Below are 70,645 nucleotides of genomic sequence, written 5' to 3'. Positions count from 1 at the left end.
CCTTGTCTCCCTCCTTTATACATAGCTATTGTCCAATTAACTTTCTCTTGATCTTTTCTGAGCTCTACCACTTGTTTTAAACCATAGTCACTCTTTGGGTTTGCTGCTTCATGGTGTCCCACTAAACTGGTTTTAGTTCAGAAAGAAATAAACAGCACTTGACATTAGGCACTGGCAGGAATCCTTGCCTAGAGTACAGATACATGGATTGTCCCGTGGCCAAACCATGCAGCTTGGTGGATACTGACTTGAGGGCTTCATGCTGCCTACAAACCTTGTGATTCGTTGCAGGACTGGCTGCATCCCTGAGAAGCTGCTTGTGGCGGTCACCTCCTCAGCTCGGTAAGCAGAAGTGATCTGCTTTCCTTCTTACTTCGCTCCAGATCCAGACATTCTCCCGTAAAAGAGTGGAAATGCCCAAACAGGATTCTTGGGTGACAGGAGAAGATCACCTGGTTGATGTTTGATGGCATGATGCTCAGTGGATTTTTTCCCTACTCTTTAAAAGGGATTCAGTCAATCCTGAGTCCTAAGTCTTTACATAGAAAAGCTCCAATGAAAATGAAGTTTTGCTTTCAGAGGCTGCAAGATCAGTTACTTCAGATCCCTCAGGGTAGTAGGCAGAGCATCTTCAGATAGAGGACATCAATATTCAATCCCTTGTAAGGGCCTTTCTTAATAGCCAGGATTTCACATCTGGAAATCTGGCCTTCCGTGTCTTCAAGATGTCTGGAAAAATGAGCTGTGCCCTATTAGGAAAGAGCTTATTCCTTAAGAGCTGCAGTCTGAAGGTATGCTCTTGCAATGTCACTCTCACCCTTGGTCTATCTGCTCCTTTATCTCCCCAAATACCTTGAGGGAAAGCTGGCTTTTAGACCAGCGTGCTGCAGACCTGCCAGCTCAGCACTCAGTGGCACATCTTTGATTCCCTTCCCAGTTAGTCTCTGATGGTCAGTCCTTCTCCCCTCTCTCAAGACCAGCATGAAAATGTTTTAATGTAAGTAATTAACCATACAGCTGATGTAAATTATCAGAGTCCCACTAAAATAATTGGAGCTGTTCTAACACTCACCAGCCAAGGGCATGCCACAGCTGCCAGAAGGATATTCATCTTCTAGTTGCCTACCAAGCTTTGCTCTGCTTAATGCAAGTGTGTTCTGGAGTTAGATGAAAACCCTCCTGAAAAATAGTAGATTGGTTTACAAGCCAGGCAACCTGCTTCACTCACCCTCTAACAGCAACCCACGCACTTCTGCTTAGAATTTCCCTGTACAGACAGACTTTCCCCTTCCTGACCCTAAGAAGGATAAATTCTGTAACCAGCATTAATTTGCATTCTTGAAACTAAATAAAGGGAAAAAACAAAACCAAAAAAACTAAAGCCCTGAAAATATTCAGCAAAGACCAGGCAGGGCTGAGATTTTACAGGCCAGAGCTGTGGATTTATGCAGGATTTTACATGACTGTTTTCTTTCCAACGCAATAAGAATAACCAACTTACTGTAGCAAAGCTTGCACCAGGTGCTCTCTCTCAAAACCTTCTGCATGGGACAGTCTGCCCTGTATTTTCTCTGCCTAGCAGCACTTTGCAGAATGTTGGAAGGGAAAATATCCCATTTGTCTGTCCAAGCATGGGTAGATTACACATGGGGAAAACTATACGGCTTTCCTTGTGCGTTTCTTCTTTCTTTCTTTCCGAGTACATCCATTTCAGGGAGATGGGGAGGTAAAAGGTTCACTGGAAGCCACTGAACCTGTAAAAGCAAATCCTTTTAGTCTTTCCATCACAGTTTCCAAGTTTATTTGAGGGTGTTTTTGTGGAGGGCCCACAAATGTCCCTGTGGAGCTATGTTCTGGTTGCCCTTTTGTCCATGTCCTCCAGACTCGGTTTCTCATCTAATCTTGGTCATCTCTTTCTTTGCTGTTGTGCTCAGTGTCCTTGCTTGGCCTTTAGCAAACCAAACCTTGGACTTCAAACAGAAAAATGAATGCTTGTTATCTCTGGGAATGCTGTGGCAGGAGCACATCAGCCTGTCTCTCCCACCTTCCGGCAGACAGCCACGTGTCTTCTTTTTCAGAGAGGAAGTGTTACTCAGAGCAAGAGACGGGCATGAAGGATCCCTGGATCCTATTCTTAGCTTTTCCTCTCACCTGCCCTGTAACCTTGGAGAAGCCACTTCTTCTACGCGTGCCTCAGTTTACCCACTTGGGTATAATAATATCTACCTCACGGGGGTGTTGCGAGGCTCTGTTATTGAGATCCTTATCTGGAGGGCGGAGTAGAAATGCTCTGCATTCGTAAATTAGCTCATTGCAATCCTGACAAACTCTTTAAGACATCAGTGTTGGCAAAAGAAATATGATAAGTGTTTTCACTGCTTTCATTGCTTTCATCTGGTGCCAAAGTTTGGGCCATTTGCAGTAACTCCCTCCGGGCAAGGCTGGACACGGCACATGGAAGAGATCAGCGCAACAGAGGAAGCTCCACTCTTATTCCTGAGTTAGCTCCAAGTACCAACACACATAGAGGAAGAGTGCTTTGCCCTATTCTCCCAAGCCTCCAACCACCACATCATTAATCTCTTTGTCACCATGACCACCCAGTCTCTGGGTGGCAAAATCTCATTAGAAACACTGAATCTGGTGTAAGCGCACATGTTGGTTGGGTATTAGATGCCACTGCTTTCTCTGACATGGTCCAGGTTGTCATATAGCACTGTGGGAAAACCCAGGGAAACCTCTTGCCTGTTGCTATTGAAAGGATGTATGGAGAAAGCTCATCTTTGAATCATCGCACTGCTTTGCTAAGAGTATAGCACCTTGATGCCCAGAGACAGCCCCTCCTTGACAATGCGCACTGCAGTCGATGGATTTGGGCTGTGGCAAACAGGACTTACAGCATGAATCCCAGCAACTGGCAATGGGGAAGAGGAAAACCTGTGAGGTTCCAAGCCCACCACATAGTCAGCAAAGTTGTTACTGTTTCCAAAGCTTTGTCTCATCCAGTTTTCTTTCCATCCAAGTGCAGGAATTTCCACTGCTTCCTTCCATAGACCCAACGATCCAAAGACTGGTCTCTTGAAAGCTGAAAGAAAAATGGAAAGGACAGAAATGATAAAAAAGGAAAATGTGCAAATTATCCTCCCAGAAAAGGAAAAGGAGCTCATGAAAGATCCTTCTTGTGCACCCACATACTTCGGTTAAGTAAAAACAGCAGAAAAAAAATGTCTTTCACCCACACATGTAAGGACATTCCTGGAGCAGCTTCAAATGGGTCACCCTAACTAGAAAGCAGCACTCAGAGAGTTTCTGCTTCCTTTGCCTTTGTAAGCTGAGTCACAAACTCAAAAATGTAGAATAGGGGAGCTTTTGCTGAGATTAATGAAGTTTTCTGCACAGGGGATCTGGATAGGTAAGAATTTGTCCATCCCTTAAAAATTTTTATGAATTTGTTTTTCCAGCTGACATGGAAACCTCAAGGATAACAGCAAACACAAATAAAAATATGCAAAACAATGCATAGGCCAACAAAAATATTGTTTCGGTATCTTGGAGAGAGGTTGTTTTGATCTTTGCCTGGTTGCATACTCCTTTTTTAAAAATTTACCCTGCATTTTGAAATGAAAAGCTGTTTTGAAACCCTAAATGCTTAATTTTGAAAATATCAAAAAAGATATCCAACAGCCTCAAATCATGTCCTTCACTTCCCCGTGGCTGTGGTGTTTTTCAAGAGGGAACAGTTTGAATCTGGCATGTTCCTACAAGATGCTATAATTATGATGCACTGGCTCTTTTGGGAGGAGGTAAATGACTTCTCCAAACAATTCCCAATAGTTAGATTTCATGAGCTGCGAAAGACTTCCACCCCTTCACATCACTTGACCCTCTAGCACAGGCAGCACAAACCTTTGAAATGGGTCTTGCTTTGATGTGGGAACCCTGCATCAACAGCAATGCTCAGAGCGTTGCAAACAGCTGGTGCCGCGAGATCCTCGCACGCCGGATGGGAGCAACCAGGTGCACAAGCGGAGTTAGTCCCCGTGAACCTACAGAGCTCGAAGGAGAACTGGCACAGGCAGCCATCTCTGATCCTCTCTGTCCTTCATCCAAGCGAGGATGTGGTTTTATTTCCTTTCTGAGGTGATGAAGTCGTTTACTGCCTTAAAACCAACCAAGGAACCAAACCCCACTCTTCAGTTTATGCAGTTTAGATTGCCAGCAGCAGCATTACCTGCAGGACCTGTACCAGGCATGGAGAAGTTTCATCTGAGGTTAGCAGGAAAGTTCTTTTTCATGTTATTTTTAATGTAACCGTGTTTCTTTTCCCCTTTTGGGTGAAACTTGAAAGGTTCCTGAAGCACTGAGATTTGGAAAATGTCACCATTATCCAACAGGGATGTCCAACCCAAACAGCACCTTGTCCGTTGCCCCAGAATAATAAGCACACGGTAGAGGTTAGAGGGACCATAGCAGCCGTTGGCTGTGGCAACAAAGAAGAAATAAGCACACTGTTGAAACTAAAGCACACGAACAAGCCTGCTCCATGATCCTGATAAAAACTGCTGGCTGGGAGTGAATTCCCCACTGCCTCTCCTCAAAGGTCCTGAACTCGCATTCACACTCCCCTCTTCCCTTCCCACTCTGCAATTTCGTGTCTAGAGATCATCCCCCTCTCCCAGGCCAGGCTTACACGACCGAATTTTGCTAGCATGGCTCTCGCATTCATGGTGAATAACAAAGGAGTCTCTGCAAAAGTCTCCGGTGTGCCAAGCTGTATAATCCTGGGAATGCGAATACCACTGGGAGCTGAAGGGGAACCTGAAATGATCTGTCAGCAAATGCGCTGATTTGCAAGTCTATGTTAAGTGCATGCTGGCAATCCTTTGCCAGGGTAGCTGACCAGTTGGATTATCCTGGCAAAAGCTGTTCTGTAGCCCTGGCCGAAATGCCTAGAGCTTTGCTTCAGATCTGGACCTGTGCACTTGCCTCTTCCCTGTCCCATTTGTATGCTTTGATTTCTGAGCTGTTTTTTGCACTGTCAGGAATTTTTTAAACCGTGTTAACTGTAGTCAGCTGCATACTGTTAGTTAGGCCTCTCCACCAAGCTCTTTAAATGAAAGTCAGTGGCTGTCTTCCCTTGGACACTAATGAATATATATATCGTAAGTGCAGACTCTACAGAAAAGTGGCTAAGTCAAGGATCAGAGGGTTTTGTAAAGCCTGTTTATTTTTTTAAATGAGTTTGAGCATTTATATTTTACCAGCATTTACGTGGTTTTGGGGAACCCAGATTGTGTCAAGATCTCATGCCAAAACAAGCCAAAAGTTGTTTGATTTCAACCTTTTCTTCCATGAACCATATTTTAAATGATACTTTAAATGTCATTTTAAACGTTTTATTGAAACATGTACTGATGAAAAAACAAACAAAATGTCATCTTGACAAAAGATTTATACATGAATCAGAAAGTATTTATTTCAATTTTGTACCTTTCCATTTTAATACATTATAATGTATTGACTCAACTGAGATAATATAAACAGTTCATTTTAATAACATGTTTGCAGTGTGCTGTGTCGTTTTATTCTCTCCTTTCTGCTCCATACTGGAAGAGCTGCTGGACAGAGTCTATGAAACCAAAGCAGATCTGAGCATTTCAGATCCCAGCAATCCTGAGTTTATTTTAAGACCAGAGCAAGACTGCATCTTTAGCAGGAAGCTCTGGGAAAACCGAATGGGCACTGGAATCACAGGATGTGGTAGCCTCAGAGGGCAGAAGAGCTGGTGGGTAAGGAGGGTCCAGGATTAGGGTAAACTACTGCGTAGCTGCAAATCTAATTATCTGCTGATGGGTCTAGGTAAAGCTGCCTCCCTGCGGATTTGCCAAAGGGATGGCACAGCCAAACCTCGTCTCCTATGTGTACGCTGCAGGGGAAGCAGTTTGCAGCCTTTGGCAGTGGAGTGATTCCCACACTGAAACTCCCAGGTGAGCCTATTCACACAGGGACTAAGTGGCTGATACCTGTCCTGTCCCTGCTGGACACACTCACCCCTAAATAAAGATTTACCGTCTCTTCCACCAGTCCCCAAATTCAGCTCCTGCTCTTCTTCAGCCACGTTTTGTCACCTCCCGCTCTTCCATGTCCCTATCCTGGAAAATGTCTATCTCGCCGCTTAGAGGGACATGTCTATAACGCTGCTGATGACCTGGGCTGTTGCTTCTTCTCTCCAGTTCCCAGGTTGTGCCTCCTATTGAGTCCCTCTCCCAGCTTCCTGATGAATCCAAACCCACATGTAGCCCAGTTAACAACTGACCCCTTGACCCATCAGTTCATAGAGAAAGGCCAAGGATCATGTGGGCTGTGCAAGCAGAGCTCCCTCAGAAGCAGGTCTATCATGCAGTGGTTAACTCTTGCCTGTGGGCACCCAGGATGAGCAAGCTGTGAGGCCTTTCGTGGTACCCCACTGTACGGGGGAGACTGCATGCTGGGGACCGTTGTTGCATGGAGAAGAAAGCATATCTGCCTGTGACAGAGAGTAAAGGCTATGACTACGTCCCTGGCCCTGAGGCACCATCTGGCTAGGTCCATGCTATCGGACTCCCTCAGCCTCCAGAGCAGGGTGGTCACATCTGAACTGCCTGATGGGAATGGTCTATACTAACTCCTGTGTCGAGTCCAAGGATTATCTAGGACAGTTCCTGTTGACCTGGTTTAAAACTGTACCGAGGAGTGTGCTAACAGTTGAAGGGTATGGATGAATGAGTTCCAGCACCCGTAAATCTGCCCTGGAGCTGTTTAACTTACTGCTATAGACATAACCTATGAGAACATTGTGCCGGCCTGCTGCACTGCATAGCACACTAACAACAAGGGAAGGTGGACCCTCATTACAGAGGGCCAGTGGGGTGCTGTCCTTTGGTGATAGCCTCTGGGTATTATCAGGAAGAGCAGATAATATTGTCCATGACATGCAATACATTCCCTGCCATCATCTGTACCTGTTTCCCTCATGGAACTGCTGTTCTCTTCACTCTGGAAATGGGTTTTGCAGCAGTGGGAATATGAACCTGTAATTTCTCCACCCACGTATTTCAGGGCAGAATGAAAATTCGGGGTGCACAGACTGCAGGAAGGTCCCTCATCAAACTTGCCCAGGCCATTAAAAATTGTAATGCTTTGTGGAACCAGTCCTGTTGTCAAACATCTGACCCTTGGGAGGTGATGGGAAAGTGGACTGCTTGTACAGTGATGTCCCAAAACACAGGTGACCTTCTCCAGAAGGTATCCACTTTCCCTTAAAAAAACTCTGTGATTACAAAGAACAAACAGAAAGGAAATACCACAAACCTGAGAGCAGGAGTGTAACTTATTCTGCAGTATCTGTCATAGCTCGCAAAGGAACTGACATAACTCCAGAGCTATCCCCAGGCATCTGTGAAGGTCCAGTGTTTCATTGCTTATCAAAGAATAGGCAGTAGGAAGAGAGCTGTGACATACACACATTGGTCCAAACCAAATATACTCAGGCTTCCAGGATGTTCTGGGCAGAATCAGAATTTCATGACGTTGCCAAATTTCCCTTGAAAGTCAGATATGGGAGATACTGAATGGTCAAGGGAGCAGGAGAAGGTAGGAGCTGGGAGCATGAAGCTGTATAAGCTGAAAATTATACCTGAGGGACATCAGAGAACGCATGGGCTGTTGAGAGCTATCAGATTCAGGGTGAAGAAAACCAGGGGAGTATTGGCACTCAGTGCAGATAGCTTGCTTTATTTTTACTCAACCTACCTTTTTTGAGATGAGTAATTCATGCTTCTCTCCAAGCCAGTCTAGGACAGGCACCTTCTACATTGCATCCACACTTCCTGAAGGGAAGGAGACATTGCCATCTGGAAAATGACACAGGTTGGGGGGAGCGCTGGAGTCTTCCCTGGTCATGACTCTCAGACAGAAGAACAAGCCCTACACACTGGTCTCCCCAAAGGATGTTGCCAGGTGTGCTGGAGTGCTTTAGAGTCAGAGGAAATAGGTCATGGCCAGAAAAGCTAAGCTGCAGGAGAACCTGACTTCTTTTAAGGAAAGGCATGCAGGGAGACTGTTTCCTCTGGGAGTGGATGTAAACCAGTGCAGCGTATGCTAGCTATTGTGTGGGCATCTTCCTCTGCTTCCCAACAGGAGGTAGATGGGATTTTCACCACAGGAGGACTTGTGCTGCGAGTGGCATCTGTGACAGATTTTTCACGCCATTGCCTTAAGTCTGTGTGAAGATCTTTCCCTTTCTGACCACCACACCCTGCCCAGAGAAATTCCATCAAGCTTCCACTAGCAACCAGAAAGAGTTGTGGAGGTCTGGAAGGGGAATGTGTCAGTGCCTCAGACCCTTGACTGAGACTGGCCCCGATCCAAATGCTACGCCTTAGTCCACTCCGAGGCCTCATGTATGTCACGTGGGGCTGATGTATCAGAAGATCCTGTCCTTGACAGACAGCCAAAAGTGCAGAATTTAGTGCGGACCGTGGAACCCATTGGTAACCCCGTGGAATACTCCAGTGCAGGATCTCCATGAGGTAAGGAATGTGCTTGGTTTTAAAACGAACAAACAAAATCCTCCCTAAAGCTGATCTCATTTTAATTAATGACATACAAGGTATCAGATTTGGATTCAGGAGACCTGGGACCAGCTCTGTAAATGCCCTGTGTGAATTTAGGAAAACCACCTCATCTTCTTTATCTATCTTTAAGATGCAGGTGGTCTTTATTTTCCCTGTCCTAGTCTATTTTGGTTATGTGATTTTGGGAATGGGGGTTACTTCACTATACAGTACCTCATGTACTCACTGTGGCTTCACCTGTTCTTCTAGGGGCAGAGAGATATTTCTAGCAGAAAGGAGACAGACCATTCCCTTCTTACCCCCTGTGACAGCCCAGTACATGCTGCTGCTGCTGGCTATAGGGATGGTCTGCATGTCTCATCAGGGGCAGCAGTGTGGGCTGAGAGCCACCCAACAGCTCTCTAGCTCTGTACAAAACACTCTCATGGATTAACCAGCCTTGAGCCTCAGACAGGATCTCTTCTTACCCCTCTGTGCTCTCAGCTCCCCAGATACGTCAGGAGTGATGAGATCCCAGCACAACCGCAAGTCTGACTCACAAGCACCGGGGTAAAAGCTTTAGTGCTGTGGTTTTTTGATGCTGGGAGGTGGAGAAGAAGGAGGAGAGGAGGTGGGGAATACAGGGATGAGGCTACAGGGATCCAGGGACAGTGGATGAAGCTGTGAAGGGACCTAAGGAAAGAGAAGATGAAAAAAACAGCCAGGACACCATTGAGGATGGTCTTATTCAACACCAGGTCCTTTTTGTGTTAGGACGAGCTGCAACTCACAGACACAAGGCACCGAGTGTGGGAGCACCTCCAGTTTGCAGAGACTGTGACTCCTGCTGAGAAACCAGCTGATGAAGGGCAGCAGCACTGGCACTTTCACCTTCTGCCAAGGCAGAAGAGCCAGGACTGGAAATGCCACCTGCAATGCAGCTCCAGAGAGACGTGCAATGCCAGAAAGATGCAGAGTGAGGAGAGCTTCAGAGACGGGCTTCATCCATCCATCCCATGATCCAAACTTTGAACGGCACAGTCCTGAAAGGGAAGAGAAGCAGAAATAAATGCAAAGGGAAGAACACCAAGTGGTTTTAACTCACACCCAGGCCAGAGCAGAGCAGCATTCCCTGGAGAGCCCTGTTTTCACCTAGAAGAAGGGGGAGAAAACAAGCAAAGAAATTGCTTCACATGGCCATGTTTTCTTCTATTACCCACCCCAGGACATCCTTCTGACAGAAAAGGTTCCCTGTACCCTTTCATCTGTCTGCCAAGTTCACTTTTAAAATTTTCCTCGATACTTTTCTCTCACTTTCTGCTGACAAACACTTTGGTGAGGACAACTTCAGCTTAGTCTTTAACCTGACTCTTTTTTTTGCTATGCCTCCTCTGCCTCTAGAGTGGACTCCTGCCACATTATATAGCACAAGGAAAGTAGCAGTTCCCTCCACGTGGACCAGGATTTCACTGTGAAATATTTGGAGACTCCCCCAGCCTTTAGTTCAAGAGGAAGGTTTGGAAATTATTCCTTTCACAGGAGTGGAGGTACATATGTCCATGGACCCATGGAGAGGGTCCAAATGGCTATATCCAGACTGCATGTTGGGACTGATCTGTGACCTGTGCCAACTCCTCAGTAATGTCTAAGGGCTGCTTGGGTCACTGCCAGTTGGCCCGGCTTGAAACCATGTATGGACCATGGTAAGCAACAGCAGAGTTACAGCAACCAGATGTGGGTTCTGACAAAGTTTAATTTACCTTTACAGAAATAGCCGACATTTTCAGCACCTCTGTAATCACAGAGAAGTCTGCCGGGTCACGTAATAATTGTTTCATTGAAGATCAGTGTGTTTATACAGTGCCTGGCACAAGGGTCGCTTGGGGAACTTACTGCAGTAAGACAAACAGTCCAGAAAACAACCAGTGAGGAAAAAGTGAACCAATGGGCTTCGGGCTGCAAAGGAGGGTTTTGTGATAAATCAGGAGTAACTTTGTCCTGCTAGGATAAGTCAACGTTGGCTAGGTTATCTGGGTAGGAGTAGAGTACCTATAACTGGAGATGAAGAAGAGGTTAGATGCATTTCAGCTAGGACTAGCTTAGGTAGCACTGATCCTGTCATGGGTGACCCTTGCAGTCCCCTCTTTCTAAGTACCTTTGGGAAGGTGCACACTAGCCCAGCATTTATTAGGGATACACCTCACTAGATTTAGCTGTGGTTTTCCTAGCTCCTTGCCTAAAACTTAATAAAACATCTGATTATGTGTGCATGTGAATTTTATCTGTTTGTAAATTCCTCTTTCAATATAGAACAAGTTGGGATCTGACTGCTGAGTTGAAGCAAAGATTTTCTTTTCAAGCAGAGCACTTTTCCAAGTGCTTCAGAGAACGCTAAGTAAACAACGATATTTACAAGCGCTGTTAGTGCTGCCATTTGCATTAGATGTGGATTTAAATGTGTTTGTGGGATAAGTGTGCAATGATACATTCCCTGGCTCATTGACTCTACCATGAGCGAACAAATGAAAGCTCCGGCACAGCTACTGTTTTACAAGGAGCTTGTGGAAATTAAAAAGTTAGTGGTGTTAAAAACGGAAATCTCCTGAAGAATGTGGTACAGAGTATTTCCATGCTGCTCGGGAAGTCGCAAGAGCATGAGATCACTCAGTCATTTGGTTTCTTGTAGCTCAGAGATGCTGTTGTATCCCAACTTGTCAGTCTGTCAAGGTATGTTGTGGGGGCAGACATCAGCAGGTGGGGGTAGCAGAGCTGTGGATCCAAGCAGCTAAATAAGCTGTGAAAACCAGTGGATTTGTTGCCTTTGAGCTCCACAGAAAGCACCATTAAGCGTCATTCAGTAGCACCTCATCAGAACCAACATGTTGCATTAAACCAAAGGTCCACCCAGCCCAGCACATGGCCTGAAACAGTGCCCATTAGTCGGTGTCTAGGAAAAGGCATGAGAAACGTGGCAAGTCTAGAGCAGTCTAGTTTGGCACATATCCTTGGCTCTTAATAATGATGTCTTTAAAGCCTTTCTGAGCTGGAGGTAGCAGCTGGACTATCGTGTTCAATAGCTCCTGGTGGACCTGCCCTTCAGCAATGTGTCTGATACCTTTTCAATCCCTGTATCCTTCCACAGCATCCTGCAGCCATGAGTACCACAATGGAGCAGTTGCGATATAGGAGGAAATGGTGGCAAACAGGAGGCTCTGGGTCGGCTCTGCAAGCAGAAAAGCAGGTGGGTTGAGAGGTGCCTGATTCAGCACCTCCAGTGATTCCTTCCTGCAGGAGCAATAAGTCTGGGTCTAACCTGCTCATGCAGGGAAGCACTTGGTTTATTTAGACCCACTTTGCCAAGCATCACTAGGTAGCTGAGCCTGAAAATGCATTCCTGTACCCTCATTTTTAAGAGAAGGCCTCCTGCTGTAAAAAAGGCACAGCCTCTTTGCTTTGATTGGTGGGCAAAATTCACACTTCTCTTCCCCCCCGTCCTACAGATGCCCAACCCAGGCTGCAACCCTCGGGGATGTTACTGGTGACAATAACAAAAGGCTGTACGGAGCTGCCTGCCCCTCCTGCTGCTCCAGTCATGCCCATGAGCCCTGTGGCTGCCAGGGCACTCAGCTTTCTCTTGATATAGCCACCACCAGGCTTGCAGCAAGACCAGCAGAACTGAGCAAACAGTTCTCAGTGTTTCACTACTCGCATTGTACCCTGGTCCAAAACAGGGTAGCTGTATCCACATTGCTCTTGGGAATAATTCCTGGCTTTTGTTGACTCCTAAACTGTCCTTGGGCAGTGTTTAGAGTTTGGGTCAAAACCAGGCCAAGGACCACTCTAATAATTGAACAATGTGGACAACGGCATTGCAGGGCTTGAGCCCAGGTTAGTGCTTTAGAGTTGGTGCGGTTAGCAGGTCAAAATGATGTAGCAGGAAATACCCTAGCCACATCCACTACATCATCTAATTAGATCTTCTCAGGGTCACCTTTGTGTAGAGAATCCTACACTACAGAATTGCTTACTTGCAATATGTTACTCAACCATAGATGTTGAGCAGGATTTAAAACTGGAGTTGTCCCAGGGAACAATGGTCTCACCACTGATATTTAAGCTGTATGGATGTCTGTTTAGCTGGAGTCATGGCTGCTTCTTTAACACATGCCTTCTGTTGAAGACAATGTGGATTTCATGTACTGGGACAAGCTTTGAGCACTTCAGAGGCTGTTACTGTCACTTCCTACCCTGTTCTCTCTGCATTTTCATCTCCTTGCTGCTTGCCTTTCCGGGGGCTTCATGGAGGGATCACATTCTTCCAGTCTTCAGAGAAGGGAAGGATTAGAAGATGGACTGGATCCTACAGAGAACTGGCAGTAAATTGTACTGTCCACCAGCCCAGGACAGCTCCGGGCACCCCCCAATGAATGTCCATGGTGAGATCACAGGGCAAAGTGGCAAGTGTAGATTAAAGAAAGGAAAACGAATGTGTAATTAAAGAGCTAATGAGCCCCTATTGGCTATTTTTAGTGCTCTATTATTTTCCAGTGGTTGCTCAAACAGTCCCGAAATGACAGTATTGGGTCAGTCTTGAAAGTGCAGCCTACGCTTTGAAAAGTGAGCAATGTCCTTGTGCGTTTCCCTCTCTATTTCTGTTTAGAAGCCCTAAATCTAATTTGCTGTGTTTACAAAGATGAGTCCTGCTGAGAATGTGAGCAATGTTGGTTCTGACGTCTTCAGAAGTAACGTCAGTCCTGCCACGAGAACTTAGCAGACATCCAGAGCTAATGAATAAAATGAGCTATAAACTCCACGCATTAAAACAATTTAAAAACAGTTGCAGATCCATTTATTTTTTCACTATTGACCCCCATTTGCTGCTACTGGATTTTGACTAGGCCTCAGCATATAATTTCTGGTGAAAAATGTATTAAACATGCCTAGTGTTTTCTCCTTGTTATGGAAAGTGATGAACTTCCCTTACATCCATTTGTGAATCCAAAAGTATTTGATATCTGGAGAAGGAACGTTTTTTATTTCAGTAATTTCATCGTGAATATTTTTTGTGGATCATGCTGAACTGAGCTATTGGCATTGGTTACATGCTGCTCACCTACTCCCCTTCTTGCTTCCTGACCAGATGAGCAATTCTTGTATATACGAAAGTATCATTTGCTTCTTTACATCAGGTGTGTGGAATAACACTTGAACCCTGCTGGAAGCAAAACATTCTGTGTGAATGAAATGTGCTGCCTAGCTGCTTCTCAGAAAATAAAAACAATGATGGTGGAAGGGAACTCATTTTGAAATTGGAATGAGTATCTGCAGGAAATCCCTTTTTTCTTTCCCCTCTCATTTTGAACAAAGCAAGCGAGTGTTTCACAGAATTAAATAGGATGCTTTAATTTGCAGAAGAGTAAATGGCACTTACAGAAGCGTAAATAGCATAGGATTGGGTTTGTGGTTAAGACATTGCATTGGACCTGAGGAAATACGGGTTCTGAGAAGGCTTCCTGAATCACATAATCCATAAAAATGGTAGACATGAAGAACTGGATGAACTGGAGAAGCCTCTAGGAAGCCACCTAGCTCACCTCCCCATTCCACAGTAGGGTCAAACAGACCATCTGTGACACATTTGACCGTCATGCTCTTAACCTCCAAGAAAGGCAATCTCACCACCTCTTAGCCAGTCCCAGGGTTTCTGGTTCCCCAACCACTTTCTGATGTTTCAAGTTAAGTTGATTTCTGCTTGTCCAGATCACAGCGGACGAGTAGAGCAATTGCTCACCCTCATCCCCAGCAGCCTGCCCCAGAGCTCCTGTCTGCTTTTCATTTCTAAACCAAACAAGCCCAGTTCCTTCAAGCTGTTCCTCAGACTCCCCTTTCTAATCATCTGATTGTCTCAGTTCTTATCCTCTCCATCTCCAGTTCCTCCCAAACTTACTTAAAGGGCAGTGGCCAGATACAGACATGGTGCTACAGCTACGGCTTCTCCATCTCTAAGTCAAGGTACAACTACATCTTCTGACATAGGTGATGTTGCCCAGAACGAAATTGATGTGGTCCTTTTCCAACAGCATTTGACCATACATTCTCACTTCCTTAGTTATCTTTCATTTCTGCTCCTTCCTCTTTTTTTTTTTTTTTTTTTTTTTTTTAATTTCCTCCCAGTTTTGGCTCCTTCTGATAATTCCCAAATCCTGTTTGTGAGAAATTTACTGCGCTTAGGGCTTCAGTCTTTTCCTGCTGCTTGTTACCTCATCTTTTTCAGGGTATTCCTCCACTTTAAAGTGATCAGTTGAATTTCGATCCTACCTTCCAAACTTCTTGCTGTTCTTCTATGCTGATATGGATATCAGCAGATGGTCTGTCCCACATGAGGTTGTTCAAAAACTGCTGACTAGACACATTGTGCACCCATGCTATGGGCATACTGTCTGGAACATAAGTCTGCATGTGGGACGGTGTTGAAAGTCTTCTTTTAAGTCATTGTTTTTTCACTAGAAATGCTCAACCTGTGACTTTTTGAGCTGCAAATAGTTTGTCGGAAGGCCAAAAGAAAACCCTATATTGGAACTTTGCTACATGATTGGCAGCAAGTTGATGCTGCTGTGGAGGCTGCTGGGACGCCCAATTCCTTGGCTGTGGAAGGAAGTCAGCACTAGGATCTGACACCCTCACGTCTCCTTGGGACCCCATCAAGCTTCCTGGGGTTTCAGCTCAGACCTGTCCTGTCCTGCGGCCAGGGAACTGTGAAGAGCGCCAGTCCTTTCCCCTCTGTGGGTGATTCCAAAGCTCTCCTTACTCTTGGCTCGCTGAGGTGCGGGCCATGTGTCTGTGGCTCTTGCCTAGAAGAAAACCTCAGTACCTTAGTCACCAAGGCCAACTTCTCAGTTAGAGATAGAAATTAGGGTGGTTTGTTGAGAATTGCTCCCAGCAGGTCATGTAGGCTGTTCTTCATCACCACATTGTCCTCCAGTGGCCAAATATGGAACTGATTATGTAAGAACTTCTGCAGTATTTTCCCAGGGATTGGAATCAAGGTAATTCATCCATGATTCCCTGGCTCAATCGTTACTCTCTTTCTGCAACGATAATGATTAGTGATTCAGACATTATTTAGTGCCATAAGTTCCAGGCTGAGCCTTATCCAAGTTCCAGGCTGGGCCTTATCCAAGTTACAAACCTCCAAGTGGATACATTTCAGCCCTCTCTTCCTGTCCTCAAAGCGGCATCGTTACATTGCACCAAATATTTGCTTAGGATTCAGGGAAGACTAAAACAAGAAACATGCAGGTCCCTCAGTCTCTTGACACTGCTTCATACTGGCTTGTTAATGTCCCATCTACATTAAGCATTGGCCCAGACTGACCCATTCTCCTCTTAATTCTCCTAAACTTCAACTCTGTTTGTTGACAGTTGCATCCTTTGCCTGCTAATTTTGTCTGTAGCTGATGGTTCCTGAAGGCACATCTGTGCAAAGACTCCTGACCAGTTTGTAGAGCTTGCAGTCCTGGTCCATGTCTTGGTTTCCTGGCCTCCTCCCGACCTCATCTCCTGTCTGGTCAGCCTGGTCCTTACTGGTTTCTGACCCTGCCTCCCTTTCTCTCTTTTACACCAACCTGCCTGATGCTGTTCTCAAGCCTTGAGCTGCTGTCCATATCCTTGGGATCTTGACCTTCATTCCATCTCTCAGCTACACCTTGGCTTGCTCTTGGAGCCTGCTGGCTCTGGCACTTTGGCTTCTTGACTTCCTCCTTTGGGCCAGTCCATCTAGGACCCTCTGGTGCCTGGCCTCATCCTGCCACAACTACAGCCCATAGCAGGTGCTTCCAGTCCAAGTTCAGTATGGTCCAGCCATTAAATCTGACCACCCAAAAAACAGCTGTAACAGAAATAACTCATAACCGTGACTATTGACTTGAGCCTAATCTCTCAGTAGCATCCAGCTCTTTCGCACTCCTTTATTCTTTAAAATATCTCCACAAAAAAATGCAAGCTGTTAGCGCCTTGACTTGCCTCAGTTTCCCTCCCTCCCCATAAACCGTTGCTGCTCTTTCATCTGCTACTCATCTCCTTTCTCCGTTCGGATAACAAACTGCTTAGAGCAGAACTTCAGTCTCACACCCCATAAAGCCCAGGCTAATGAACAGTAATAACAACAAAAATAGCAAAAGTAATACAAAAAACACATTGTGGTCGTGCATAGCAGGAAAACCACCTGTCTCTTTGGCTGCTGCCTCTTTTGCCCACACTCCCTCCAGAGTTTGCTGCCGGGCATCGCACCCTCCTGCTCAGTTCTTCGCTGGCGGCATTTCTAGTAACATCACCCCCGTGCCCACAGCCAGTTTCTGCATCTCGCCTGCCCCAGTAGCTGTTCTTTGAACCCCTTTGTCTCCCGGCTGCGGGCACTCGTTCTGACATCTTTTGCTCCATGGGTCAGATGTTGTTAATCTCTTGTTCCCTGCGTGGCGCTTGATGGGCAGCTTCTCTGCTCGGCTGATACAGCTTTATACCACAGCTCACATCTAATCCGCATGTTCTTTTGAATCATTGTCCTAAATCAAACCTGTCTTTTCGTTTTAAGGTCTCTAGGCAGTCCTTGTCCCCAGTGCTTCCATCACACCTCTCCCAGGACTCGCTCAGTAAGCATTTCCAGTCTGGCCTCAGGCCATTATCACACAACAGAGGCTGATTTGCCTCACAAATGACCTGTTGCACAGCCAGGATTCACATCCTATTTCTTGCCTTGCCTTTCTCCTCCTTTCTTGCCACTTCTCATCTTTTCTTTTCCTGGATGCTTCTCCTCTCTCTCCTCATATGTCCCTGGTTGATGGGGCATCTGAATGGGTCAGAGAGAAATGGGTGTGTTGATGGGTGCTGGTTCTTCTCCAGTTGCGCTCACTGCGATGTACTCAGGTCTAGACAACTCTTGCAGGCATCTAGTTAGTGTTAAGGGACCCAAACCCTGCCTGTGAAAGCCTGTTTCTCCCTCCATCAGCTCCAAAGGGGCTATAACATGTCTAATGTGACCAGCTGTTCATGGATCCCACTGCAGGGTCCTCAAGTGGCAAGTGACCAGTGTAGAGTTCTTCGTGGCATTAGCACATTGCTAGTATCCATGGCTGCCTTTCTGCTGAGCATGAGAACGATCTGGTTTGGGGTAGAGAAAGGCACTGAGCCATGGCTCCCAGCAATGTGAGAAGCTGTCACCTGCTGGGGATGCTCACTCTGCTCCCGGGAGTAGTACAAGAAGGTACAAACCTCAAGGCACAAGGATCCAAAAGGGAGATGAACCCACTGTGCTGACACCACATCCTCTGATGGGTCTATTAACCCATAACTGAGGCTTTTAGCAATCAGGCAAAAAGTACCACCAGCTGAGAATGCATTGCAGGGGTAAGGCAGGAGGGACTGGGGACAGTGTGAGTATTGTGGGAAGCAACTCAAAAAAGAGTAGGCTACAGCACCACAAGCTGCAGTGGGGACTGCTGTTTTCCTGGCATAAACAGCTTTCCTTGCACTGATGAGTTTTCCACTAAGAAAGGAAGAAAAGCGACTAGCCTAGAGGAAGGCCCCCATATTCGGCCTATGAATCCCACCCCAGTGCTATTGTACACAGTAGCATGGCTTCCTTGAACAGCCAGTTAGAAAACAGCAGAAAGAATTTCACTACTGCCCTTGGGCAAACAAAATGTTTTGGGCGAATAGCCAATTTAACCTGCTCCAGAGCTGGCTGGCAAGTTTAACTCCCTCCTTCCTTCCTTCCAAGGATCTCCGCTGGGTGGAATGAGGCCACCAGGGTGGGAATCGGGCTCCAATGTGTTTATAGGCTGGGCAAACACTACACACGCACACATTTATCTGCTATTTCAATTCGTCTATAGTGTTGGATGTGTTCAGCCCAGCTGGATCCTGTTCATCTCCTCTAGTCTTTCGCTAAGACCCAGACACTTAGAGCTGAAAGCAGCATCAAAGGAATTCCCCAAAGCTCTTGGGGACTTTGGAGTTGACATCGACAGTGCAGCACAGGCTGAAGCCACCAGGAGATCGATAGTGATGTACCAGGAGGAAAATACTCGACTCACATCTCGGAGCCCTAAGTGATCTTTGTAGCGCTGGCTCCTGGGAAACACCTCCTCTCAAGGAAGTAACACGCTCGGGAAGATTCACTGGAGAACTCTGAATGTAATGTCCCACGAGGCATCTTTACTGCTTTATTTTTCAGAGAAGAGCTACACTTCAACCACTCCAAGAACCCTGGAAGTAGGATTTTCAGGATATTTTGTTCAAGATTTTTTTTGATATTTTCTTAGGCAGTTAGGACCACTCATATTAGCTGATCTTCTCTTGGATGAAAACATACTGGAATAAATAGACACACATATACGTACATACATATATATATTTATGCATATATGTTTGTGGCAGACAGATGAATGAATTTTTTGCCTTAAACATTTCTTGGTACATGGGGTGCAGGCAGACCACAACTCCGAACAAGCCATCTGTCCCTGGCAGAAACAGGACTGGGCTGCTGTGACCCCCCGAGATGGTCTCCCTGCGACTACCCAGGACACACCGAGCCTGCACTGAATGAGACCACAGTCGGGCAGAGACTTTGGGATCTGGACTGTAAATTATTGTCCGTTTTTAGCACAACTTCTATAAAACCTGCTTGGCATGAGTGGCTAAATTTGCTGAAGCCTTAGGCTGCACTCCCTAGTACAGTGAGAAAGGGCCCAGAGCTGGTGCAGGCGGGAATGATAAGGGAGTTACCAGCAGTTTGCATTCCTGTGCACTGCTGAAACAGTGCTAATTGCTGGAGTTACCACCTTCTTTGTCAGGACCTTGAGAGCTAATGGCTGGACCCAAGAATGGAGACACACCTGTCAGCAGAAACGTCAACAGTAAACGGCCTACCTAGGGACAGTGATGAGACCCAACAAGGAGCAGGAGACCCCAGACCCAAATATTACTATTGGTCTGAACTACCATGTGAGGGGTGGGAAAACTTAACTTGAAAAAGCTATAATTGCCGAGGGATTTCTTTGTTTGGCCCCTCTCGCTCCCTCTCTCGGCCCTCGCTCCTCGTCCCTCGTCCCTCGTCGGAGGCCCCCAGCTTGAGCTGTGATTCGAGCGGAGTCAGCGGAACATCATCGGCCTCGGAGTGGTGGTAGCTAGCTTCCTCTCTCCTTTTCCAACTTTCTCTATCTTTTCCCCTTACCCTTGTTCTGTTCCCCTCTTCCCTTCGCCTCCCCTTCGCTTTTCCCCCATCTTTTCTCCCCACTTCGTGGAAAATAAAGTTAAAAGGTTGTACGATATTTGACCAGATTTAGCATCTTAATCTCGTCCTTGGGATCGTAACAAAACCCTCCCAATATTGTTGTCCGAAAAACGGATTCGTTGCCCGGTGTGCAATGAGCCAATAATTACACACTCAGGAGAGACATTTATTTATTTATTTATTTCAGAGTTGCGCAAGCCTGGGTGCTCGGTGGTCTCCCACAAATCGAGCACCCACCCCCAACTTTTCAGGTAGCATTTATACAATCAAATTTGCCATATTTGTGACTTCCTTCCTCTTATTGCCATATTTGTGACTTCCTTCCTCTTTCACACTGATTGGTTAATGATTTCTTCACATTTCCCTGGGTCCCACCCCTGCTTCTCAAGGTTCTGATCAATTAATTAACACTGCCCCAGCTGGGTCAGTAGGTGTTATCTTCCAAGGCCCTGAGGAAGAAGACATAATCCAGACCCCTTAATCATCACTGTTTTAACAGTGAGAGGAAGCTTTTTACTTCCCAAGGTCTTGGCGCCCAAACAGGCCTTATTTCTCAGCCTTGGCATCCTCCCTTTCAGAGAGTGGGGCACAGGAATGCAGACTGCTTGTAACTCCCTTATCTTTCCAGCCTGCACCAGCTCTGAGGCCTTTTCTTAACGAACTAGGAGCACGGCCTAAGGCTTCAGCAAATTTAGCTACTTATGCTAAGCAAGTGTGCGGCTACTCATGCTAAATAAATTCTATCTAAGATAGAAGTTATCCAAATCTACCTACTTCAAACATTCTTTCTGAGCTTCTCAGGGTTGTCTTGTAACAATATTGGATCGGGACAATGTTCATACCTTTTACTCAGGTATGTAATTATGAAATACAGCATTTGCCTCTGGATGGAACATTCTCTTTTTTCAGTGTATTACCTAATTTCACTGCCCTCGTGCATGTTCACGTGCTTAAATCTGGGATCAGAACCTTAAATTATCAATTCACAGACACATATCTACACATCTACATCTGTACAGAATGATTTGGACACTGGACCTCAAGCCTACTGTAATGTAAAATACAGTGATCAATAATTAAAGCAGGTATGGTTTCATTTACTTGTTGAGCTGTGATTCTTTGCAAACAGGGGAGTAATATAATAATGGAAGTAGAAGTGCTTTGATGCAGTTGACTATGAAGTTTCAAAAATAAACAAGCAGCAAATCTCAACCTCAAGGAGTCTTTTAACTGAAATTACTTCCAATCTTACACCTTCAGTGATTTCCTTAAGACCACAGTGAAGCTCACGCAAATGTGTGTAATGCTGCTGTCTGTTGGAGCAATAAGATATTACACCAGCACTCTCAGCTAAGAGACTTTTACCGGTGCAGAATGAAAAACGAAAGCAGAATGTGGCTGGTGAAATGGCTCACCCAGGAAAGTGGCCATTAAAACATTTACTGTATGGATGACACTACACTTTAACTGATGGAATAGAGACCTCGGCGGGATAATTCATAGAAATGGCTATTACTGTGGAGTACTTTGGTCAGAAAACACAGGTAGAAGGATGGTTGAGGTGAGGATAAAACACCTTGTCTTTCAGATCCAGACACTAGGTAAAGAGTGGCCCCTGCTGAGAGTCTCTGAGTGGTAATGAAAGGGGAAGAGCATCCTAGTAGGTGACCTGAGAGCGCCAGAAGGCAGACTGGGTGACAAATGATTTTTGAGAACTAGCAGAATGACAAAGTGGGTGGTGACAAGAGATTTCATCTAGCCTGACTTCCACTAGGAAGGTACCAAGGAGGAGATTCAACTTGAGCTATCCGAAGAATCAGCTGGGTATCTAAACTCCCCCTGTGTCAGGAGAGAGAGACAAACACCAGGAGTTCAAATTAGAGGTCTGCCTTGTACACACTTAAGGGAGCAGATGGACCCTGTTCTAGATAATCCAAGCAGGTCTGTGGTATATGTGATATTTTTTTAGTACAGCAGGTAAAGCAAAGAGAAAGAAGGCTCTTCTAAGGGTTGATTCTGACCTCTAGGGATTTCCCCCTGGAGGGAAATTTTAAGTGAAAGTGACCTGAAAGCTACCAAGGTACCTGGTAATTTCCAGCTACAAATGATGATTCCTCCTCAAGGAGGAGAGAGGAGTCAAATAAAAGTAATAGATTTCAAGTAGACCTCAGTAAGCTCAGAGAATTACTGGGCAATATAAAGAACTTGGTCTATGAATTAATGGTAGCCAGCCATTCCTTAATTTAACACTGATAAGAGCACCAGTGCCTAACACCTAGCTGCAAGCTGAAGGAACAAGTAGAGTCAAGGCCAAGTCACGCAGACTGCATACAGACACATAGTATGAGTAAAAGGGACAAAATGAGAAAAGTCAAGGCACGGAATAAGATACAACCAGCAATGAGACACCTTTATGTAATGTAAGAGTCACAACAGGAAGACCAAGGGCAAGGCTGACCCACTGCGCAGCAGAGGGGGCATGATGTGATTCATCCATCCTGTCTTCATGAAAGGAATTAACAGCAATCAAGTGGCTAACACAATTAGCAACAGAAGCAAAGGAAGAAGATCTCTGTCTCAGGTGGTAAAGGACTGGAAAGTATTTTATTTGTTTTCACATCAGTCAAGCCTGAAGAATGCGACCTGAAAATACTTAGAGAACTGACAAAACCATCAGGTCAAAGTACGTATTATGAGAACGTGTATAGGTTGGATGTGAGATTAGAAGACTATGAAAGGGCCAATCTGATACCCTTTTTTAAAGAGGGAGTGGTAAAGGAGGAACTGGGGCAGTCAGAGCAGTCAGTTTAACAGGAACTGAAGTTAAACTATAGAAATAAATCAACAAACTATTTGAAAGGTTATAGGCTTGTCAAGAACAAATCATATTCAATATTTTCATTAGTGACCTGACTTACGGTACAGGGTACACTTACTGCATTTGCAGGTGACTCCAAGCTGGGAAAAAGACAGCAGACACACTGAAGGATAGGTCTGGAATTCAGAACACCATGAACAAAATGGAAATACAGTCTGAAGAAAATCAGTATTGATTCAGAAGGGGCAAAAGACAGCATTAATCCGCTGCATGAACACAGAATGCAAACCCCCTAATTAAGTAGCACTTCCCTGAAGGGTATATGGAGGTTAGAGAACAAAACATTGAAAGATGAAAAATGTAGCCTCAGACAAAGAGGAAGCAGCCTACAACTCTAGTAAGTGCTCTCAGAAACTCAGCAGCAATCCCTGTGTCGTGTTTTCGGTGCTGTATTTCAAATAAGATGAGACAACTAGAAAGCAGGTAGAGAACAGAAGACATGAATGATCAGAGTGCTCCAAAACATGACCCACAAAGAAAGATTGCTAAACAGGCGTGGTTGATTCAGCAAGTAAACACCGAGGAGGCAATGTGCTCAGTCTTCAAATGCATAAAAGCTTGTTGCAGGAAGGAAGGAAGGAAGGAAGGAATAAATTGTTTCCACATCTTAAGTGGGTAAGGCAAGAAGCAGAGTGCTTATATTACAGCAAGGATGATTTGGGCAGGTGGAGGGGAGGAATCTCAGAATCTTAAAAATCGTGAAAAGGAGATAAAGGCATAGTTTTCCTGAAGAGGCTTTGGAGGCTCTTCTTTGGATGTCCGTAAGAAGTAGATACCACCAAGAGCTGCCGCGATCATGCCATAAAGCTGAACTTCTCCTGGGACCAGAGGATGAGCACAAGCTGGTGGACGCAGCATTGTGAGGGCCTCTCCAGCCCTACAACTCTTTGAGAAAAGTGCAAACTGAGCTAACCTGCACTCATAAAATTTCTAAGGCAAGACAATACCCTACCAGCACGATTCACCCTGCTCTTGACCAACTTTCTAGGTAATTTCCCGACCCCCGCCAACCCCCCCACAACCGGCTCTGCCTGTGGAGACGGCTGAACGCCCCAAACGGCCCCGCCAACCCTCCCTCCCGACCCTGAGGGGAGTGAGGCAGCTGTGGCACCTCCCTGCCGTGCTCCGAGGCTGCCCGGGGCCCTCAGGGCCCCAACGCGCTGGGCAGAGGCCGCCGGGCGGCTCGGAGCCTCTCTGGGGGTCGGCGACACCCCGCTCCCCCCTCCCGGCCATGTGCGAGCGCTTCAGCTGCCCGCAGAAACGCCTGTCTAATATCCACGGAAATATGCGCGGGAATAGCCGATATTCGATATACTACGTATTTTTTTAAGGTTTATCACCCGGAAGATAGCTTTACAACCTCTGTTTCCTCACGGGTGATGGTTGCGCCCGGCTGCTTCGTGGCTTTTCAAGCAGGCTGCGCCTTCTCCGCCTTTTCCTGCGCCCGAAAGCGCGGAAGGCCCCCGACGGCGTCCCAGGAGCCGGGCTGGCGCCTCAGCGGCCGGGAGGGAGGCCCCCAGGATGGCGATGCTGGCGGAGCGTGAGTGGCTTCTCGGGGCTCCCCGGGGGAGGAACCGCTTGCTGGGGGGTGATTCCACCTGCAGCGGGGGGTGATGGCGGGAATGGCGAGGAGAAGGAGCCGTTATCCCTGCGGGGAGGGTGCCGGTCTGGGCGCTACCGCTGTAGCGGGGAGCGGGGGTCGCCTCAGGGCTGCCCCGCGCCGCCCTCCGCCAGGCCTGGGCGCTGGGCGGCTGCCCTGAGGCCGGGGGGTTGGGGCCAGGGCGAAATTCCGCTGTGGGGGAAGGAGAGAGCAGGAGATAAAGGGTTTTAGGCGGCTGCTTCGGTAAAGGCACCAGCCTGCGTAGCTCTAAGTGCAGTAGATCCCCTGGGCTCACTGGGAGAACTCATGTCTAAGGCAGAGCCATTTCTCGTAAGCCTTTCGCACAAGGGTGTTGCTGAATGGAGCATTCGTGAAGGTTTTCTATGTTGTTACGAGCCACCTGGGTAATTTCTCCCCCCCTCCCCCCGACACTGGAATCAAAAAGGGCTTTGCTCCTACCTCTGAGATGCTGGAAGGCTTGGGCTCCCTATATCTAACAGCATCGATTAAAGCCTTGGGGTGAATATCCCGGTCGATAACTTTTCTTTGGGTGAAGTTCATCTATTCAGGATACAGAACTCTCTTGGGGTTGGCCTGAGGTGGTTTTTTTTTTTTTTTTTCCTGCAGAAACAAAGTTTTTGTTACCTTGTCTTCCAAATTCAAGAAGCGTTTCTGTAAAGTAGCTTTCTCTAGTAAATGTAAATCTGTGTGTAAACCTCTCAATTACGCACGCACAATATTTCGTCTTGTTAACGGAGAGTGCAAATGCGACAAGAAGCTTTTCTAATAATAGTTACAGACTACTGCGTAGTTCCAGAATACTGCATTCATGTAGGTTTTTATGTAACAGCTCTGGTATACTTGTGTGTGGTTGTTGTTAACGTTCTTAGCTGATATTGGTAAGATTAACTGTTGTCAAGATACCCTGAAAATCATAACAGAAGGTCTAATAAATTTGTTTCCTTAACTGTAGGAAAGATGGACACAAGCGTAATGGCTAAATAGAAAATCTGGTTTCCATTGGGAGATATAGATCTGAATTGTTGAAAATTGCTTTTATGCATGTACCTTTCTGATTATTTCAGATGTCAACTGTGTTGGTACCATTTTTGAGAATTTCTTCTTTTTTTAATTTGGTACTGCAAGTTTCAGTATTGTAATGCTACGTTAATGCTTCTGGATATAGTGAAAAATAAACAAACAAAAAAACCCTTTGGAAATCGGTTGTCTTAAAAACAAATCTAACTACTGAAAGCCACCTTTCCAGAATTGTACGTTTTTGTTCATCACCTGCAAATTCAGTAAGGCCGTGTAATACACTTGTATTCTTGTTTGCAATTCTGCATCAAGTTCACATGCTCCTACTAATCCCAAAAGAGAGATGGGGAGAGGGGTTAATTGGTTTTACTACAACTGTGAAAGCACATGCATATCAGGAACCTAAAATAACAGTTTATGTAGTTTGAGTTTAAAAGCCTATCAGTAGCAGAAATGGGCAAAAGGTTAGCTTTTATTTTTCACTTATTTTTAACTCAGAGTTTTTAATAAACTTTGATAATTAACTGTCTGTCTTAGTGGTGCTCATTTTGGAGGGAAAAAACTATATGGATGGGTTTCCTAGCTTGGAATAAAAAACATTCCTGTCTGTGGACTGTATCTTTTTCTTTTCCTGATCATTGAAGGCAAATTCAGCCTATTTATTACTGTCCTTGTTATCACTAGATGTAGGCCCACAGCTCTGGTTTGGATGGGAACCCATAATCTTGCATGCTCTAGAGACATGGGCAAAGTTAGAAGTTGGGTACTGGGTCAGAAGGATTTGTGAATGCAAACATAGAATTTGGTCATTTGGGGAAATGAACTGGGTGAGTCAGAGCTCTTGAATGCCTCCTAGCTTACTTTCAGAAAATTATAGTTTAATTCCATGTCTGGTGCACATATTTGTTTGGGCAAAACAGTTTAGTAATTGATCTCTTCCAAATAGTGGGGCTTCTGGGTTAAGGGAGTATCTAAAGAAATGACACTTTTCTCCACTGGATGGTGGTACTTGCCCAGAATTTCATTAATATCTCTAGCATCATTTTCTAAGAGCAGCCCAGAACGTTGGTGTTAACTTCAGAGCTGAACTTTTTAGCTGGAAGAGAGTAGATTTTTAAAAGACCTCTGTGAGCAAACATCGCTGACAAATTGTAGGCTAAATACCTTTTTTATCATTTGTTTGGAGAGGGTAGATGATTTTATGATTGCTATATGTGACATGAAAGTGTTCCTGATTCTTCTTAAGTACTTTTGATCAATATAAGCAACTTCCTGTAGTTTCCTGCAACTAGCTTATGCTATTTGAAAATAAGACTGTGTTAACATGACAGAAATGTGAGGATTAATCCCCTTACAGTAGTTACAAGGTTTGAAGTACATGGATTAAAAGTGCTGGGAAGAGGAAGGTCTCTTAAAATTTCAAGCTTAAGAAATCTTTGCATTAAGTCTCCTCGTGTTTTGTTATCAGGGTTCTCCTGGGAGTAAAATGTCTTGGGGCTTGTCTACAGAGAGATATTCTGGAAAATTAATCAAAATTAACTTTTAAAGTGGATTAGTTGAGCTTCATCAAACAATTCAGTTTGGAAATTAATTTAAATTCACACGTTCAGTTGGCATGGATTACTTCTACTGCGTAGACAAATCCTTAGATACACACTGTACTTTACAAATGGGTGAATTGCATTGACTTTAATTTCTTGGGATTTGCAACCTCGCCACTTGGGGAACTAGTTACAGAGAGCAAAATAGTAGGTGAGCATACTGAGTATGGTGTTATAGATAGATTAAAAAATAAAATTGAGCAAGTTGGTTTTAGTGACTCAGTGAAGGAGAGTTGTTGCTAATTGAGGGATTTTAAACAAAGGGAATAATTAGAAAATATGATTGAAAGGAAGGCTGCTGCTCAGCTGGGGAGCCTAACCTTCTCTATGAAATTGGTTCTTTTTATTAACCTTAATGTCTGTTTCACGCTTAGCTACTAAAGGAAGCAATGGCCAAGATTTTCCCAGTTTTGGTAGGCCTTAACTTTTACTGCCCAGCTTGATTGATATCTTTTTAATCCATTCCCCCTATCAACCCTCTGAAACCTGGGTCCCTAGAAATTGTCTGTATCTTGGGTGAAGGAAGATGATAAAGCATGTGAAATTGATTGCCCCAAATTCCTAGCTGACTGTCTCAAACACAGTAAATGAGTGAAGTGAGCCACCTAGCCAGGCGTTCTGTTCGCAGCGGAGCGGTTGGGAAGCCTAATCTGCTTGGGCCCGTGTAAAAATCCCAGTCCACAGTAGCACTTTACCACGTTGTGTTACTAGCACAGGGTTTGTAGTGGATGTTTGTTTCTCTGAAGGCTGCCTGATGGAAATAGGTCAATCATTTGCCTATAGAGAAGTGGACCGAACGAGTGTTGTGTGGATTTCTGTCACAGCACTGAGTCACTTATACTGTAAAATCTTTTTAACAGACTGTTTGGTGTTTTACGAAATTCTTTGTCAGACTTCTGCTTTTTAAGGGACTGCCTTATGTAGCCTATGTTGAGCTTCGAAGCTTCAAAAAATGTTTAAAAAAACCAACCACCATCACACTTTCTGGTAGCATTAGTTTTTATTTAAGAAAGAACCAAGATGAGGCTAAAAATAAATTGAACTTCGCTGTGATATTCTCTCCCTCTGGCCCAGATTGTGAGTACTGCATTTTAGGGAAAGATGATTTCCTGATTATTATGAAAATGTCTCGGTGGACATGGGTTCCTACTGACTTTTTATGGCCTTGAGTTAATCGGTCATAATGATTCTCCATTTCCCATCTTGTTTAACGAAGTTTGTAATCTTCCTGTCTCCCATTCTTTTCATCTTGTTTTATTTCAGTTCTCTTCCTGCATATGTTTAGGTGCACACTTAATGTGACTGGTTAACTGTAGTAACTTTTCTTCCTCGATTTCAGTGAAGTTATTCGTAGTGATAAAGGCAAACATATGTATTTGGGCATGGGGCATTGTAGTTATTCAGTAGTAGATTTAGAACAGAAGAACCCAGATGCTGAAGATCTCTGACACCTGCAGTAATTTCTATTGACTTTTGCAGGGTTTCTGAATAAGCCATTTTGTGGCAAATCCAAAATCTGAAATTCGGTAGATTTCTGCTCTGTCATTCCATATGAGTGATTAGGTTTTATTTGGGGTTTGGCTTTTTGTTATGAAGGCAGATACTAGATCTCCTGTATTCTCGATAAGAGGAAGGATGGACAGTAGACATTTGTCAGAGCTAGGAAAACCAGCTTTGACATCTCTTCTATAGATCACCTGTTGAAGCCAAATGTAAAATAAAGTTCAAACAGAACTTAGGCCTGCACTTTTAAATGACAATTCTTAAAGCCTTTGCTAAAGTGCAGCCCGTCCCCAGGGTTTGACCAATTCCATAGCTATCTTGCTGTGGCATTATTCACATTAATAGTAATATTTTTCACTGGACTTCTTTGCAATCTATAATTTGGTAAAAATAACCCCCCCAAAAACATGTTTGGTCTGGCATAAGTTCTGTTTTTTGGAATGAAGGACTTCTCTTGAATTGATTAGAAATAAATAATATGCACACTGTAAGCACAATATAAACGGAGCCTGACTTTTCCTTCTTGCTGTAGCCCGTAGAAGGCAGAAGTGGTCTGTGGATGCACGAAACAGTGCTTGGAGTAAAGATGAATCTAAATTTGGCCAGAAGATGCTGGAAAAGATGGGCTGGTCCAAAGGAAAGGTATGACTTAAAGGAGAATTGTCTAGCTGAAAGGTTGTCTCTAAACTTTTCTTGAACTAAAAACGCTGAGAAGAGGAGAGATCTGGGTGGAAGACTTGCTGGTGACTCTCGGTCCCAGCGTTTAAACAGACGTCTTCTTTTTATGTAATTTATTCTTGAAGTCTGATGAGAATGCAGAGAAAACTTGAGCAATGTTAAATTTTTAGGTTTTTTACACAGGTACTCACTAACTTCTGGCTTTCTTCCTTTCCATTCCCCACTCCCCTCCCAAACAAGATAATGTCCCCCAGTAAAAACAGGAGCATGGATGTAAAATCAGATAAGTATTAGAGAAGACTTTATGTTGCCTTTATCCCCTCAGTTCTCTCCATGGCCTTTTATATTGTTTAAAAGAACTCCAGGATCTGCTTTAATCTTTCACCTATTTTTGAAAGGTTACTTCTGATGTGTTCCCTGAATGACTGAAATGTAGTGTGTGAGCTGTATTCCTTTCAGCTTCCAGCCTATCCCTGTGCGGTAAGGGGGTGAGGTGACTGGCTTTGGTGCTAAGAATAACTCCCTAGGTCAATGCAGACATCTCAGCTCTCCCTTAAAAGCACTTTAACTTCCACAAAGGTGTCTCAGCAAAGCGGGGAGTTGGACTTGCATGTCAGCGTGTTTTCAAGTCTTGCGTCACTAATGAAACGCACAAAGAAAATCCACAATATATCTTTAACTGTTCTCCTTCAACTCCTCTCCCTGCCCCTTTTAAAAGGAATAAAATTAGGACTGTTTTCAACTCTGAATAAATTAAAACTTACAGTGCCAAAAAAAACCCTGCTCTTGGATTGTAGCCTACTCTTGCCTCAGAAAACTGGCTTCTATTTAGTACATAAAAAATCTTCTGCCTGCCTTTAATTTCAAAAATAACCAGTGGTACCTGATTCAAAGGCTGCTGAAATCAAGGAACTGGCATTGGTTTCTCTAGGCTTTAGAACAAACTGTTGCAGTATGTGACTGAGAACTGTCTGGCTATGTAAAGGTGCATGCATGTTTGCTTTGTATGTAAGATGAAAATAGATGTATAACCCAGAGTAGAAAAAATGCTGTTAAATATTCTGTTTATATCTTAGGCAGCCAGCTCATCTCAGCGTAGATAATGCCTTTGCCGTTACGAAGACTGTGTCAGGGTGTGGAAGGAAGGCCCTGTGTTGCTTTGTGTCTGTCATCTCCCCTCATCTTCCTCACAGTAATTTTCCTGGCTTAGGCTGCAGGGTCTTCCTTTACAACAGCTACAGCTGTGCTGGAAGGTTTTATATCCCCATTTCATTATAAACTCAGACAAAGGCTTTGTCTTCCCCCCGCCCCAAATCATATAGATAAAAAGGATAATACCAGACCCAAAGATTGCTTCCAAGATGCGAATGCTTAGGGTTTTTAGAACAGACAAAACCAACATTTGTTTGCCCCCATCTCTTTACTAAGTTACGGATGTGAATGCTATAGAGGATGTTTTTAAGGCTCTGTTAGCTGCATTCTGATCCTTTCTCTGCCCCCCACCCCAACATACCTTTATTATGCAGTATGAGCTATCCTGTGTCTTATAGCTGTTTGTCATCATGCATCTGCCTTCCCAATGGCAACTGTATTTTTGGTGAGAGACACATTGATTTTGTGTGTTTTGTTTTAAAATAGTAAACACTTCGGGGTTGCCTGGGAGTGTCAGGTGGCTTCCTGATTAATCACCCAGCTACATAATGTTGTTGCTATTTTAGTGTTTATGATATTTTGCTGGAGGCTTTAGCAGTAAATTAAAAATACTTAATATCTCGTGTGTGCTAATGCCTGCAAATGAATTAAGTTGCGGGCAAGCAAATAAATAGTAACTTGTGGTTTATTGCTGTATTTCATTACAAATTGTCTTACAGTACAAAAGCTCTAGTTGCTTAGACACTGCAGAAGAATCCTTACGCTTTTGCCCTTAAATCCTCCTTAGGGTCTTGGGGCTCAGGAACAAGGGAATACAGAACATATCAAGGTTCACGTGAAAAACAACATGCTGGGGTTAGGAGCAACCATCAATCACGAGGTGAGCACTAGACCTAGGTAAGAAAATGTGGCTCCCATTTCAGCTAAAGCACAACCTTTGTAATGGGACTTCAGTGAAATCTGCTGTCACTCCTGGTGGCGGTATACACCTGTGTGAACATCTCTGCAGAAACTCTTGACCTTCAGTTTAGTTACGCTCTGTTGGGTGTTTTGGGAGAAAGTGGCTATTTGGAAAGGTTACAGTGAGTACAGGAGGCTGTTCAGAGAATAGTTGCTTTCTAGCAAACCACTAAAATACTTCCTTCCTCTGTGTCTCTTCTGTAAAGACTACCTAGCTTAGCTTTATGCCTTCTGTCTTTCCTTCTGGAACAGTCACCTTCCTGAGTGGAGCTCAGGTACATAGCAAAAGCAGAATTTAGTCCTAAAGGTACTGGATTCTGAGTCAACATCTCGAGTAACATTGTTGCCGGAAAATCACCTTAGTATTTCCTGCCTGCTGTTGAAAACATCTTGCCCAGACTATGACACGCAGAGCCAACAGCAGCTCAGCATTGTTTGAAGACATGCAAACACAACCCTTATCCCTTCTGCACTTTGGAGTGACTGTAACAAGCTGCTGTTAGTGTTGCCACCTGTGGAGTTTCAGAGGGTCCCTCCTGCCAAGAAGGGTTGAGTATCTGCAATTAAGTTACTTCTCAGAGTGCAGAATCTTAATACGCTTTTTAGTGAAATTTCTGTTAGGACTGAAAGCTCTTGCCTTGTATTCATGTGGGTGATATTTACAGGACAGCTGGATTGCTCATCAGGATGACTTCAACCAGAACTGAATGATTGCCATGGACAGGGTGAAACAGGTAGGTTCATGCTTTGCTCAGTCAGATGCTGGAAGCTTAATAGGGTTTCCATTCTTTCTGTCTTAAAAGGCTAGCTGGGACCTAATCCTTTGGGCTGCTCATAGTATGGGGTTGACAACTTCCCTTCCTCCCCCTCTCCCTGAAAATCAGTGGGAGCAGAAGGACGTGTCATCCATGATCATGCTAAAGTTTGTCTAATTGGATGCGTAAATCTTAGTGTGTTGTTTTTGCTCTGGGTCGGGCTCCTGTTAAAGGCTTTTTATTGAGATAGCAAACATCAAAATTTTGAACTTGTGTGTTTTACCCAAGACCACAACATAGAGGAGGACCTTTTGCTGGGATGTGCTACAACAGCACTTGTTTCTTTGAAAAGCAGCCAGAGTGAGTATGAAAGCTCACAACAAAAACATTCGCCATTGCAACGCGTTTGCCTTTGTTTAGCTAAGGAACTGTTGCATCTGGCTTGCATGCTCTGGTGGTTTCTTAACTGCCTACTTTTCCTGCCCTCAAAGAACTGCTTTTTAGCTTTTGACTCAGGGTTATGCATTTCTGTTTTGAATGTGGTATAATGTGATTTTTCTAGCCGTGATGTAGAGCACACAAGTGGGGAAACTATACAGCTTCCCCAAAAGAGCTATACATAAAGTCATCTAATTTTGAAAAGCTCTTGGTGTATGTTCAGTCTGACCTTTGTTTAAAAAATGAAGTAATGCTTCAATGGTGGGTGTAAGCTTACAGAAAGAACTGCACACATCAAAGCTGGTTTATCATCTCTCCTTTAGTTAGACTGGTACATCTCTCAAGTTCAGACTCTAACCGCATATCTGAACAAGTCTCTGTGGAGTGTCATTAAATCAAGAGGATCTGTTGGACAGCCTGTCCGCATGCTGCCAGTGGCAGAATTGTCACCCTAGTGAATTCAGCAAGTAGAGAGCAGAAGATTTTCTAGGAGAGGGAGGGTAGAAGGAGGAGGAGGAAAGTCAGTTACAAGAAGGATCAAATTAGTTGTTCAGGGAAAAGTTTAATTCCTTGACTCTTGTAGTTGGTGACAGTCCAGAAAATGAGGATTAAAATTCTGGATCTAAAGCTTAAACTTTTTTTAATTGCTATGTTAGTCATCCTTGTGCACTGCAGCCCTAATTGTGATCTGAGGCCACACAGTGCTAGGTGCTGTAGTTAAAATCCTAAAGCGGTAAAATAGCATATTGTAGGGAAATTCCGAAAGTTCCTGTCTGTCTTTATGTATAAATCCTACCCAAGTTCCAACTTGAGCGATGGGAAGATCAGTTAGGTGTAACTGGTGGGAAACCTGCAAACTGATGAGCAGAGAGCTGAAATGACTTGCCCAAGGACACAGTGAGTCAGCACAGAGGCAGGTTCAGTGAGCAAGGCTGACTTGTTCCTAAACCTGTGCTGTATTCCCTGGGTCATCTGTACGGATGCAAAGTGGCCCCCTAAAGCCATATTTCTCTCTTTCATATGGAGTTATTTTTCCATGGTCTTTTTAGCAACTGTGACAAGAGATTTCCATCACTGAGGATAAATTTGGGTGCAAGTTGAAAGGCCCCAGTAGGATTCAAGTTTGGTGATTTACAGACCGCAAGCATTGCTCTGAAACTTGTTTTTTGGCTGTTGTTTAAGCTGGCAAAACTCATCCAGATAACTCTGCTTGCAGCCGTGCTCCAAGATCAAATGCTTGCCCACGGTTAACCTGTTTTGCACCAGGACTCCCCAAGTCCTTCTCTGCCAAGCTGCTCTGCAGCAGGTCGGCCCCCAGGCTGTCCTGCTGCATGGGCTTCTTGCTGCTCAGAGGCAGGACCCTGCACTTGCCTTTGCTCAGCTGCAGGAGATTGCCCTCGCCAGCCTCTCAAGAGCCCTCTGAATGGCAGCACGACCCTCCAGGCTGCGAGCCCCTTCTCCCGCTTCTGTAGCCTCAGCACACTTGCTGCTTTGAAAAGTGCAGGCCAAGGGCTTGTCTCCTTTCAGGCTTGCTGCGGCTCTGTGCAGCTGCCTTGGAGCCACAAAGAGCCTGCTTTTGTGTTGTCAGGACACTCTCGTGCTGTATGGGATGCTCCCTGGCCATGGGCTTTCAGGCGGTGAGGCGAGCGTCTCCCCGGCAAGGCAGGGGTGAAGGCATCCCCATTTAGGAACAGGAGGTGTGCATCTGCCATTTCATGCAGCACCTGAGAGCAGGTCTGCAGCTCCTGCCTGACATCTTGCAATACACTCTGAGGAGAGCCAATGCAAGGGGTGAGGAGGAGGTGGGAAAACACGGCAGGATTACCTGTGCTCGCTTCCCAACCCCCCCATCATGCTGGCCTACCCCGTTGTTTCCTCTCAAGCTAGGGGCTGCCAAGAGCTCGCCCTCCTAGTTACTGCAAGCTTTGCCAGAGACCAACCCTGCTCTGCAGTTGTTTCATAGGAGTGCTTAGGGAGATGTAACTTTTTGTATATCACTGAGTATCTACTCTAGAGAGAGAAGTGTTTTGTAGGGATGTGGCCATCTCTGCTCTGCCTCGCCTGTTTGGTGGGACTGAGGCCAGAGCAGCCTGAGCTGGTACGTGACATGGTGCGGAGGAGCGGGAGGCTTTGGGGGGAGCCTGGCACCAGCCTCCCTCGGCTGAGTGGGATTGCTGGGGCCTGAGCTGAAGCTGTGCAGGAAGGCTGTGGAAAAAAGCGGCGCTGGAAGTGAAAGAAATACCCTTTCGACAAGTCTCCAGCGTTCCCCTCCAGGCCCTCCTCCCTGGTGCCCTAGGGAGCGGGAGTGACGGCTCTTCTCTTTTGCACACCCAGAGACTTCTCCAATGCCACGTCTCCTGGTGTCTGTCCCTCTCCGAGTGGGTGTGCACGTGTGCATCGTGTCGCGGCATGTCGTGTCCTCCTTGGAGTAGAGGCCTCTGCAAAGCTCTTGACTGCCCCTGCGGTTCCTTGCTGCCCTCCTAAGCCGTGGTGCCCAGGGGAGCAGGCTGGTGAATGCCAGCCAAAGCTGGTGGGCTGCACGTGTTGTGTGAAGTCTGGGCTTTGTGCAACAGAAGTGGAGGCAGAGAAAAGGCAGGTGGAGGGCGCAGGGAAAGCTGAGTGTAGAAACCTGCTGCTCAGGGCCTGGAGGAAGAGGACAGGGTTGTTCCCTGTGACCAGTGGGCTGGAACTGCAAAGCCCCGGGCTGTGCAGGAGGCCTGAGGGGAAAGGACCCTGCAGTGAAGGAACCTTTCTGCAAGTCTTCAGCCTTTATCACCAAGCTGTCCTCCCGGGGAATTGCTCCTGCAGTTCTCTTGCTTTGGGCCTTACAAGTTCACAAAATACTGCTGCATCCTGTCAATGTTGTGGGTGCCCCCCTGAAGCTGCAGGGTTTGCGTTTGGGCGGTAGCCTCTGTTAGGGCAGCTGGTGGGAGGAGTGTGGGTTGGCGGAAGGGTGAGTTTTGAGCGGCCACAGGATCAGTTCTGTAACTGGCTGCTTGGCTGAAGAGCCAGTCTGATTTACAGTGTGTGAAACCTCTTCCTATTCTTCCAGGGAAGATGAAGCAGAGCTCCCGAGAGTCCAAGTGTGCTTGGGATTTGTGAACCATTTGCTTCCCCTTTGTTCAGAGAGGTGATAAAAAAACAGTGCTTCCCCCAGCACCCACACAGGCTCGTGGCTGGCTGTGTGCATGTGAGCTGGCTGTGCCTCTGGGGATGGGGTCACTTGGCCCAGCAGATCGCCTTTCCCCATGCATTTTCCTTGCTGCTCTTTTCAGACTATCGATTGAAGGTGTTGCCTCCTCCTGTCAATGTGGAGCCTTCTGCAGTTCCTCAGAAGCTTTCATTTTTTGTCCTAGTGACACAGGCAATAGGGACTGACTGCTCTCACAGTTCAGAGAGAAGTGCAACCAGAGCACCTAAGCAAGGGGGGCTTCCTTTCCCTGGAGTCAGGACTTGTCCTGGTGCAGAGGCACATGGCAGCTGCAGGTGCTGCTGCCTGGCTACTGCTGGCAGAGTAGCAGCATGTTATCATTTGCGGGGTTTTGCAACTGGATATGGTGCATTATGGGCATTGAAACACTTGTTGGATCAGAGAACTAAGCAAGTTCCCCTCAGAATGACCCTGGTCACCTTCATGGCTGCGTTTCCAAGGGACCTGCATGGCTGAGGTTCTGTGCTGCTTGCCATGGGAGACGGGGGCATTCAGGCATGCAGAGGGAATGTGGACCAAGAAAGCAGCATTTTGCGCCTGCTTTGCGCAGCCCTCAGTGCCCCTGGGCCTGCAGAGCAGTGGGGAAGCAGGCCCGCTGCCTGGAGCCCGTCTCAGCAGGGAGGTGTGTCAGATGCCCTCCTCTCTGACCAGGTTCTGTCAGGTATTCCACGCGTGGGAGGGGAACTCTTTGCATTTGAAATGAACAGGTCAAGATCAAGGTGACAACAAAGAACAAGGCGGTGTTTATTAACAGTAGGAGCAGAGCAGGTAGCATCATTCGCAATGCACGGAGAGCTTTTGGTGACCAGCCTTTCAAGATCTCATCCCAAGGCTGTTCAGGCAGGCGGGTTTCCACTTTTGCTCACTGAATCAGTTTGCTAGATCATCCCTCATTTTTCCTTCTCTCTCTTCTCAGTGTTTTCCAGTTCTGCACAGACATTTAGTGGCCTTGGCGGGGATTTTTGGGAAAGCTGTCTAGTTGATGGAAGGTCACTCCAAGTGTTACCGAGGTATTAAATGGTGCCAAAGAAGACATCTTGTGTTCAGTCCCAGGAGAAGCTAAGCAGTACTTCTGCTTGGTGATTTGATCAAAAGCAGATGTCCCATTCCAACAGCTAACGTTGCCAACTTCACAGCTGACATCATCTTTGCAGGGAATACAACTGAAGGTGCATACCCAGATGCCTCCCAAAGCATTGTCATATGCTCGTCATGTCTCGGTACCACAGGCAAGTTGCCAGGTGCAGGGACCAGCTGAGTGTTTCCTCCTGCCTAATTCCAGAGCTCTGGGCGTGGTAGGACAGGTCAATCCCTGCCTGCATAGCCAGTAGCTGCAGTGCTGGCTAACCTCCTCAGTGCCATGAGTACGGCAATGCAAATGATCTCCTGCCAAGGCAGGTGCCCACACATTCCCATGAAAGACACTAGGAATGACAGCATCTTGGCCTCAAGCCATTCCTTTTGTATGAATGTCCCTGATGCGTCCAGTCCCTAGCAACAGGAAGAAGAGCTCTTCGGTAGCTGCATTCTAAGGGCCTGTAATACTTTTCAGCACGCATAGCTTTTTTTCCCCTTCTTGCGTTAATGGCTCGGTTGTTAGCTGCCCTTCTTAGGCAGCTAAGAGCACTTTCTCCAAGGGAGTGTGGTTCTCCTGGCACCCTTGCCAAACTTTAGAGCCTATGGCAACGGTGTAATCCTTTCCGCCTTGCACATTTTGTTGCCATAATCCCGCCTTGCACATTTTGTTGCCGTAATCCCATGGGCATGTAGGCTGGGGGGTGTCCCCTCGATGGTCAAGCAAGCATTTCCTTTTTGAAAGCACTTAATGCTGCCTGGTGTTGAGGTTCCCAATTCCGTAGGGAGCTTTTCCTCAGCAAATCATGCAGAGGTGCTACTTGCATACGGAATCCAGGAAAGTGTCACCTCCAAAACCCCCCAAGTTCCTCAGACAGGTCTCAAGGGTTTTGATCTGAAAGTGTGGGAATGTTTTCTATCACCTCTCATATAGATTCTGGCAGTGTTTTCCGTCCCCCTATCCATCGGGTGCCCAAGAAGGTGACCCCTGGGCTGGGTCCTTGACAGGATTCACACACGGCTCCCAGTCGATGCGCTGCAGGGGTCCCAGGGAAACTGCCAGGGGAGTTTCTTCCAGCAGGAACCGTGCGGGTTGTGGTTTCCACCTCCGAATCCTTCTGTGCAGAACCTCGGGCCCTGAGCACATGCCTTGGAGACACCTCTGCCGTGTCCTGTGCACAGCTGGGGCATGGGCAGGGGGGCAGAGTGTCCTGCTTGGACGTGGTGGATCTCGCGGCTGATACTGTGAGGCCATAGAGGGAACTCTCGTGGTCAGGCAGGTTCTAGGGAGGCTCTTCATAAGGGGGGGGTTCTTCCAGAATTCCTCTGCTCCACCCTCCTCTCGGAACACTTCCTCCGCTGCCTTGAAATGGGGCCTTTGCTGATATGCCACAGGCAAGGGCTTTTCTTGTCTCCCTGGACAATTGTGCAGGAGAACTGACTGTCTGTCCTTGGGGAGCTGTCTCTCTGGCAGCTCCTGTTTTCCCAGGCCCCCAGCTCTGGAGGATTTTTGGGCACCTTTTCCTGCGGTTTGCCAAAGAGCATGACACGCAGCGCTTTCCGATGGCTCTGCCAGGTGTCCTGCCGTCCTCGGTGCACTTGATGGAAAAAGCCTGGGGCCTCTTTCGAAAGGTCTTTTGTGGAGTAGAGGGTGAAAGTAGTGTGGAAGTGGGGAAGACGGAGGCATCAGATGAGGCAAGGAGCTGTGCAGGGAGCAGCTGGAGGCTGTTTGGGGCAGGGAGAGCTGTTTGATAGTTGGGAAGGCAATCCTGCAGGGTGTTGTGCCAGTGCCTCCTTCTGCAACCTTAGCTGTTACTGCTGCCCTGGCAGTTTGCCCTCCCTCTCGCTGGCCTCCTGCTCCCTTGCCCAGCCTTCCAGGCGGTCGTGGCAGGACAGGTCTGGTTCTGAGAAGCACCTGTCCATGCTGCTGATGCCACTGGTGAAATTGCTCAGGGAAGGGGCAGAGACGCAGGTAGGATAGGGCCTGCGGAGACTGCTGCTCCTGCCCTTGGGCTGCTCCAGCTCCAACACGGGGGTGCTGCCTTCAGCTTGCGGCTCCGCGCTGTTGCAGGCAGAACCGTCATGCTGAGGAGCCCCTGGGTGTCCTGTGGGGAGAAAGAGCCTGCTAGGTCTTTGTTAGGGGCCACCTGAAGATACAAGGGGGCTTTCGCTGTGGAACCACGCACCCTAGGAAAACAAGGACCCCCGAGGACAATGTCCTGTGAGAGTGCACTTCTAGGCCAGCGTTAGCAACTAGGAGAGGAGCAGAAGTGCACAGACGTTTCCCATCTGGGAGGAATGCTGTTCTGGGAGTGCTGTCCTTTGGAAAGTGTTCCAGGGGGCAACCACTGCACTACCATGTTCAAGTGTCTGCAGCTCTCTGCATTGCCACAGCCTTCTGTCTTCTGCTATGCAAGGCAAGACTGCAAACCAGCAGCCCTGGCCTGGCACAACCATCAGTGCCTCCTCCTACCTGTGGAGCTGTTGGTGTGCTCCGGTGACTCCTGGGCCGAGGGACTGAAGGGCAAGGTGATGTCCTCCCCAAATATTGCTCGGCAGTTGTCTATTAGGAACGCCACCAGGGCTGTCACCTGCACACAGAAAACCCGTGATGTCAGAGATTTGCCTGTCCTGTTGCACACAGCCCTGATGTGGGGCGCCCCAATGTTCAGAGGTGCTGCTTCGTTGAGCTTTGGCAAGGGCACGGGGCTGTGCGGGGCTGGCCCCGAGCTGCGCCAAAGGCGGGAGCCAGGGGCTGAACTCCACAGACCTTGTCGTTCCTCTCCTTCAGCTCTGCCAGCGTGAGCACGTTGTCCGTGCAGGGGCTCAGCATATTTGGCCCCACGCAGATCGCAAGGTTGCTGGTGTCCATCTTGCTGGTCTCCACATTTTCGCTGATGTGACGCAGCACAGCGAGCAAGCGCTGGAGCAGCAGGAGGTTTGCTGTGGGCAGGCTGTCGGCCACCCTAGGGAACACAAACCAAAGGGAAGGTTAAAGATGCAGGGCACAGGCACCGCTCCACCGTCATGGGAGGAAGCTGGAGTGCCCTCCAAAATGGTGGGACCGGTTCAAACTCTTACTCCTTCAGCTTGTCAATTTTGTCCTGCTGGCTTGGCTTCTCCAGCGCTTGCATCCACTCCTCGTAGAGGCTGTCCGCGAGGAGTTTGGAGGGGATATCCCGAAGAAAGTCCTGCAAGGCCAAGGTCCTTTAGAGGATGCTCTCAACAGTGCCAGTGAGCAGAGCATCGCGGTGCCTTGGGCTCACAAGCAGGCAGGTTGCTTTGAGCTGCCTGCTCCCAAAGGTGCTCCTGAGCACTGAGAGCGCGGGGGGCTGTGCGAGTGCGTGCCAAACGCACTGGTGTTAGTGCAGGAGCAGGACCCAGCTCCTAGCTGAGCCTTTGGTGCAGCCCTGAGTCTCCGTGGTCCTCCCTGAGGAGAGGAGGATGCTGAGGAGGAGGTGGAGGAAGGGAGTTTCCCATGGTCATGCAGGGAATCAGGGGCAGAACTAGGGCAGCTGACAATCTGAGGGGGAAGAAAAGTGCCACAGTGTCCTAAGCCTGAAGCCCGGAGTCTGGCTTCAGTAGGCTTTTAGCTTGGAGTGCCACCGAGGGGAGTGGAGGCACTGCCAGGGGCCCATGCACATGAGGCACGTGCTCGGAGAGCTGTGTGCTCTGCTGGTGCAAGGAATTCACCTTCAGCACCACTGCCAGGAGGTGCACGGGTCTGCTGTCCAGGTCAGCGCTCTTGCCCTGGTTTAGGACCTCCTTCAGCTCCTTGCGGGCCTTCTCGCTCGCCGCCTTCCTGAAGATGCCCTCGGTGGCAGGCCCTTTCTCATACAGTATAGCCAGGAGCTCCTGCAGGAAGGAATGGACAGGTTTGGACTTGGGGGCACACTCTGCTTTGCTTGCCTTAGTATCTCCTTCTCGCTCCACGTCGATCACACTGGCAATAACCTGGTATTTCCTAGGCACCCGTGCCAGTGGTGTGGGCTGGAGCAAAGCCGCAGAGCTGGCCCCCGTCCCCCCCTGGGCTGGGACCTGGCCTGCAGGCCTTGCGTGTCAGCAGCGCGTGCGGAAGGGGAAGCCCCAAAGCGCCTCTCTCTTGAGAGCCCCAGCACAAGTGCTGGGCAGGCTGTGTCGCGCGAGAGGCCCGAAGCAGTGTGCCTCTGTGGGCAGGCTTGCTTACCTGGACTGGCTGGGGCAGGCCCCCGTCTTGCCCGCAGAGAGCTGCCAGAGGCTGGCCAAAGAGAGCCGCCCTGGGGCCAGAGGCGAGCTGCCCTGGGACAGGGCAGGCCCTGCTGGCAGGGGTTCCTCGCCGAGCAAGTGGCCAGGAGATCACCTGCCTTCTTGCCTTCGCTCCCTCTGCTGCAAGCAAAAGCAAAGCCCAACTCAGGGTAGAAAACCTGGCGCAGAGGCTGCCTTTTGCGTGTGTGCGGTGCCCTGTGCTGCAGGGTCTCCCACAGCTTGTCCGGAGGCGCCGAGGTTTTGCACGGGGGGAGGGAACAAGCAGCCTGTCCGAAGGCAGTTGCTGCCGTTCTTTCTCCGACTCACCAGCCGAGTGGCCAAGTGCCTCTTCGCCGTCGGAAGGGTCCAAGCGGGGGCCTTTCTTGGCGTCAGCCTGTGAGAAAGGGCTGATGGTTACAGAGCCGCCCCTCCTCAGTGGGGGCCTCGAGGGAGCTGCTCCAGCGATGTTGCTGCAGCAATGCAGGCATGTGGGAGAGGCTGCCAGGAAAAGCAGGGGTGGTCCAAGGGCTGCGGAGGAGAGGCTGGAGGTGCAGGCCTGACGCTGTGCCTCTGTGCCACGGGGGCTGTGGCAAAGGCTGCTGCTGCAGCCAGCGCCCCCGAAGCGGCCCTGCAGCCCCCAGCCCCCTGCACAGTTGCAGGCTGCTCCCTTGATCCCGAGCAGCCCCCGTGCGGCACAAGGGGTCTGCATGTGACCGCAGGGACAGTCTGCTGTGCCGTGCTCTCCCTGGCACCAGGCATTTGCTGCCTTTGCATGCCCCAGGGAGCTGCCGCGCGGTGCGGAGATCGCCCGCGTGCGCAGGCAGCCCGGGCAGGGCACAGGGAGCCCCTGCTCACCTCTACCGAAATCAGCGTCTCCACGGTCGCCGCCGTCAGTGACATCTCCTAGGCAAGAGAGCAAAGAGGCGCCGTGAGAAACTTGTGCAAGGGTGGGTTTGGGGAAGGCGAGCCACTGTTGGGGCAGAGCGGCGAGTGTGAGGACACTTACGGGACCGTAGAAGCCAATGACCTTGGTGAGGAGCCGCAGGGAGGGCAGTCGGGTGAGCCTGGCTCCTGGGGCTCCTGGGCTCTGCCTGTGCACAGGGAAGGGCACGGGAAGAGCTCTGTCACCCCCAGCCCTCGCTGCTCTCTCTGCTGCCAGCCAGCCCCACGCTGCCTGGCAGCCCGACCCCCGAGAGCCTCCCGCAGCGCTGGCTGCCAGCACCGCTCTGCAGCTCCCGGCGTCGGTGCTGACTGCAACCGCGAGGCTGAGCAAGTCACGCGGCTCTGCGCAGGAGCTGCCCTGGGCAGTGGGGGCACCTTTCCCCACCGACATTTGGGTCTTTCTGCGTGCAGCTCCACCGGGAGCACTCGCCCACTCTCAGCCTTGCGGCGGCAGGTTGCATTCCCTGGCAGAGCTTACCGGAGCATCGTGTCCAGCCAGAGCTGCTTCACCTCCTGCGACCTGCAGCACAAAGGAGACCCAGCCTCAGCCCCGCTGCCCCTCCTCCTGCTTGGGACAGATGCGGCCCCAAACAGCTCTCGCCCCCGTGGGCAGAGTCCCCGGGCCAGGGCCGAGCCACGTGGGGCAGGACAGGGGCTCGCGCAGGGCGCTGGGACCTGTCGCCCCCACTCACCCAAAGGTCACCACGCAGAGGTTGGTGGGCCAGACGAGGATGAGGGTGCGGCTGCACTTGAGGCCAAAGACCTCCTCCTCCTCCTCCTCAGGCCTGGCTGCGGCTGCCTCCTCGCTGCACAGCACCCAGAGCTCGCTGAGCCGCACGCGGTGCTTCAGCCAGAAGATGGAGCCGCACCTGCAGGGAGGCAGAGCAGGGCCTGGGGTGTGGGTGTGCAGCGTGGGGGCCACCCCAGCTGTCCCCCAGGAAGAGCCGTTTCCCAGGGCAGAGCCATGGGGAGGGTGGCCCCGAGCCCCAGGCAGCAGCAAGGAGCCTCCTTTGCAGCCGCCACGCAGAGGCCGTTGGAGAAGTGGCTGCAGGGCAGTGATGCCAGCAGCACCCTTGGTGAGGGCCTGCAGGGGAGGAGGACAAGAGCAGGAGCCTGTGCCCTTCTCCTGCCCCCTGCTCTCCTTCCAGAGCAGTGCTGGGCATGCAGCGTTCCCGCGGGAGACCCTGGCCGAGGCGGTGCTGGGGAGGAAGGAGGGCTGTGGTGGCTCTTCTTACTTGAAGCTGGCGATGGCGACCGCGTGGGGGAAGAGCAGGAGGTGCCTCTGGCGCGTGCGCTGGTGCCGCGTCACCTGCGCAGGGAGGGTGAGCAGGAGCTGGGGGCTCCCGCTGGAGACGAAGGTGCCGAGGGGCGGCGGGGGCCGGGAGGCTGCCCTGCGCCAGAGCCCGCGGCGGGCGCCAGGAGCCACGGGGCCAGGGGCCCCAGGCTGTGCCTGCGTGGCAGCAGCGCCACGGGCGCCGCAGATGTTGGCCTGCCCCATGGCGCCGAGGCCGGGCAGACGGCTGCGGCAGCGCCAGGCACCGACCAGGCCTGCGTGAGGCTGGACGCGTGTCCCTGTGCCGGGCAGTGACCCCAGGCTGGGAGCCACCTCTGTCCGCACTGCCCCACGCCAGCGCAGTGCCGCACGGGGAGGGGGACACGCGCTGGTGGCCGTGGCCGGGTCACTGTGATGCCACTGTGGCACATTGTGATGCGCCGGCCGGGACGGGTGGAGCCCTGGGGGGCTGCAGGAGTGACAGGCCATCTCCCGGCCTCTGTCTCCTCCGACGCTGGGGCATTTCCATGTCTGCAGTCTGGGACATGGGAGGAACTGTGTTCAGAGTATGTGCAGTAAAATGAGTTCTGTAAAGTACAAAAAGAAAACCTCAACTAAAAACACACACCGGGTTTCTGTGTAGGCGCTGGGATGCTGTGCCTGCTGCCTTTCTTGAAAGCCGTTCCTGAGAGGGCATTTCCCCCACAGGTTTCCAAATCACAGAATCAGCAACTGGTTGAGGTTGGAAGGGACCTTTGGAGATCATCTAGTTCAACCCTCCTTCTCACTAACCTCCTTTCAGGTTTGGAAAGGATGCCATTAAGTCCCCTCCAGAGCCAACTCTCCTCCAGGCTTAGATAAAGTGCTACAGCCCCCCGACCATCGTGATTACTGTCTGTTGGACTTGCTCCAGCTTATCGACCTGTCAGGTTAACCATGGGCAAGCATGTTATATAGTTGGCCATCATCCAGTTTCAATTGGCATTAAAAGTCAGCTGAAAAACTGAAAACTGAAAAATTTTCCATACCCCATATTATCCCCAGGCAAACGGTACTGTAGAACGTACAAACGGACTCTTAAAACGAACCCTGAGACCGCACAATCCCGGATGGGCGCGACGAATATCTGATGCAGTAACTAAAGTCAATGGACGATGGGGAGTAAATGGCTGCCCCAGACTCACTGCTTTTTGCCCTAATCCTCCATCCCTCTTACCCGGGACTAGGGAGAATAAGAAACCGAGGAATCCCTTGTATTACCCGGGACAACCGGTTCTAGTGCACTTACCCACTGTGGGACAAATACCTCTAGTACTAAAAGCTTCAAAAAATCTGTATGCATGGGTAGCTACTGATGCCCGTGGGAAAGATCTTAGAATCCATACCAGGTGGATCCTCCCTTCCTTTTAGGTCAATTAATCTGAAAGGAAGAGGGCACTGAGGAAGAAGACTTGTCTTATGTCGAGCTTGAGTGTCCTCAACGATACTACCTGTGGTAGTTAGAATAGTTATTTTTATCATTTTTTGTAATTGTGTGCTGCGATCATAATTAGCTTTATTGTTGAAAACACAACAGCCAAGAATGGCATTCTTAACCTGTGTTGGAAAAATACTTCTTGTCTTAATGTGCTTATATGTGCTATGGCAAACCTACCACCAGCATACACTTCTGGGGCTTGGTATTGTACCGGCCGAATAGGTGATGAGGCAACCACATTCTTCAGCCCTCTGGGCAACAGAGATGCAGCTTACTTTCAATTCCCACCAGGGATAAACGGGCCATTTGCTCAGGGCATTGGAGCTAAGAAAGGGCATTATTGGATCTGTGGACACACAGCACACAAATTTTTACCCGCGGGGTGGTTGAGAATTTGTTATATAGGGATTATCAGACCTTTGTTTTTCCTTTTACCAGAAACAAGCGGACCTCGGTTAGGCATAAAGGTACATGATAACCTTGGAGACAGAAGTGTTGCCTGTAAGACGGGATCCATTAAAGTAAATTTGGGTGGGACACAAAAAGTGGGGAAATAATGAGTGGCCTCCTGAACGAATAATTCAACATTACGGGCCTGCAACCTGGAATAATCAGACTACAAGCGGCTCTAGAAATTATTACCAACAAAACCGCTGACGCAATAGATCTTTTAACTCGGCAATCCCAACAGATGCGCACGGCAATCCTTCAGCACCACATGGTTTTCAGATTACCTGTTAGCTGAAGAGGGAGAAGTGTGTGGGAAATTAAATATTCCTAACGGTTGTTTGGAAATAGATGATGTAAGCGAAGTAGTTCTCCAGTTAACCAAAGATATCAGAAAAATAGCCCACGTCCCCGTCCAAACCTGGAATGGCTGGAGTGGCGATTTGTAGTCCTGGTTACTGGGGGCACCGTGGGTGAAACAGTTAATATTGTATTTGTTAGGTGCAGTTGCCGCCTTAATGTTCTTGTATCATTCCTTGCTTTGTTCAATTAATCTGACATGTTGTGTCAAATATGCAATTTGTTCCTACCACCTTGCCCGACGGCATAAAGAAAATCCGTGCCATCCATTGGCCATGGCCAACCACAGTACCCATCATTTCCCAGTTTCTCCTGAAGGAGGAAATTGCATATTGACATCCACAGCGCATTTGCCAGCTGTTTTATGCCTATTGTAACGACACTACCTCCTTAACTCAGTTTTGATGTCTGTTTTGTAAAGTTAAATGTTGTTGAAGTTGTTAAGGAATAAGCTTGCATTGAGCAAGACCTCTGTTTTTTACCCAAACCTATGTTATTCCCACGACTTCCCCCCTGTCCCTAATTCTCTCTCCCTTCCTTCCTTCCTTGCTTGCTTGCTTTCTCTCTCTCTCTCTCTCTCTCTCTCTCTCTCCTGCTGCCAAGCTGCAATGTCAAGACACAGGGTGGTGTAGAGAACCAGTTCTCTACATGCAGTTTTGTCTCAACATTGCTGCTGCTGCTGCAAAGCCGCTGCTGCCAAGGCGCATCGGGCAATGCCGCACCGGGGCCCCCAGGAGCCGTCCGCGAGGTAAACAACCTCGTGCACCTGCACGAGGTAAAAAGGGCGCGAAAAGGGCAGAAGGTCATCTCTAGGGCACGGACTGCACGTACTCATTTGCCATCTGCACATGAGCAGGAGTCCCCAGATGCCCCAGCCCGTTTCTGGAAGGTTCCGAGAGGGCGGACTGCGCATGACAGTTAATCTGCATGGGAAGCGAGGAAGCACCTCCCAGAGGTGGGGCAAGAACCTATAAAAACTGCAGACTGTGTGAATGGGGGGGTGGGGGGCTTGCTTGGGACGACTGAAGAACTCGAGCGGAGTCAGCAGAACCAGATGGGAGCTTCCCGCCTCTGCCCCCCACCCCCGCCGCCGCCGAGACTCCCAAGAGAAGAGGACCAATGGGACGCTGCTGGATCCACGGGTGGTGATATCTGTCTTTCCCTCTCTCTCTCTCTCTCTCTCTCTGTCTTCCCCTTTTCCTCTCTTTTTCCTAAACGTGTGACGCGAGACGTGTCTAGTTAGTTGATTCCATTTTGCCTTAATAAATCTTAAAAGTGGTTGGCTGGTGTCGTTTTCACCTTAATTCAGTCCAAGGGCATCACGAACTTGGTCGCTGGTCCTAAGGGGAGGGAAGTCGTCCTAAATGACTCCCTTTGGGCCGCAACATGGGAGTCCAGGGAGCCCTCTCAGATGGAGGCATCAACACGAGAGATGCACCTGCTTGGGGAGATGTTGCAGCATTCATTTCACCCAAGGGCAGAGGAGCCCAAGGCAGACACCTGAATCTACTCGGTGACTGCCAGCCCCCACTCTTTCTGGAAGGATAAGCACTCCTGGAGGAGAATCACCCTCCTGCCGGATCCACCCATGCTGTGAAGGGGGAAGTCTTGCATCAGAGGGACTGGGGTTTTGGCCAGCTTCCCTAAATTGGAGGATGGGACTTATGGATCTTTCTTGGAGACCGCCAAACACCTCCATAAAGAGATCAATGAGAGGGCAATGAATCAAGCCCCTCCACTGGACACAGTCTGCACTGGGGAACAGGAATCTCAGCCCTCCTGTTCTCTGCAGATTCTTGCAAAGCAGATCTGCGAAAGTCAGCCCGATAGTGCCAGCCCTGCTGGAACACTGCTGGCGTTCTTTAGCAGAAATCATCACTAGCTGGATCTTGTTTGCAAAGTGTTTTACACGCAAAGCCTCATTCCCTCGTCCCCCCCTCTTCTGTTCACATCTCTATTTCTCCCTGATACATTTTTTCTTTTTTCCCCCACAGGAGAGGCATTGCGAAGAAATTCCCTCCTGATATACTCATTTCTTCAGTGAGAATGTGTTTTGTGCTGGACTTCATGGGAGGGCACCAGGATTTAAGAACAGGGATGGTGGACGTGTTGAGGGAAGGGGTGATGTGGTGGCCTAGTGGGTTGAGGAGATGGGGGACGGTTGTGAAGGCCCAGCGTGGGGGCCAGTGCCATGCTCAGCATGTTTGGGGGTGGTTCCTGGCCTCGCTCCGAGGGCCTGGGCAGCACCGTGCGCAAAGGGGCACCCAGTGTCACCCAGGGAGAGGGCTCTGTTCAAGCCCTGGCAAAATGGGAGGATGCTGTTGTGGGAGGGGGAAGGGGTCTGTGCAGCACCCAGCCAAACTCGAGGGGCTCAGCTGGGGCCCTGGGGAGCTCCCCACTCCTGGCTCTGCTGTGATCTCCCCGGGCACGGTCTGGAGCAGGGTCTGCTGGGAGTGACCTGTGCAGCAGAGCTGAAGGATGCTCTGCCCCACGTGTGAAAGAGGCCCATGCTTGCTGCCCCACACGCGCACCCTCGGGCACCCCAGGCACAGGGACAGGGACCCCAGCCCTGCCTGCAGCTGTTACCCTTTGCAGCCCCCCTTGTCCTTGGGCCCTGGCTCCTGTCTCTGGACGGGGAGGAAAGCTGCGCCCCTGGCAGGCACAGGCGATTCCCTCGGCGTGGGGCAGGGCAGCAGAAACGCAGCACCTCCCTTTCATCACCCTTGGGGCAGAACAACCAGCTCTAAGGAACGTCCATCACACAGCAGTCACCAAAGCCCTGACTAAATGGGACTAGTAGGGTGCAAGCAGGTAGAGCAGGTCAGAGGTACTTGGACGTTGGGCCGTATTCCGAGAAAATAACCCCGCAGGAGCCCTTTGACAGGCCTGGCTGCCAAATGGCCCTGGGGCCGCAGGGGACCATCAGTCAGGGCTCTGGCTGCAGCCCCAGCGCTGCCCAGCATCTCCCCCCTAGCCCCAGGTGTCCAGGGACAGGCGAGGGAGAGAGGGAAGGGGAGAGGGAGAGAGGGAGGGAGGAAGGGAAGGAGGGAAGGAGTGAGGAGAGAGAGAGAGGAGGGAGGGAGGAGAGAGAAAGGGGAAGAGAAGGGGGAAGGAGGGAGAGATGGAGGGAAGGAGAGAGGGAATGAAATGAGAGGGAGGAAAGAGGGAGGGAGAGAGGGAGAGAAGAAGAGAAGGCAGGAGAGGGGGAGGGAGGAAAGGAAAGAGGGAGGAAGGGAGAGAGGGAAGAAGGGGGAAGGAAAGAGGGAGGAAAGGAGAGAGAGAGGGGAAGGAAGGAGGAGAGAGAAAGGAGGAGGGAAGAGGGAAGAAGGGAGAGGTAGAAGGAAGGAGAGAGGGAAGAAAAAGGAACAGAGAGAAAGAGAGAGGCAGGGAGGGAGGGGAGGAGCAGAGGAGGCCAGGGCAGCCCTGGGGGCACACAATTGCTCCTTTGCTCTTCTCCAGGGATGTCCCTGCTCCCGGGAGAGTCTTTCCCCAGGGAAGTGCATGGGTGCTGCCTGCCCAGCCATTCCTGGATCCAACCCTGTGCTCCTCATGGGGCTCCGAGCTGGCAGTGCTGCTCAGCAGAGCAAGTGGGCTGTGGTGCCCTGGGGCCACAGGGTGACTCCTCACTGGTCGTAGTTTTGCGTGTTGGATGCAGACCCAGCTGGATGGGCATCATTGCACCTGGTAATCCCCTACTGAGGCATCTCTTGCCCTATGGCCATGGATGATGCTCTGAGCAATCACAGGGCATTTCAAATGGCTCAGGCTGTGTTCAGGCGTGTCACTAGATCCAGCCCATGGCTTCTCATCGAAGGTGACATGGACCACTCTGCAGGATCCCTTCCCTGGGCCTCCTGGGTCCCAGCTGCCTCTTGTGGGATTGCAGAGCTCTCACTAGCCAGGACATTCACTGCTTTAGCCCTTTCCCTCTGGATGACTCCACTGGATTTTGTGAAGCTCCATTCACTGCCCACCCCTAAGCACGTGGTGCCCTTGGGGATGCCCTGTGCTCTCCTGATGGATCCATACTCCCTTCGAGAAGCACGGGCACTGGTGTCCAGCCGTGTCCTATGGGAGACACCACTTGACCATTCACCATCTCCAGGAGCACTGGGCACCCACAAGCGAGAGCGGAATTCAGCCCTCATTCCCTAACACATCACCTCTAAGCTCATTGCCTTGAGCCCAGGGAGAGCCCTCGAAAAGCACCAGGCCCTTTCAGGGGGAAAGTCCTTGAGCACATTCTTGGCTCCAGCTTTTGAAGGAGAGCCCAAGCTTCAAGCACTGCACTGAGGAAATCTGCTTTTATTACAGAGAGGACAGCTGTGACACTGTGACACACATTTACAGAAGACCTCTGGGTCAGGCAGACTGGGTTCATGGCTGTAAGGAAGTGGGATGAATTCCAACACTTCTGCACAAACATGATGATCACAGCAAGAATGCCCAAAGCACAAGACTTGTCTGAGGTACTTAGAAACCACTTGTGAAGAGGGATGGGCAGCTCATTGCTGCTGCACTAAAAGCAGGTGAATCAGTTTCTTCAGGGCATCCCTGAGCTCCCTGTTCCTCATGCTGTAGATGAGGGGGTTCACTGCTGGAGGCACCACCGAATACAAAACAGCCACCACCAGATCCAGAGGTGGGGAGGAGAGGGAGGGGGTCTTCAGGTGGGCAAATATGATGGTGCTGACAAAGAAGGAGACCACGGCCAGGTGAGGGAGGCACATGGAAAGGGCTTTGTGCTGGCCCTGCTCAGAGGGGATCCTCAGCACAGCAGTGAAGATCTGCACATAGGACACCACAATGAAGATGAAACACCCAAAGCCTAAACAGGCACTAACCACAAGCACCCCAAGTTCCCTGAGGTAGGAGTCTGAGCAGGAGAGCTTGAGGATCTGGGGAACTTCACAGAAGAACTGGCCCAGGGCATTGCCATGGCAGAATGTTACTCCAAATGTGGTCCCAGTGTGCAGCACTGCACTGAGAAACCCACTGGCCCAGGCAGCTGCTGCCATTTTGACACAAGCTCTGCTGCCCATGATGGTCCCATAGTGCAGGGGTTTACATATGGCAACATAGTGATCATAGGCCATGACTGTGAGAAGAGAATACTCAGCCAACATGAAAAAGGCAAGAAAAAAGAGTTGGGCAGCACATCCTGAGTAGGAAATGGCCCTGGTGTCCCACAGGGAATTGGCCATGGATTTGGGGACAGTGGTGGAGATGGTGCCAAGGTCGAGGAGGGAGAGGTTGAGGAGGAAGAAGTACATGGGGGTGTGGAGGCGGTGGTCGCAGGCTACGGCTGTGATGATGAGGATGTTGCCCAGGAGGGCAGCCAGGTAGATGTGTCAGCCTTGCCTGCAGTGGCCATGAAACAGTGGAGTTCCAGATCCTGAGTGATATGAGGAGGAAGAGTAGCAGAGCCCACACTCTGGATGTCAGAGGAGCAGACTTGGACCTACTGGTAGAGGGATCCTGTGGTAGGTAAGTCTGAAGGACAGAAGAACTCAAGAAAGGTGGCAGGTCTTTAAGGACAGCATCCTCTAAGCTCAAGAATGGCCCATACTGATGTCCAGGAGAGCAAGCAGAGATCTCAGGAGACAGAGTGCCTGAACAGGGAACTCACAACTGAACAACAGTACAGAAAGGCAGCACACGGAGATGGGGAGCAGGGAGAGGCTGCAAAGCAGGAAGTGAGAAATGCTGTCCAGGGAAGTAGGGAAGCTGTTAGGAAAACCTAAGCGCCTTTAGGACTGAGGCTACAAGCAATGTCAAGGGCAAAAAGATGATCTGCTATTGCTTCAGTAACAGTGAAAGCCTGAACAAGGATAACGTGGTCCCATTCCTGACTGGGGCAGGCAATCTGGTAATAGCAGAGGTAGATGGGTCTGGGGAACTCAATCCCTTGGCTTCAGCTCCCACCAGCAAGGTGTCCCAGGCCATTGTGCCTAGAGTCAGGAGTCCTGAGGAGAAAAACAACCAGCAGGGCCTGAGGACTGAGGCAGGAATTATTTCTAAGTGTACAGGATTGGATGGGCTGCAGCTGAGGATGCTGAGAGAGCTGGCCTCTATCTAGCAAGGCCACTCTCTGTCATCTTGGAAAGCTGTGGAGACTCAGGGAGGACCCAATGACTGGAGAAGGGCAAATGTTACATCCCTCTTCCACAAAGGCCACAAGCACAACCTGGGCAACTACAGGCCGTTCAGACTCACTTTGATGAGGAGAGCATCATGCAGCGAGCCCCCTCTGATCACATTTCCAGGTAAAGGAAGGAGAATGAGGTGCCTGGGAAGAGTCAGCACAGATTTCCTGAGGGGAAATCATGCCTCACCAACGTGATGGCTTTCTATGTTAAAAGAACTCTATTTATGGACAAACAGAGAGTAGTGAATGTCAGTTACCTCAACTTTCAGAAGGCTTTTGACACTTTCTCCCGCAGTATACTTGCACACAAACTAGGCCTCTATGGTCTGAGTGGCTGGACAAGCAAATGGTCAAAGAACTGCCATCGTAGTTGGATGATGGGGCTCCTCTCGCTGCTGAAACAGTGCTGATTGGGGGGGGTCTGGACTATCTCGGGGTCCAGATTATATTCCCTTTGTCAGGACCTTGGGAAATAACACCTACTATCACTGCTGGGGCAGTACTGATTTGTCAGGGCCTTGAGAGACAAGGGCAGGACCCGAAGAATGAAGACACATCCACCAGCAGAAACCGCAACAGTAAACAACCTACCGAGGGACGCAATAGGGAGCAGGAGACCCCAGACCTAAATATTACTATTGGTCCAAACTACTGTGTGAAGGGTGGAGAGCTTAGATTGGAAAGTATCATTGCCCAGGGACTTCTTTGTTCGGGGTCCCTCATCGGAGGCACCCAGCCTGAGCTGTAATTCGAACGGAGTCAGCAGAACATCACTGGACTCGGACTGGTGGTAGCCAGCTCTTTCTCTCCTTTTCCAGCTTTCTCTATCTTTTCCCCTTACCCTTGTTCCCCTCTTCCCTTCGCCTCTCCTTCGCCTTTCCCCACCTTTTCTCCCCACTTTGTGGAAAATAATGTTAAACGGTTGTACGATATTTGACCGGTTTTAGCGTCTTAATCTCGTCCTTGGGATCGTAACGAAACCCCCCCGATATTGGATCGGGACAAGGGATGGGGTTGGATTTTAAATTCTGCGCCCCGATTGCTACATGAGCAAACTGTAAACCCTGACTGATAAAGAGTGAGCCCCACAAAAGAAAGGAATAACCCGTAACTCCTGGGTGAGAGACCCTCAGCAGCAAGCTAAACAATCAACCTTAAGTGAAAAATTCCAAACCCTCAGCTTTAAGCAACAAGCACCAAAGCACCCAAAGCTGTTTCCAGAGCATGGAAACAGTCAAGAGAAGCCAAGGAGTTTTGCCCGCAGCTTAGGAAGCTTTCCCTTCCTTTAGAAGTACAGCAGAACAGGAAGACAAGCACCAGAATTGCGTTACAGTTGCTGTTTAGAGGCTTGGTTTTAGCCACCATTCAAATGTGAGCATGTGCAAGCGTCACTCCACGGGACTGCACTAAGCTGCACTTGCACTGAACCTACCTGAAAGCCTGCAAGCACTAATTCATCTCTGGGTCAGGCAATTAGTATGTTTGGTCCTCTCAGCTCCGTGGGCAAACGGCCACAGCCAGCGGCGCCAGTGACCACGGCTAGGGGACGAACGCCTCGCACCTCCCAGCCCCACTCGCGTACGATGCAGCCCAGGACTTAGCCGTGTCCACGCCGCAAGTCAGAGCTCATCCTCCACAGCCGGCCACGCATCTCCGCAGAGCTCCCAGCTGCGACGAGGCTCCTTCGACTGCCCGACTGGGCTTCAGCACCTGCAAAGAGGCCAGAGCGGTTACCGAGAGGCCGGGCAACTGCACGGCCCTCCTACTAGAACTGCTCCCTAGTCCAAGGCCCGTGATTGTTCCCACAGTCGTGACCGACCCTCCCGTGCTGCTTCAGTCACCCTCTCTGGCACTGCTTCATCGCAAAGATGTCAGAGCGGCTCTCACGCACAGGCAGGCTCGCTCAGGCACCCGGCCACCTCCAGCCTTCGCTAGATGGTCCTCTGCAGGGAAACTGCCTCTGACGGACACTCTCAGAAAGCACTGTCCAGCCAAGGCAGGATAAAAACTGAGGCCTCCAAAAACTCCAAACTCCAGAGAGACGGAGCTGATGGGTTATGGTAGGTTGTGGTTTTGCTGTGTACTCTGGCGCTGTTGCTCGTACACATGTAACCCCATTTCTCTGCTATAGCAAAGTTACTTTTGTAGCTGGCTCCTAAAAGGAACCATAACTTGCGATAGCAAAAATCCCGTCTGACGGCAGTGGTAACCGGTAGCTCTTCGCGGCAGCATATAGTCGTTGCCCGAGGTTCCGAACACCTAGGATTAACACAATCTATAAATACAAAAATACTGCCGCTACAGAGTGTAAAGCCAAGCCAAGATTTCTGCAACCGAAAAAGAAAAACCTCTTTGCGTCTGACAGAACGAGCCGTACGCACCAGCGCCTGTAGCTCAAGGCTAGCGACCCCTCCCGGGCGACGCTCTTCTGGCAGGCTGCGGATCCGAACTCCTCCCGTCCTGCCTAAGAGTCTCCGCTGGGACATGACGACTTTGCCAGGCAGCGCCTGTTGATGGAGGCACAGTAAAATCCATCACCCTGCAAAAGTACAGAGCAAAGAAAGAAGGAAAAAAAAATCAAAGCTCTGCAGAAAATCGTAAGAATCCAAAGCTGTCTGCAAGCACAAAAACGGATCTAATACGCACACGAGCAAGGTAAACGAGAATACACGAGCCACGAATACCACTTCCCCCAGCCCCTGGTTTGGAAGCTAGGGTGACAGTCGGGCTTGCCGTGACAGGGAAGTTAGACTGACTAAGCAGCCGCTAGAGATTAATCTTTCAGAAACCTTCTGCGTCCGCATTTCTGGCACAACCGTGCTCTGCCCCTCCATCCATTCAGGCACACGCCAGAAGATCCACTGCTTGTAACGCTTGCACAGTAACCACCCCTCTGGCCCCGCTCATTAAGATCAGCGCCCGCTGTGCCACTTGGATAGAGGATACTCTGCTGTCTCTTCATTTCCCTGACGTTACTACTTTAGAAGGAACTGAACAGATTGGATTGCCCCTGTGCGATCAAAGCTAAAAGTCTCAAAGACGCTTATCAGCCCAGATTGCTGCTAAACAGTCTTTCTCACAGCCAGAGAATTTTTGTTCTGGCCCCAAAGGGGACGTAAGGGTGAGGCTACCGGCACTCACTTTCCTTTACCGCCATTTTCTAGCGGTGCTGCTCCCACGGAGTCAGCAGATGTGGAAAGCATTACCGAAAAAGGCTTTCCTTGTCCTGGGAATTTGAGGGCAGCAGGTTTTACAGCCACTTCTCCCAGTTCAGTGAAAGCAGCGTCACGTTCCGTGTCCCAGCTCCATTCATGACTCCCTCCCAGTACTTTCCACCACGGTCTGCTGATACCGGCAAAGCCACGTTAATGCTGCTGGAGGAAATTAAATCTTCCTAAAATTGCTCCAAGTTGGAACTGATGAGAAGGAGCCTTAATTCCACAAGGCTTTAACCCTTCTTCTATCCACCATCTTCCTGTTTCCCCAAATACCATTGCCAGGTAACTAACCCGGGGCTCGCACTCATCGAGCCTTCCTGAAATTGATCTCTTAGTTTTACACTTCAGACACTTCTCTCTCGCTCACTTCCTCTTCAGTAAATCTGGTCACTTGACTACCAGTCCTCTAAGACAATAATTTGCTGTCCTGCAGCTCTTAAAAGTATGATGCTTCACAGACACGTAAAGTCACACGCACAGATGAATGTACGCAGCATACGTCTCGTAATGCGTACAGACCTTCCGTTATATGTTGGTGATCTATTATTCGAATCACTATTAACAGCGATCCTTCCTCGCCAGGAGGAACGGGCTTTCCCTTTTTCTAGCAGAGGGAGACAGCTTTCACTTGGCTCCATTTGATTTTATTACTTCAACTTGCTTATATTCATATATAGTCTCTTCAACTTCAGCCACGGCAATTAATCTAAAAAAGTAAGTATTACATCTTTTCCTTTCCATAGCTGCATGGACGATAACAAAACAAAAGAGAAACAGCCAAAGCAAAGCTAAGGCAGATACAGGTAACAGCAGCCACAGGGTAGGAATGGGTTACTTAGTCCTCAGCGCTGCCTCGGGGAGGCCGAAATAATGACTAACAGTCATTATCGATAGTTACCTTAGTTACCCGTGCCAGAACGCCGCCTCCTGTAGCAGTTCCTGGGGATATCGAGGGTCCACTGCATTTTGGCTTCCTTGTTTCATCCCGTCCCTTCGGTATTAATCACAAGAAAATGCTTGTCCGTCTCTTCTCTTTGTCAGCATTTGCTGTCCTTGGTGCCATCTCTGTAAGAAAGCGATAAACTCGCGTTTTACTTTCAGGGAAACACTTAGGTTTACGCATGATCTTTTTCTCTTTACCCTGTTTTCTCCCCCCCCTCCCTTTTTTTTCCTTCTTTCCCTTAAAGGAAAGATGTTAATACGGCACGTTACATCATACGTTACAGGGTAAACAGTCTGGAAACGTTACATACAGCAATTAGGGCTAGGTTATTAGGCAGGCGGGCACGTCGCCTAATACTTACCTAATGCCATCTTCCATGAAACCTTATTTTTATTCTGCTTCGGTATTACTGTGACTGTTCTCAAACCCTTGTAGACGCGCACTTAACTGACAACACTCTCGATCTTTAACTACGTGGAAGAACGATAGCCCTTGATTTGCCCGTCTCCGTTTCAAACCTATTACCTTTTCGAGACAGCGCCTAGATTCCTCTTACGCTCGGATGCTGGCCTCACAGGCGACGACCAAAACGAACAACCGGATCCCCAGGTCTCGCTGCTTCTCTTCGAGATGTCCCCCTTCGGTGAACTACCCTGCCAAACAAACCAAAAAGACTGCCGAGGCCGCGAGGGTATCAGGTGTTTGGACCACTTCTCCAAGGCTTTCGGGGTGACTGACGTAACCGCTCCGCTTCACGTTACTCACAGCTACCTTCATCGAGTACTTAGGGCTAAACCTGTTCCTATTTGCAGAGGGGCTTGTTGCTTGTTTAAACTTGACATATAGTCCACAACCTGCTCTGCGTGCTCCCTAGTCCCTTCTGCTTTTGCAACACTTGTGGTAATTCAAGGTGGTAATTAAGAGTCCCCATTGTCCCACAGGCTGGAGCAAGACATTGCTGTTGCTCTGAGGAGGTGCCTAAAAGCCACGCTGTTTTCTGTAGCGTCACTGGGGCTTCCCAGAGCCCATCGGTGTTCTCTTTGGCTTTTCCCGAGCCTTTTAGGTTTTTTAGGCTATTCCTTAGCCCACCATTTCATGGCAATGTTCTCCTTAAACATTGTGCACAGCACGATTATCCCAGATCAGCCACATCGTGTACGTACAGAGGCTTCTCAGAGGCGGCTCAGAAGAAAAGAGAGAAAAACCTCTTTGTCATCTGCGCATCCACCCATCAACAGTCCTCACCAGGAAGCGCTGTAAACTCCCGGTTCCCTAAAGCGGGACTGAGTCGAGGCAGAGACGCAGATCACATCCCATCTTTGTTAGAATGCCTCACTGCTGCGGGGACCGGGCCTGGGAGTGGCTTTAGGAATGTTTGGGGCTTTGGACAGGGCTCAGAGGCATTGTGGGGCCTGTGGGGGTGTTGGAGCAGGATTTATGGGTGGTTTAATGGCTTTGGGGGGGGCTGGTTGCAGGAAGGGTGGGACTCTGCGGGGCCCTCGGGGTGGGGGTGCCATCCCAGATGTGTAGGGAGCGCACAGGGGTGCCCCACGTGGCTGTCAGCTCGGCGGGAGGAGCCACCGGTCTCCCACCCCACCAGACGGGGGTGGGGGGGGAGGGGAGAGGAGGAGGAGGGATCTATGAGCTCGCACAGAACGCCAGAGGAGGCAGCAGGGAACTCACCAAGGGCCCCGCATCCCAGAAGAGCTGCCAAGGAACCCGCGTCCCAGACGAGAGGAGGCATCAGGCTGCCGTGCCGCTGCTGGACACATCCAGACCCCCGCGCAGACACCCCCCCCACACACTCCTCCAGGCTGCGTCCGCAGGGGCGAGCGCACGCCCTGGCCCGCGCTGGGGAGCAACCGCGGCCCTACAGGCGACACACGCAAAAGGGAGAGTCAGAGCCGCGCTCCGGCAGACCCGGCGCGGCGCGGCGCAGCGCGGAGCCAGGCCCGACCCCTCCCCCCGCCCCGCCGCCTCCACGCAGCGACGGCCCCACCAGCCAGGACACAGCCCGACGCCCGCGGCCACCCAAAAGTACACCCTCGCCTCACCAGGGCCCCCCCATGCTCGACTCCAGGCGGCCTCTGCCCTCGCCCGCCGCCGCCCAGCCAAAACACCCGCCCTGCTCGCCGCCATCGCGCTCCCTGCTGCCGCGCATGCGCCGCCGGCCGCCAAGTGCGCGCAGCCGCACCGCGCACGGGCTGGCTACGGGCCGCGCGGGAGGGGCGGGGGGGAGCGGCAGCGGCAGCGGCAGCGGCAGGGAGGCGAGACCCGCAATGGCGCCCTCGCGTGGTCGCAGCGCCGCGCTGCAGCCGGCCGGCTCCCGCGGGCGACCCCGGCGCTCAGGCCGAGCAGCGAGCGCCCCGAGGCTGCTCTGCCCGCGCCCGAGAGAGCGGCGGGGATCCGCGAGCAGGCGCCGGGGCTGCGCCGGGGAGAGAGTGCCGCGGAGCAGCTCCGAGACGGCACTGCCCGTCCCCGCGCCCCCAGGAAGCGCCGAGAAGGAAAAGCCCTCTCGGGAAAAGCGCTCCCGGTCCGCGAGCACCGGGCAGGGGGCACGAGCGCGGCCCCTTCGCTTACCCGTCCCCGAGAGAGCGGAGAGTAGCGGCCAACGCGGCGACCGGCAGCGCACACGTGTGCGCCGGCTGCCTGCACTGCTCTTCGCACGCAGCGGTGGCCGGCGGCGGCTGCAGTGCTGCCTCGTCGACACGCGAGGACAGCGGTGAGCGGGGCGGAACGCAGTGCGCGTGCGCAACGCCGCTGAGCGTGCGGTGCCGCTTTTCAGACCCGCGATGGCAGCAGTGAGCGCGGCGGAACGCAATGCGCATGCGCGCTCCCTTTCGCTGCAGTACCGCCTTCTCCCCAGGGTCAGGGTCCACTCAATAAACAAAATGGTGTGATAAATGTTGTAATCTGCTCCAAGTGCCTTCGTATAAGAGAACGACATCAAAATGAGGTATGATTGCATTTAGTCTCCACTACACGTGCTACCCCAGCACCATGGACTTGCTTTAAAGGATCAGTGACGTACGCGGTCTGGCAGTGATTAATATGCACGGAATGAATATGCACTCGATCAAGTAGGAGTGTTCATAAAGAGCTTTGCCAGGGTGTCGCTAGGTAACAAACCTAGACAAGCAGCTATTTGCCCTGATCCTTCGGCTTACGTTTCTTCTGCTGGATGTAGTCAAAACGTACCTGAACGCAGTGGCCTTGCGAGGCAGTGACACGGTGTCCGTGGGGCGGCTGTTCCAGGGTCTCTCGGGCTGTTCCAGGGTCCTCGGACAGCAACGGTGCTGGTCGACTTTCCCCTGCGCTGCACAGCAGGACAGCTCCGCACCATGCCCTCCCAGCACCGCCGCTCCTCCCAGCGGCTGCCTAACTGGCCCCAGTCCTGAGCAAAGCTACGACTCCCAGGAGCCCGCAGCACCCCTCATTCTCTCCCTGGCCTCTCCATTTCCAAGAGGGACAGCCCCAGCCCCCGGGGACAACCCTGCCCGGTCACACTGCTGTCCGAAAAGCGGATTCGTTGCCCCGTGTGCACTAAGCCAATAATTACACGCTCAGGAGAGACATTTGCTTATTTGTTTCAGAGTTGCGCAGGCCTGGGTGCTCGGTGGTTTCCCACAAATCGAGCGCACCCCCCCTGCCCCCCCCCCGCCCCGGCTTTCCAAGTAACATTTACACAAACAAATTGCCAGGTTTGCAACTTTCCCTTTTACACCGATTGGTTAGTGATTTACATACAATTCTAATATTGCTTACACACCATTTTACTACTACGCATGCTCAGGGGAGGGGTCGTCACCCGGGCACGGGTCTTTCTGACCTATGGGCGTGATCTTTTTGTATTACAGCGAGGACAGTTCAGTTAGGGGATACCTCGAATTCTTTTGCTAAATTGGCAATGTATGCATAGAAAACAAAACATTTTGATTTACAGTTTCTTTAAGGCTTTAGCAGTTCTAGGATGGCCTTGATTAAAGAATTATTTCCTCCCAGGAAATAGAGAGAGAGAGAGAGGTTCTCCTCATCTGCCTAGTTTAAACAGCAGGAACACTCTTTCTGAGCTTCCAAGGTTGTCTTGCAACACCACCAGAGATGGAAAATGCTTCCTGCCCTGTACCGGGGAAAAACAGGGGCATTCCACTGTCCCGCGTGACCTGTGGGGACTCAGGCACGAGTGACACGTGTCCAGTAAGGAACAGACCCAGCGGGCCAGTGCTGCAGGGCTGAGAAGGCACCGGCCCCTGGAACTACAGCTCCCGGCCTGCCACAGAGCACGACGCGGCCGGCTGGTGGGAGCCCCGCTGGCAGAGACCTGCCCGCCCCCGCCACCTCGAGAGGCGCAGCATGGTCACCCAGTAGCCCCGTCTGAGAAGACTACACCTCCCAGCATACCGTGCACGTGAAAATGGCGGCCCGGAAGCCCAGTGACGGAAGACGACTGCTCCCGGCATGCCGCGGTGAAAACTACGGCTCCCCGCATGCCAGGCAGACAACTCCCACCACCCCCCGCAGCACTAGGGGAGGTTTGGGTTTCCCCAAGTGCATCTGCTATCAATTGGTGATCTTTTTCATTCATTTTTTTCCCATTGAGGTAATATCTCGGATGAAAGCCATTGGTTAGTTCCTAATGCTAATAGAGAAGACCTCAATGGATGTTTTAATCTGTATAAGTCACTTGTTGTTGTGCTCAGTTTATTTACGAGTACTTCAGCATCTATACTGTTTAGGACTCCCAATCCTGTTCCTATGATACCGGTCACATCTCTCCTTGTTCGTTTTGGAGAGGTGAGGGTTCGCCTATGTAACCACACCGTCCATCCCACATAGGACGTACCTAAGAATGGTGAACAGGTCGGTTTGATTGTAGAGATATTAATTTGCATTAATAGCTCTACTCGTTTGAGAGACCATGATGGATTAAATAACACTCGTTGTTGGCCTGTATTTCTAATCACATACGGTCCAATTTCAAAGATTGGTGGGGATAAGGTTTTCTTACTCTTCATGGTAACAGAGTTATTTATATTGGTGGAAATAACTGTAGTCAGGGTAGGTATTGCTGTACTGGGCTCAATAATGTCTATTTTAAATTTAAATGATAGTCCCACATTGTGGTGAGCCCACAGACAAACTATAAAAACAGGTGGTTCTAAGGTAAAATTGTACCAACAATCCAGGTTTTCAGTGGCACAAATTTTCCTTTCTTTTTCATTTGATTTGATTTTAGTGAGAGAGATTTGAGTTGCCTTCTCATGGGTGGACCCGTTGATCACTCGACACCCTATCTTTATTTCCTTTCCTGTCCCTCCCAGGAGTTGGGGAAGCTGGTTAGTATTATCCCAGCTCCATTCATTTTCTGAGTATACTTCAGTTCCATGCATGACCAGGGCTGAGAGGTTTAAGTTTTTAGCAGAATTTAATCCCATACTTCCGGTATACTTAACACGGGCCTGGGACCATGGCCACTCTAAGGTTCTTTGACCACAGGTTAGGGAAAGTAGCATTGCCAGGGTCTGAAACAGCAACATGAGCACGGCACTTCTGCCTGCCATCCTGCATGGCGCAGTAAAGGGAAAGAGATTTGTGTTAGTGAGGCGAGTCTGAACAGATTACCCTGGGGAAGTCGTGTATCCCATCGAGCTTTATGAGGTTGTCTTCATTGTTCTGCTGCAACCTCTGCAATGTTTGCTTCTTGGACTGCCACTCATTTCACGTGAGAGTGGTGAATCCAATTCTCTTTTCCTAGAATTTTAACAGCGTAGTAAGAACTTAACAATACAGTATAGGGTCCTTTCCATTTTGGTTCTAGTTTTGTTTTTCGCGAGAATACCTTTATCAATACTTTATCTCCAGGCTGTGTATCATGTGCCTGAATGTCTGATGGCACCGGCTGAAACCACTGAGCCTGATTTTGCAAGGCCTTAAACCGTTCCTGTAAGACTAGTACATACTGTGTTACTCGTTCATCTCCGTCTAATAGGCTGGTCTTAGCAGGGATATAAGTCCCTGGTATCGCTAAATGTCTCCCAAAGAGAATTTCTGCTGGTGTTAGTCCTATGGGTTGCCGTGGAGAATTTCGAACATCCCATAGAGCTAAGTTTAATGCCTCTGGCCATTTTAGGCTAGCATGTGTGCATATTCTTGCTATTTTCTCTTTTAATGTTCTATTCATTCTTCCTACTTGTCCTGAAGATTGCGGATGATAAGGAGTATGTAGGTTTCTTCTTATTCCTAACGATTTACAGAACTGATTGATTATGCTTGCTGTAAAATGGGCACCCCTGTCTGAATCAGTGGCTTCTGGGACCCCATACCTGGGTATGATTTCTTTCAGTAAGGCTTTTACCACTCCCCCTGTGTCAGCCTTTCTTGTTGGGAAAGCTCCTACCCAGCCTGATAACTGATCTACTATCACTAACAAGTGTTTGTATCCATAGACAGATGGCATATCCGCATAATCTATTTGCAGCTTCTGGAAAGGGAAGTAAGGCCATGGTCACCCCCCCTAAGTCTGAGCTTGGCTTGTTATTTGAAAACTTCTGGCAGGTCGGGCAGCTATTTGTTATTCTTTTAGCAGCCGCATAAATTCCTGGAGCAGCCCATACTTTCTGTACCTGGTTAGCTATTGCCTCGGCTCCCCCATGAGCTTTATCGTGAAACCACCTAGCTATAGTAATTAAATATTTTTTGGGTAGAATTGTTTTTTCCCCAATTGTCCATATTCCATCATCATTTTGTTTTGCTTCCCACTGCTCCCATTGTTTTTTCTCTTCCACTGAGCAGTCTTTTTCATAAATAGATTTGGGGTCTATTAAGTTTGGCCACTCACTCTGGTCCATCCTTGGAACTACACCCATACATTCTCTCAGAGGTTGTCGAGCTGCAGCCTTTGCAGCAGGGTCGGCTAAAGCATTTCCTCTGCTAATTTCTGTAGTGTCTTTAGTATGGGCTGGGCAGTGTATTACAGCAACTTCTTTGGGCAGTTGAACTGCTTCCAGCAAATTACGTATTTCTTCTCCATTAGCTATTTTCTTTCCTGATGGCATAAAAAATCCTCGTTCTTTCCATAACATCCCTGTTGCATGACATACTCCAAATGCATATTTAGAGTCGGTATAGATATTTACCCGCAAGTTCTTACCTATTTTTGCTGCTTGGGTCAATGCTATTAATTCTGCTCCTTGAGCACTTACTGATGGAGACAAAGGACTGGCCTCAAGTACCTCAAAGACGTTAGTGACAGCATAGCCGGAGTGACGTCTTCCGTCCAAATAATAGGATGACCCATCTGTGAACAGAACTAAGTCCGGGTTCTCCAAACGTTCATCTTTAAGGTCCTCCCGGGGCTTGCTCGAGCTGACGACCACCTGCTCACAGGAATGATGGGGCTCTCCGGCCTCCGGTAGAGGCAATAGCGTTGCTGGATTCAAAATATTGCATCTTTTAAAGTCACATTATCTGCATGCAGTATTATCAGTTCATAGCAGTGAGCTCTCTGTGGGGATAGTGCTTGAGTCGCATATTGCTTCATGAATAGTTCTACTTCATGTGGCACATACACAACCAATGAGTGACCCAAAACTACAGGTCGTGTTTTTTCAAGAAGAGCTGCCGTAGCTGCTATTGCTCTGATGCATCCTGGAGTGCCTTTAGCTACCTCATCTAGCTGGGTGGAGTAATAGGCCACTGGTCTACGGTGAGGACCTAGTTTTTGGGTTAGTACCCCACTTGCTACTCCCTGTTGCTCATGGACAAATAATTCAAATAGTTTGCTATAATCTGGTAACCCTAGAGCTGGGGCTGAAACCAATGCTTTTTCACAGGTGTAAAAGCTTTCTCCCTTTCTGGGCCCCAGGCCAAAGGCTCTATCTCCTCCTTTTTTGTTGCCTGTACTAGAGGCTTAGTAAGTTCTGCTAACCCCGGAATCCACGGTCGGCAAAATCCTACAGCTCCTAAAAATCCCCTAAGCTGTTTTTTTGTTACAGGATGAGGCATATTAAGAATTGTCTTTACTCGTTCTGGATCAACTAACCGGTGTCCTTCTTTTAAGATAAAACCCAAATATTTTACCTCTCTTTGACACAGCTGAAGTTTAGACAGAGATGCCCGATGCCCTTTTTCTGCAAGAGCGTTACATAGAGAAACAGTATCTTTTAAACATGTCTCCTAATCTTTACTTGCTAATAACAAATCATCCACATATTGTATTAATGTAGAATGTCCTGGAAGTTGGATATCTGAGCGGTCATTTTTGAGTATACGCAAAAAAATAGTCGGAGACCCAGTAAATCCCTGTGGCAGCCTCGTCCAAGTTAATTGTTGTCCCTTCCGAGTGAAAGCAAAGAGATCTTGGCTATCTTCAGCTATCGGTATACTAAAAAAAGCTGCCGTTAGGTCAGTCACAGTAAAATAAGCTGCCCAATGGGGTATCTGTAGTAAAATGGTTGATGCGTCGGGGACTACTGGATGTGGAGTAACTACATGTTGGTTTACAGCCCTGAAGTCTTGTACAAAGCGATACTCTGGATCACCACCAGCATCTTGCCTGTTCTTTTTAACTGGCAGAATCGGAGTGTTGTACGGGGATTCACAGACTCTAAGGATACCCAGTTTCAGATAATGATCTATTTGTTTTTGGATACTCTTCTCTGCTTCCTTTGGGATAGGGTATTGTTTAACTGCGGGAGGCAATCCCCCCTTTGTTTTTATCGAGACTGGACTGGCTAATTTCAGTAGTCCCACATCCATCCCTGAAGAGCTCCATAATTTTTTAGAAACTGATTCTAAACCTGTTGGAATTTGCAGATTAGTTGACCCTGGTTCTGGTGTCTTAGCCAGAACACATGAACCCATAATTATTAGCTTTAGCCCTTCCGGCTGTAAGCAGATCTGAGTATCCAAGGCTTGCAGGAGATCTCTCCCCAAAAGGCATATAGGTGCGTCTGTGGAAATGATAAAACGTCCCCACACTGTTTTACCCCCAATAGTGAGTAATAAGGTCTTAGATAACATTCGTTCGCCCTTTCCCATCACTCCTTGCATCACTATTTTCTCTGATGACTTGCATGCTTTAGGTTCAAAATTTAAAAGGGAAAGGGTGGCTCCAGTATCCACTAGAAAGGGAACTTCTAAACCTTCTATATTTGCCATTACCTGCCCCTCAAAATTCAAAAATCTATATTCCATAAATTTACTCCAATTTCCACAGTATTTTCTGAGTCTCCTGTTTCCTGTCATTGTGGATTGACTGGGAATCGCCTGCTCTCCTCCTCAATGTTTGATTGTCTCATGCTGGTTCCTCTGTTCCTAACTACACGGGGCCTCACTGGGCATTCCCGCTGCCAGTGTCCTTGTTCTGCACAATAATAACAAACATCATTAACTCCTGACTGTACAGCACGTTCACTTTGACTCCATCTATCTCTCCTGGCTCTTTCACGTCCCCTCCCCCTGGGTCCTCTAAATCCATCTCTTAACACAGCTGCTAACACACTAACAACTTCTTTTTTTTGCTGTCTCTTTTCTTTTGCCCTCTCCTCCTCTCGACTATTATAGACAAATGTGGCTAAACGTAATATTTCATCCATTTGCTTTCCTGGCCAGTCAGGGACATGTTTGGAAAAATACTTTTTAATGTCCAGGGCTGCTTGGTCTACAAATGTAGAAATCATTAGCGGCCTGTTAGCCTCGGCTTCTGGGTCTAGTCCTCCCCCATACACTTTGACTTGCTTAATTAGCCTAGCAAAGTAAGCCAAGGGGTGTTCCTCTGGCTGTTGCTGACACTCCCTTACTTTAGACCAATTTGCAGTCTTTTGTCCTGCCAAACATATAGCTTCTTCTAAGCCCTCTCTGGCTAATTGCAACTGCCTGTAATCTGCATCTACATTATGATTCCACCCGGGGTCCACAGCTGGCCAGGCTGTTCGAGCAGCCCCAACACACCCCTCTGCTGCCCAACGGCGGTTTGCATCCAAAATTGAGCACCTTTCATCTGGAGTGAACACAGACTCGAGGAGCGTTTGTACATCTCCCCAGGTAGGGTCATACACCCGCACAATTCCCCTTATGATTTGTAACACTCTGTCTGGATCATCCCTAAGTCTGGGGAGCCGTTGACTCCACATAATTAAATCTTGGGGTCTCCAGGGTCGGTAAACTCATGTAGTGGCGACCCAAGGTACCCCTTCCGGATCGGGTGGGGCCGCTCCTGGCACAGGAACGACTTCCAGAGGAGCTTGAAGGATGGGGGCGGAAGGCAAGGGGGGGTATAGGGAAGCTGAAGCAGGGGGTGGCGCATAGGGTGGAATAACTGCCACAGGCTTTTCAGCAGCTGCGTTACTTACAGCATTCTGAGGAAAGAGTCTCTCTTTCCCAGGCGCCTCTTTTCGTCTAGCAAATGCCCAGTTGTCCCATACATACCAGTAATCCATTTCTCTGGGGAACCTATCCTCCAAATGATGACGCAGGAAAGCTAGCTCCTGGTAGCCGAAGGCCCCCTGGGGCGGCCATCACTCTGCCAGATTACCTTCCTTAGTCAGGAACGGCCAATCCTCCTGACATAATTGGACTAACCTTTTTCTCCCTAAATTTTTGGTACCATCAATCTTACTCCAGTTTTCCAAAATTTCGGCTAAGGGCGTCCCCTTGTCTATGTCAAGATTATTTCCCATATTGAGTTTCTGAAAAGTGCGTCTTAAGCAAATCAGGCAGCGCACTTCCTTACCAGTAATACCAGTCCCTGTAGCTGGTGTGATCACACACTTTCACACTTTCTTTCTCTCTCTCTCTCTCTCGCTCGCTCCCTGGGAACCGCACTCACACCACCCGAGTCTTTAACTGCTAGGACTGCTGTCCCTTTGCAGCGGGCGGCTTTTCAGCCGACGGGTGCCCCAATCAGTTCCCAGGCCACACGCACTCACACACACACACACACACACATACACAGTACTGTTTAAACTCACACCAGCCACAGTGACTCTAATTTTCGGTCTCAAAGTTTTGCAGTGCGCCTTATGCTGATCAGGCTGCGCACCCCTCCTCCGGCCGGACCGAGCTGGGACTTAGACCCACTCTAACCCTGGGGATGGGACTCGCGCCCGTCCCCCTGGTACGCCTTACGGTGGCCAGTCCGCGTACCCCCTTCAGTGCACTGTTACCAGACCAGATTATAGAATTTAGGCAGGAGTTTAAGACTCACTCTCTCGGTGCCTCTCGCTGCCAAAGATCCCAGGTGAACTCACCCGATGGCGCCAGATGATCGTTTGGAGAGGAGAGGCCCCGACAGTGGTCGCCTAGGGTCCCACCTGGGGTGCCAAACTGTTATGGAAATTAGGCTGGTCGGCCACCATAACAGGGCTCGACCCTAGGTTCCCGCAGAACAGTTCAGAGTCAAATCAAAACAAATCAGATAATTTTAATCACGCGCGTGCCGTAATTACAGCTCGAGCTGGGTGCCTCCAAAGAGGGACCCTAACATAAACAAATCCTGGGTAATTATAGTCTTTTCGACTTACATTTCCCACCCCTCACGCGGTAGTTAGACCAATAGTACTTTTTTGGTCTGGGGTCTCCTGCTCCTCATTGGGTCTCATCGTCATTCTGAGGCAAGCTGTTTTTCTCCTTAGTTTTGTTTTTTGCAGTCTCTGATGACGGTTGTACCTCTGTTTTTGTTGGGTCTGGCAGTTGTCTCCCAAGGTCTTATTTTCCCAATTGTTTTGGCGTCTTCCCTCTTGGAGTCAGTGACACAGGTGCGCAGACTGCGTGTGGCTTCCTTATTTTCCCAGCCTGAACGAGCTCTGAGGCACTTTTTTTTATTAAACGAAGTAAAGATTTGTTACTTTTCCCACGCTCGGCCTAAGGCTTCAGCAAATCTAGCCACTCATGCTAAGCAAGTTTTATATAAGTTGTGCTAAGCAGCCATTTCTAGACAGTTTCAATTCACTGTTCTTTAGCAGTTTCCCCCCTTTGTTTTTATGAAGCATCCCTGCTAATATTTTAAACAGAGTTCTCGGAGTCTTTCGAGGCGTACTATCACTTTCCATAATCTTATGTATAATATGATCGTAAGCAATAGGCAGAACACAGTTAAACTGAACACAACTACTACTGGGTGCAATACATGATTATAAATCCCTGTTGCAGTTGGTGACCACCCTAGAAGAGTTTCCCAGCCATGATGTTCTCCGTCCCTTTTTACTCTTTCTAAGATAAGATATATCTCTTTTGCATCAAGGTGAACAGTGATTAGAGTTTTCTGTCCACTGTTCCGGATGCGCTCTAGCAGTCGATGCAAATCATCATGTTGTAGTAGTTTCCTTACCAGGGTGAGATTCATCCCAATGGGGGTAGGTAGCAAATTTTGAATTAATGTATAATTGGATTGTAACAATTGATAAGACGTGATAGGAGCTGAATAATTAAAATCACATCCCATGATTTTGGTAAAGTTACAAATACAGATATTTGAATGATTACTCATATCTACTACAATGCCATCTATAACTACAAGACTACAAAAGGTTCTCATACATACACACCCTCTCCCAATATATACAAGTATCGTTTCAGCTGTTTCATCAGGGTGTATTTCAAAATGACAAACATTTTGCTCAGTGTCAAGACAAATGTCTTGGGCTTTGACAGTATTACTTTCACAAATAAACCCTTGCTGTTCCCGTACAATACATGCGCTAACGTCCACAGTGTGCCATTTATTTCCATTTTGTTGGGCCCATACTCTGTGTTCCAATGGATAGAGTATAGCTCCATTGTGATTTAATCCTAATGCAATGATTGGATATATTGTATATGTTGAAGCATTGTGTATTGTTAAAACAAAGTCTGTGGCCTTAGTGTTGATAGGATCATAAGTAAAATTGACCAGATACCACCAGGATTGGAATTCCTTTTCAAATTCGGTCGCATTATCCCAAATTACCTTTCGAATTTCAGTGGGTAAAGTGCCCTCTTCCCCTTCCCTTATAATCGCTGCTACCATAGATTGCATCCACAGTTGAGCTTGGATGCAACTGAGGGCCAGGAAAACATTAATTTGGGTTTCCCCAAGTGCATCTGCTATCAATTGGTGATCTTTTTCATTCATTTTTTTCCCATTGAGGTAATATCTCGGATGAAAGCCATTGGTTAGTTCCTAATGCTAATAGAGAAGACCTCAATGGATGTTTTAATCTGTATAAGTCACTTGTTGTTGTGCTCAGTTTATTTACGAGTACTTCAGCATCTATACTGTTTAGGACTCCCAATCCTGTTCCTATGATACCGGTCACATCTCTCCTTGTTCGTTTTGGAGAGGTGAGGGTTCGCCTATGTAACCACACCGTCCATCCCACATAGGACGTACCTAAGAATGGTGAACAGGTCGGTTTGATTGTAGAGATATTAATTTGCATTAATAGCTCTACTCGTTTGAGAGACCATGATGGATTAAATAACACTCGTTGTTGGCCTGTATTTCTAATCACATACGGTCCAATTTCAAAGATTGGTGGGGATAAGGTTTTCTTACTCTTCATGGTAACAGAGTTATTTATATTGGTGGAAATAACTGTAGTCAGGGTAGGTATTGCTGTACTGGGCTCAATAATGTCTATTTTAAATTTAAATGATAGTCCCACATTGTGGTGAGCCCACAGACAAACTATAAAAACAGGTGGTTCTAAGGTAAAATTGTACCAACAATCCAGGTTTTCAGTGGCACAAATTTTCCTTTCTTTTTCATTTGATTTGATTTTAGTGAGAGAGATTTGAGTTGCCTTCTCATGGGTGGACCCGTTGATCACTCGACACCCTATCTTTATTTCCTTTCCTGTCCCTCCCAGGAGTTGGGGAAGCTGGTTAGTATTATCCCAGCTCCATTCATTTTCTGAGTATACTTCAGTTCCATGCATGACCAGGGCTGAGAGGTTTAAGTTTTTAGCAGAATTTAATCCCATACTTCCGGTATACTTAACACGGGCCTGGGACCATGGCCACTCTAAGGTTCTTTGACCACAGGTTAGGGAAAGTAGCATTGCCAGGGTCTGAAACAGCAACATGAGCACGGCACTTCTGCCTGCCATCCTGCATGGCGCAGTAAAGGGAAAGAGATTTGTGTTAGTGAGGCGAGTCTGAACAGATTACCCTGGGGAAGTCGTGTATCCCATCGAGCTTTATGAGGTTGTCTTCATTGTTCTGCTGCAACCTCTGCAATGTTTGCTTCTTGGACTGCCACTCATTTCACGTGAGAGTGGTGAATCCAATTCTCTTTTCCTAGAATTTTAACAGCGTAGTAAGAACTTAACAATACAGTATAGGGTCCTTTCCATTTTGGTTCTAGTTTTGTTTTTCGCGAGAATACCTTTATCAATACTTTATCTCCAGGCTGTGTATCATGTGCCTGAATGTCTGATGGCACCGGCTGAAACCACTGAGCCTGATTTTGCAAGGCCTTAAACCGTTCCTGTAAGACTAGTACATACTGTGTTACTCGTTCATCTCCGTCTAATAGGCTGGTCTTAGCAGGGATATAAGTCCCTGGTATCGCTAAATGTCTCCCAAAGAGAATTTCTGCTGGTGTTAGTCCTATGGGTTGCCGTGGAGAATTTCGAACATCCCATAGAGCTAAGTTTAATGCCTCTGGCCATTTTAGGCTAGCATGTGTGCATATTCTTGCTATTTTCTCTTTTAATGTTCTATTCATTCTTCCTACTTGTCCTGAAGATTGCGGATGATAAGGAGTATGTAGGTTTCTTCTTATTCCTAACGATTTACAGAACTGATTGATTATGCTTGCTGTAAAATGGGCACCCCTGTCTGAATCAATGGCTTCTGGGA

At 48.8% G+C, this 70,645-nt stretch overlaps 1 protein-coding gene, 1 long non-coding RNA gene and 1 pseudogene across 2 annotated transcripts; 1 reads left to right on the top strand and 2 right to left on the bottom strand.

The window, feature by feature from the left end:
• The first annotated feature begins 24,206 nt into the window (after window positions 1–24,206).
• LOC135325862 (PIN2/TERF1-interacting telomerase inhibitor 1-like) lies at window positions 24,207–46,775 on the top strand. The gene is made up of 5 exons (XM_064503829.1): window positions 24,207–24,302; window positions 29,037–29,146; window positions 31,122–31,214; window positions 31,960–32,028; window positions 46,099–46,775. Exons 1-4 carry the CDS (start codon window positions 24,284–24,286, stop codon window positions 31,999–32,001), a joined length of 264 nt encoding a protein of 87 aa, XP_064359899.1. The 5' UTR covers window positions 24,207–24,283; the 3' UTR covers window positions 32,002–32,028; window positions 46,099–46,775.
• LOC135325861 (T-cell activation Rho GTPase-activating protein-like) lies at window positions 36,413–46,105 on the bottom strand (annotated as a pseudogene).
• A 3,782-nt stretch (window positions 46,776–50,557) lies between the features above and the next one.
• LOC135325863 (uncharacterized) lies at window positions 50,558–58,538 on the bottom strand. The gene is made up of 6 exons (XR_010386604.1): window positions 58,385–58,538; window positions 57,488–57,674; window positions 56,330–56,457; window positions 55,760–55,926; window positions 54,025–54,182; window positions 50,558–53,353 (listed from the first exon to the last, which is right to left on the bottom strand). It is a non-coding gene; the product is annotated as an uncharacterized LOC135325863 (long non-coding RNA).
• Between the last annotated feature and the right edge of the window lie 12,107 nt (window positions 58,539–70,645).

Source organism: Dromaius novaehollandiae, unplaced genomic scaffold (assembly GCF_036370855.1).
Source record: "Dromaius novaehollandiae isolate bDroNov1 unplaced genomic scaffold, bDroNov1.hap1 HAP1_SCAFFOLD_30, whole genome shotgun sequence".
Lineage (NCBI taxonomy): Eukaryota > Metazoa > Chordata > Aves > Casuariiformes > Dromaiidae > Dromaius > Dromaius novaehollandiae.
Note: the sequence above shows the minus strand (reverse complement) of the source record. Positions and strands in the feature narration are given on the sequence as shown.

What these genes read in the sequence shown, in the direction of transcription:
- LOC135325862 (XM_064503829.1), top strand. An exon ending in TGGGCTGGTCCAAAGGAAAG is followed by an intron (nt 29,147 to 31,121) that starts GTATGACTTAAA and finishes AATCCTCCTTAG; the next exon opens with GGTCTTGGGGCTCAGGAACA. An exon ending in GAGCAACCATCAATCACGAG is followed by an intron (nt 31,215 to 31,959) that starts GTGAGCACTAGA and finishes TGATATTTACAG; the next exon opens with GACAGCTGGATTGCTCATCA.